Source organism: Telopea speciosissima, chromosome 1 (genome assembly GCF_018873765.1).
Source record: "Telopea speciosissima isolate NSW1024214 ecotype Mountain lineage chromosome 1, Tspe_v1, whole genome shotgun sequence".
In the NCBI taxonomy this organism is placed as follows: domain Eukaryota; kingdom Viridiplantae; phylum Streptophyta; class Magnoliopsida; order Proteales; family Proteaceae; genus Telopea; species Telopea speciosissima.
In genome coordinates this window covers 14,633,264-14,705,352 of record NC_057916.1, presented here as the reverse complement: position 1 = coordinate 14,705,352, position 72,089 = coordinate 14,633,264, and the positions used below count along the sequence as shown (strand labels likewise).

General features: G+C 37.4%; 3 protein-coding genes, 1 long non-coding RNA gene and 1 pseudogene across 6 annotated transcripts in view; 4 read left to right on the top strand and 1 right to left on the bottom strand.

Moving 5' to 3' along the window:
- Positions 1–5,810: 5,810 nt before the first annotated feature.
- LOC122670529 lies at positions 5,811–12,399 on the bottom strand. 2 transcript variants are annotated; one of them, XM_043867451.1, is made up of 5 exons: positions 12,296–12,399; positions 11,024–11,097; positions 10,837–10,940; positions 10,566–10,637; positions 5,813–6,280 (listed from the first exon to the last, which is right to left on the bottom strand). In XM_043867451.1, the coding sequence occupies exons 1-5, from the start codon at positions 12,361–12,363 to the stop codon at positions 6,035–6,037; spliced, it is 564 nt and encodes a 187-aa protein (XP_043723386.1). In that variant the 5' UTR covers positions 12,364–12,399; the 3' UTR covers positions 5,813–6,034. The 2 variants fall into 2 exon arrangements, with proteins under 2 accessions (XP_043723393.1, XP_043723386.1); XM_043867458.1 differs by lacking the exon at positions 11,024–11,097 and having other exon boundaries at positions 5,811–6,280.
- Positions 12,400–17,818: 5,419 nt separating this feature from the next.
- LOC122670542 lies at positions 17,819–41,223 on the top strand. Its single transcript, XR_006334225.1, has 4 exons — positions 17,819–17,878; positions 19,157–19,162; positions 23,590–23,593; positions 41,213–41,223. It is a non-coding gene; the product is annotated as an uncharacterized LOC122670542 (long non-coding RNA).
- Positions 24,184–27,912, top strand: LOC122670518 (vacuolar cation/proton exchanger 3). 2 transcript variants are annotated; one of them, XM_043867430.1, is made up of 11 exons: positions 24,187–24,499; positions 24,723–24,790; positions 24,891–24,919; positions 25,003–25,199; positions 25,302–25,538; positions 25,631–25,759; positions 26,681–26,797; positions 26,893–26,946; positions 27,052–27,168; positions 27,292–27,382; positions 27,581–27,912. In XM_043867430.1, the coding sequence occupies exons 1-11, from the start codon at positions 24,221–24,223 to the stop codon at positions 27,682–27,684; spliced, it is 1,422 nt and encodes a 473-aa protein (XP_043723365.1). In that variant the 5' UTR covers positions 24,187–24,220; the 3' UTR covers positions 27,685–27,912. The 2 variants fall into 2 exon arrangements, with proteins under 2 accessions (XP_043723373.1, XP_043723365.1); XM_043867438.1 differs by lacking the exon at positions 27,052–27,168 and having other exon boundaries at positions 24,184–24,499.
- Positions 41,224–43,312: 2,089 nt separating the features above from the next.
- On the top strand, positions 43,313–70,673 carry LOC122662624 (annotated as a pseudogene).
- A 1,339-nt stretch (positions 70,674–72,012) lies between these two features.
- LOC122662538 (aquaporin PIP2-4-like) overlaps positions 72,013–72,089 on the top strand; it is a 1,943-nt gene continuing 1,866 nt past the window's right edge. The window contains exon 1 of the mRNA XM_043858232.1: positions 72,013–72,089. This exon is cut by the window's right edge and continues 27 nt beyond it. Within this exon, the coding sequence (XP_043714167.1) occupies positions 72,013–72,089 (77 nt within the window).

Sequence of the window (72,089 nt, the reverse complement as noted above, 5' to 3'; positions counted from 1 at the left end):
AAACATATACATGAAACCCCTGTAATATAATTTTGTCACACAACAGCATATAGATCCAATTGTCTGTCCTACAGCAAGGCCAAATCAGATGGGAGTCAATGGAACTCCTATATTTTGGAGTAGCTTTCCTGAGTAATTAATCGAAAACATACTTTCTTCCCAAATTTTGAACTTCCCTCCTGTTCTCTATTACTGCTGTCATCTGTTCATTTCACATGATAATCTGGAGTTGCTTTTTTCCCATAAGACATTTAATTTTATTAGCAATTAGACCATAAGAACTGTCAACGAGGATATGGTCAACTCGGATCAGACATTACTGTAGAGATTTACAACAAATTAAATCACACATTATACATAGATTACATACATCTACATGACTGGTTGATCGGCAAGTACACCAAGAAAAATAAGAAAATAGAAATCTTAATTACACAATCTTATTCAACAATGTATGGTAACAATTAGATAATAAGAATTGTTTGCTGCAGCACATCAAGTTCATCACTCACAGCGGATCCCACCCATGAATGTCTGTGGGTCAGGGCAGTTTCCAGTAAACTGTGCCTTAGAAAGTCAAAACCTGGGTTCTGCAAGCAGATAATTTGGTTAACAGAAGAAGCATAAATATTCCAGAATTACAACGCACAAACACTTGAATAAAAAATTGACCCAAAAGAGGAAGGGGGAAAAAACCTTACGACTTCGCTGCCAGTAAAAGAAGTGAAGGGAAGGGAAATTGGATTAAAAAAGAAAAAGGAGCTTTTGTAATCAACATAATTGTGTAACTTACTTAAAATTCTTACCATATTTAGTAATAAGACTTTTCAGATGTAATCTTCGTTTACTTTTCAAATTGAAGGGAATTGATTGGAAAATAAAGTGAAATTTAATAACCAGGTTTAGAATGATTTGGTTTATCAAATAATGCCTTTTCACAGAAATAAGAATCATATACTCAATAACGAGACTTCTAAACATGCAAATATATTAAGAAAAAAATAATTACCCAAAGAATCAAATTTGTGACTTTAAATTAAAAGTTAAATTTTAAGTACCTGCAACATAAATAATAATGTTTTTTGCCTCTCTTTTTTCCTCCCTCCTTTCCTTTTAATAACAAGGGAGAGTGGCAGACCCCCAGTATAAAAACCGATCAACTAAACAGAATGGTCAACATAGTATATGTTATTAAACAGTGAACTCAACCATCCACTGTCAAGTTTTTAAGCAGCATAATGCACCACTAAAAAACAGTGGAAATGAGACCAGCTTATATCAGTGAAATGGCATGAAACATAAGATGACCCATTATCTAAGGGTTCAGCTTCACAAAAACAAAATACATTTGTCTGCGTAGATGCTGCCTTACTGTCAAATCATTGCCAAATTTTAACTTTGAAGTAGTCAACAAAAATAAGGAGAGTTTGGATGCATCATGGAGATCCATAGAAATAAGCAGGAAACAACATAAGCCCTGTGTTCCAACAAGGATTTTAAAGAAAAAAATCACTGCACACCATTTAACATCTTCTCCACACCCATCTGTTCCTTTTTTTATTTTTTGGTAGAACCTTTTGTTCCTTTCACTAGTATCCATTTTGGTGCAAGAGAGAATCATCAATAGATTGCCGGGACATTTCTCAAAATTTTTTTTTTTAAATGACTTCCCAACCATTCAGAACTTGGAATCCAAGCGAATCCAGAAAATCTCTCAATACTAAAACCCTTATCAGAGAACATTTTATATGGTGTGGCAAATCAATCATATCATGTCTAAGAGGACATTCTCCAAACTACTGATCACTAAGAAACTGAACTAACCACCTCTTCCATATTTACAGATATTAATTTGTCAAATACATGGGAAGCGATATCCTTGCCAAGGATCACTGCAAGCTCCCTAGGCCTTGCAGCTCTCACTACCCCCCATGGTTACATCTGCACTAGTATGCAATCACTTCACTTCCCACTGAAGAGCAGAAATCTTGCATAATAACACTTTATTAATCATGCTAATTGACCGGATGCTAAACCCCCCCCCCCCCCGCCCCCTTAGATTGTTGCCTTGCTAAGGCCCCTTTACTTTTTTCCAATACTAATTACTCCAGATGCCAGATAATGTTCCAGCACCAGTTTCAAATTTTAATTTTAGAATCCAAGGGCCAACAATAGCCCTTCGACGTTATCTTTCTGTAAGATCTCAGCAGCTGCAGAGTCAAGTTGCCACAGTATGTGAAACTAGTAAGCAGTTAAGCTTGATTTTCGTTTTTTTTTTTTTTCCACTTCAGAACTTCAGATTAAGCCTGGGAGAGATACCTAGATTGATTAGGAGGCTTATTTCCAAGTTGCTCACTATTGAACCACATTTCAACCTGCAATTTGTTGGTTGGTCCGAGGCTCAGGCACTTCCCAACTTACTGCTGCACCAAAACCAATTGGTAGCACTGAGGGTGCTAACTTATTGCCTTAAGTAGGTTGAGCGGCTAGACCCAACATCTCAAGGAGACGCTGCCCTTTTGGCCCAACACAATTTGGCTCCCCTATTTCAGGTGGGATTTTGGTTCAACTTCACTGTGCACACCCTACACCTACCAATCTGTTGAAGTATTAAAAAATCTCTGGCCAAATATTAAAGTCATCCACCATATTCTTTTCACTCCAAAATAATTTACCAAATCACTTATAAAAAACCCAGGGGGTGAAAGATCACCAGTCCCACTGCCATGTAGCTACCAAATAATTTAATCAAACAATGACCCTTTGGCATGCAAATTGATTATGTTTGAATAAGAACCATTATGAACAGAAAATAAGCATGGATATCAGTACCATACATGAAGTAGCCACTTTGCACCAATCAACTTTTCACTAAAAGAAAGTGGGACGTTTGTAACCTTTGCTATGAACAGCCCCAATTCTAACATTAAATGCATCATACTCCAATATAATGAACTCATTAAAAACAGGGCCGGATCCTAAAATAAAATGCCTAATCACTCCATTATAAGATTCCATCAAGATCAGCCAACCCTAGTAAGAATGCATCGAGGTATCAGTTGCCTAATGTGATTGAATGATTTATCTGCAATTTCGGTCTTCACAAAAGATACTCATTCGATGCATAGCTTAATTGAGTTCATAATAGGGCTGAAATTAAGAATCCAGGGCATATAAAGGAAGCTAAGCCTTGAAAACCATGACTAACTGCATCAACTGAGGATTCAATAATTGCCACTAATTTCTTTCCATCAGTCCTCAACCCCTCAGCTAAAAATATCACCCCAAAACACCGAACTGTCACAAAAAAGGGATCATTATTTCAATTCATAAATTAAAAAAAAAAAGATTTTCTGAGGGAAGAATCTCCCTGATTTTATGAAAACAAAATAAAAACTCAATTTTATCATATCCTATACCAGTATCTATACTGGAGAGTTTCAAGCGTATCATGTTGCATTCTAGTCAAATCTATTTTAAAAGAACCTTCAAGGTTTTGAGAGGAAAATTTTTGGAGAGAACCAGAATGCTTGCAATGAAGAGCACATTACGGACAGAAGTGTTATCATGCAGGCCCCTACTGCATGAAATAAATGGAAGATTACCTCAATGTTGTCCATGAAAAACGGAAAAACATAAATAAACAACTAATAAGGACAGGGTTTCGTTTGACCCCAACTTCTACGTGCTTGGACTGTATCTTACAGTAGAATAGTTTTGTAGGAACATTGGGCGGAAGAGTAATATACATGTTAACCTCCTAAAGTGTTTGATCCCATTCAAAGACCTTCTGACCAGAACTACATAAATAAAAACAATAAAATCTTCGAGAAACGAGTACCTAGAAATGAATCAAAGATAAAAATATAGAAATTGAGATACTCCATAAATATAATCTCAAGAGTAATGAATATATTGAAAATTGAAACCCTACAAGCAAATCCTATCCGATTGGTTCGGATAAGAAAAAGATATGATCTTTGATTAAATGAATTAACCAGATAAGCGTTTATACACAGGCGGAGAAAGAGAGGGAAAGAGAGAGAGAGAGAGTTGACCTCAATGGATGAAGCTGTTACGCTTCTCTGGTGCAAACTTCTCTGGCATTAAAATGGTTTCTCTTTCTCTCCCTTTCAACAGTTCCGCCGATTTTAGTCCTTTCTTAGTTCCAGAGTTCCAACTTCCAACTTCCAACTTCCTTGCGTCTGAACTTTTGAAGTGCGAATCGGATTGTAAAGTAAAGAGCTAACTAGTATAGTGTGGAAGGCCTTGCGACGCACGGGATACAGACACGAATTGAACTCGTCTCTAGGGAGACTAGCGCCCAGAGTGCTCCTACGGAGCTTCCAGCTATTGAGCTGTGTCGCACACATTTTGACGCATATCTAGAGATGTGTACGGTACAATCCAATGGCTGGCAGCACCTGGGCATTTCCTGTTCCCTATAGACGATCCTGATCCCCACCACCATTATCGACTGTTCTAATGATCAATTGTAGTTCCTTAGATAGGTATCTACACGAACGAACAGGTGAATTTACATGTGAGAGCTAATCATCTGTCCTATTTTTGCCATTTACAAGGGGAGAAGGGGTTTTTATGAAAACAAAATTAAAATGTGATTGACGTTCACACGCATGTTCACCTGTTGGTACGTGCTAAGAAACCGAACTCAGTATCTTTCACATCAGTATTTGAAAAGTTTAGAAAACAATGATAATTCTTAAGAATGGCATATTGGTAGTTTATTTTTAAATTATTAAAAATTTTCTTTTATCTCTACTTTAAAAAAAACTTTAAAAAACTAGAGACAATCAATTTCTATGTGGTAGATGAAGAGATCGGGAAGATTCTTCCATCTCGACTCTCGAAGGTAAAAAGTATGGGCAAATAGGTCTCCTTGTCTAAGCCCACGAGTGACCTCAAATCTATTAAAAACCAAACTATCGACTTTAATGAAAAAATAGATTGAAGATGGACAACTCTGAATGAGATCAAACCAAGTTTTAGTAAAATTGAGGACTTTTATAATGCATAGGTCAAGGGCTATCAAACCGAGTATATGATTTTGACTTATCTAATTTGAGGGTTATCCAATCTTCTTTTTTTTCCTTTAAAAAAAAGCCCTAATATTTCTTGAATTATTAGGGTATTATCATGAATTTGCTTGCCTTCTAGAACAGCTCATTGATTCTTGGATACACTGTTAGGTATGAGCAGTCTAAGACTGTTAGCCAGAATTTTAGAAGTAATTCTATACATCACTTTTTTTTTTTTTTAATGGAAAATTTTACAAGTGACATTGCACAACTTGGTGGGCCTAAAATCTATCAACTATAGTGCATCCTTTGCATTAGGGTAAGTGTAATATTGATGTGGTTAACATCTTCAAGCCTTTGCCCATCCTTAGAGAAATTTTGAACCTTAACTAAATAACAGTAATCATAGTAAAACCTACTGGGAAGCCATCAGATCCAAGAGCTTTATCATGACCCATTAGTTTTATGATCTAAAGAGCAGCTTAAGATCATTTTTACCTGATTGATGGTACCAAACATGTTCTTATTCCATTTCTGCAAGGCAGAGAGGCAAACAAATTCAAATTTGTCATTAAGCTTAAGATCATATTTATCTTAAACTAAAGAATTTTTTTTGTTAATGTTCGGATGAATTGCCTTTTTTATTTTGGTAAGAAGGGAGTTTACTGATGATAGGCATGAGTACAGCCAGAAACTTCAGATAAACAAACATCACAGCCACAAAATCACCAGCCATAACCTTTACATTTGAGAAGAGTTCTGAACAGTTTGCATTAACATACACTCGGTGTCCAACCTTTCCACTGTAAAATCCACTCGATCCAACCTTTCCATTGTCATCTCAATAATGATTATGCGATGACAGAACTGATACTCTTTTGCACTCAAAAGATCAAGCAGCCCGACCAGAACATCGTTGAAACCATGCTGCATTTCACATGAATGCAATGCCCCTCAGTTTGTGGGGTTAATATGTAGGAATGTCTACTGGGAAATCAAATCCAGATGCTAGCAAAAGCTTCCTCAATTGCCCTCTTCCTGCTCATTTCTGCACTCCATCCTCCTGCCCTTCCACCTCTCTCTGCTCGGAGCTTCATCATTTCTTTATCATCAGCTGCATAACCAACTGGGACAGGTTGTGGGGCCATGCCTGTTGGGCGTGGTTGTCCAATTGTGGCACCCGGAATAGCTGGAGCATATTGGCCCTGCCCACCACCTGCTTGAGAGTTCTGACTTGGAGCCTGTTCACCAAAGGTTCAAGGAAATACATTAAGCATTATTATGGCTGGAGATTCAGAAAGGGCACTTTAAAGGGGAAAGATGGCCCAGCTTCCAAGGTGAGGAAAGCTCTGCCGACAGACGACCACCCTGGTCTCAGGTATATGATACCTAATGTCCACATGTAAAATGATACACAGAAACAGATACACTATTAGACACACTAACATCAATAATACTAAACATCGCTCAAGTACTGTCCAGATGTTGTACGCGTAAGATACACTATTAGCCACCAATCCATTGCTCTATTTAATTCAACTCAGCCTTGTCCCAACCAAATAGGGTCGGCTACATGGATCTTTTTCTCCAATCAGCTCTATTCAAGGCCATATTTGTTACTAATCCTAAGCTGTGCATCTCTTTCCTCACCACTTTTCCCAGAGTCATTTTAGGCCTACCCCTCGCTCTGTTAACTCCTTCAATCTGAATCAAATCACCCCTCCATACTAGAACAATCAAAGGCCTCCATTGCACATGCCTATTGTAGTTTTTTTTTTTTTTTTACAAGCTATATCGTATAAGTACCCTGTAGTAAGTATGTGCTCCGAGGTGAGGATGCAGTGATGCACATAACATTTCAAGTGGTACAGATTTGCCTCACAAGCATACTTGCTACAATTTTTAACAATAAATAAAATGAAATAAAAACAACAAATAAAGATTCTAAAGATTTACCATATGATCTAAAAGGATCCAGGGAAACATAAACATGGAACTCTATATTTGTATTTTCTTTCTCCCATTGGCATCATTTGTATCAATAAAAATATTTTGCAGGAATTGTCTGTAAATCATGAGAAAGTTTTAGAGGTTTAAAATTTTCAGAAGTTATATGATGCAAGAAAATCACAGAAGTGGGCTTAATTATGTGGAAACAAGCCTTATATACGTGCTGAGCCTTTGGTCCAAGAGGGTTTCATTGTAATTGGCCACTTTTATGGCCTATAATATGGGTAGAATACAAGATTAGCCAAGTAGGATTAGTTTAGTCAAATTTGTGAGGTTATTTGAGTCCTTAAAGTTAGCTAAGTCAAGTCCTATAATCATTTGAATTATAGTCTAGGTCACATTCTAAGTCTATGTTTTGTTTTCAGAGTCCTAGTTTGAATAGGAGTGTGAAATACTAATCTGTTTCAACTTTTCCCAGTAGTTCCAAGTCATTATAGAAGTCTTAGAAAGTCAGTTTGACATCTATATATAGATGCAGTAGCTATGGCCTCACCCACGAATTAATGAAATAATAGTTCCCAATTTTTTCAATTGTGTCTGCTATGGATTCAGCGGTTTTCTGAATTGATTGTCAGAGTTATGCTTAGTGGATTCCAAGGGATTTTAGGTTGGATTTCTAGCCTGTTTATAACAAAGCCAGAAAAAATGCTAGGAGGACTGTACGGATGGCTAGGGCGAAGAAATTTGAGGATCTCTATATCAAACTAAACACAAAAGAAGGGGAAAAAACTATTTATAAGATAGCTAAGATGAGAGAAAGGAAAAGTAGAGATTTCGATCAAGTGAGGTGTATCAAGGGGGAAGATAGAAGAATATTGGCAAGGGATGAGGACATTGTGAAGATATGGGGTGAGTATATTTGTGACCTACTAAATGGAGATAGGTCGAGTGGAAATGACCCAAATGATTGCATTATCCAACAAGACACCGCACAGTTGCACACCATAGATATGTACGAAAGATTAGCCTGGCGAAAGTTAAACAAGCATCAAGAAAAATGAAAACATGCAAGACACCTGTCCCAGATGAAATTCCAATAGAAGTGTGGAAAGCACTAGGAAAGGTATAGGAATAGCAAAAAGGATCTCCATATGGTCTTTATTGACTTGGAAAAAGCCTATGACGGAGTCTCTAGAGATTTAATACGCCATGTTCTAGTGAAGAGAGGGGTGTTGAGTAAATATGTGGATGTAATTAAAGAAATGTATGAGGGCTTGGTGACTTGTGTGAGATATGTAGGAGGTCAGGCCAAGGAATTTCCAATTACATCAGGGATCAGCCTTAAGCCCTTACCTATTTGCGCTTATCATGGACGACCTAACCAAGTAGTCATACTATGATGGACACTGACATGGTATGCATTGGGGAAAGAGAGATACCACAAAGTGACCATTTTAGATATTTGGGTCAATCTTAAATAAAGAAGGTGACATAAAGGATGATGTTACACAGCGAATTAAAGTGAAATGGATGAAGTGGAGAGGTGTGTGAGTGTGTCCGAAGTATTGTGTGACCGACGTATAACTATAAAGCTTAAGGGAAAGTTCTATGGACTGTTGTTCGGCCGGCACTGATGTATGGGGCAGAATGTTGGGCTGTTGAGAAGTGTCATATTGAGAAGCTATGTGTAGCAAAGATGAGTATGTTAAGATGGATGTGCGGAAAAACTAGGAAGGATAAAGTAAGAAATAAGCGTATTAGAGCTGACTTGGGAGTTGCCCCGATCAATGACAAGCTCCGAGAGAGTCGTTTGAGGTGGCATGGTCATGTTCAACGGAGGCCTACGGATGCCCTAGTAAAGAGGAGTGATACGATCCCAATTGAAGTAGTTAAAAGAGCTAGGGGCAGGCCTAAGATGACCATAGGAGAAGTTGTGAGGAAGGGCATGCATAGTCTAGGACTTGCACCAAGTATGGCTTTGGATAGAGCCTATTGGAGGGCAAGGATCCATGTAGCAGATCCCATTTAGCTGAGATTCTCCTGACCTGCTGGGATGTACCTACTTCTTCTTACTTTTATCTTTCTTTCTTTTTTTCACTTTTCTTCTGTTTTCCATCTTTCATTTGTCATTTTTCAATTTTTTGGTCTCATCACACTTCCCATCCCTCTTTTACCCATCTCTTCATTCCCTTTCAGTGTTCCCTACTTTCTTTTAGTTGGATCCATGTAGCCGACCCCATTAAGTTAGGATAAGGCTGAGTTTGTTGTTGTTGTTGTTCTAGCCTGTTTATCCTATCTAGTCTTCTATCTTACTTATCTCTAAAACTACAAGTCAGTTTATCTACTTTTCTCACGCCTGCAGCATACATCCCTGTTTTCACCCGAAGTCCACCTTGTTTTCTACTTCCATAACTCACTGAATACTGATCAGAATTGGCTCAAATTTGAACATAAACTTCTAATTACCTGATCTCTGGATTTCTGATTTATTCTACTGAGTTTGATTTGCTGTTGCATTTTCCAAGTAGCTTTAGGACTTGTCTGCGCACAGCCCGTACTTGAACTATTTTTGCTAAAATTTTCTGCAGACATATTCTACTGTTAAGGAAGAAAACTCAACCATAAAAGTAGACAGGCTGACCTGATCTCTCTATTTGAAGTTATCAATTTTCACCCTAAGCTGCTCTATTTCTCTGTTTTGGTGTTCCTGGTTCTTCTATTCTGGAATTGTTATTGCACTATTATCTTACAGAAATGCAATACAAAAATTTGAAGAGCAGCCTTAAACCTATTTCTTTGAATGATGTTCTCTAATAAAAAGTTGTGGTATCATGGTCTAATGAGACAATTGTCACCCATGTAGAACCCCAACCCCACATATGGCTGGATTCATTTCTCACCTCAACTATACCCATTACCCAAATATGCTTCCTTGTAATGTAAAATCATGAAAAAGATAGATAACAAATAAATACTAGATAAATTTTAATTATAAAAAATTGTTTTTCAAGAAAATTTTCCCTGTTGACAACTGGAGCTGACGGTCGAAGAGTGTTCAGTAACTACTACAGATAAGGTATTAAGGATAAAATGGAATACAAAGGATCCATTCTAAGGCCATGTACTCATGAATGACGAGATTTGAATTTTTATAATTTTTTTATCGAATGCTAATATATGATATATCCCATTTTTTATTTACACATTTTATTATATTAAGGAAGGCATGTTTCTGCTCTCACTTCGCCATGACACTCTTGTGGACTCTCCTAGGAACAGGCACATTGCTGCTTTTTGGAGCCTTGATATTTCCTTTCAGTCTCCTAACCCACCCCCTCAGGGCTTGTAGGGCTGGAGTCTTTGTATAGCTCTCCCCTCCCCCATTTTTCCCCTGTTTATTCCCACCCCCCCACTTTTTCTTTCCCTTGTTTGGTTATTTATTTTTATTCACCGAAAAAAAAAGGAAGGCATGTTCCTGAGGCTTAAGACCTGGTATCAAAGTCTAGTCATATGACTCACATCATGCGCCTAAGCATTAATAACATTGGTGAGTACTATAATCATGAGATCTCTTACCCCATCAATTGTTGAATCAGCCTGAGCAGGTTGTCCCTTGCTTGCTGCAAGAGCTGCTGCAAGTTCTTCTGCCTGTACAAACATTACTACCTCATTACTATTACTATAAAGAATATGATAAATTGACTGAAGGTAACATACAGTTTGCTATGAGTAGACTAACAAGTTAATATTTAGGAAAATACCGATATAATGTGATGGTTAAATAAGAGAAATATGAAATTTGGCTCTTAAGCATATATATATAAGCTATAAATGCTTCTGAAAATACCTTACGAGCTCGAGCATTGATTATCTGCTCCGCATTTTCTTCCTGGTAGTTGGCAATTTTCGCTTCAAGAACAGGGACATCTATGCCTTCAATCAAGTTGAATGCTATAAAGCAAATGCAAATTTGTCAAAATGTCCTACCAAAGTTTGCTATATCATACAAGGGTTGAAAGGCAAAACAGACTTACTCATGTCCTCCACTTCTTCCAAGTAATCATTATATTCTTTCAACGATGGAAAATCATCTTCCCTCTTGTTAAATCTAAGAAATTTTAGTGAGAAGGTCATAGAATAACATATAATGAGCAAAAGGCAAGACTTAGACAAACTATAAAAAGAACAGAATAAAAAGGACAATCAAAATATTAACATATTTGAAGAGCAACAGTTTTACAATTACTGATCAACTGGTAGAATCCAATTGCTTAGTACTTTATTTCGAAGTTTCGAGTCACATAGACTAATTCGATCTAACTAAATTGTTTTTCCATATATAAGCCTAGAGAAATTAATAAAGGAAGGAATATTAAAAACAGGAAGAACCAGAAAAAAGAAAATAAAATCTTATCATTTGTAGAGTAAATCATGTTTCCAATTGGAAATCAAAAAATAGTATAAACAGGTCTCTTCTCATCCTTTTAGAATTGTTTTAATTTTTAACAGCTACTATACCATTTATTCAATGGATAATAGTATTAACTTATGTTCTGTATTGAGTACATAATTCTTACTTTTACGCAAAAATTAATTCTCCACCAGATCAAGGAGAGATACCTCAAGTGGGGGGGTGACATAATCCTTATGATGCAGCCACTAAGAATCACAACATGAATAAACCAAATGAGAACACTCCTAATTTCTTTTCCCAAAGTGCAATTGCACAAACTTAACCATTCCATTGAGCACCTCCTCAGAACAGTGTTAGTACCCAATGGGCACAGCTGCACAAGGATGAATTTGTTTCATCAAATAATGGGGCATATATCACTTTGAGCTAAGAACCTAATCTTACTTCCATCCAAAAATGGACAGGAGAGGAAACACAACCAGTTTTAGATGGACAACAAAACCAGTTGTGGTTTGAAATTTAAAATCCAAGCTGATTCTGAACTCAATCTGTTGAGCATCAATTTCCAAACACAATCCAAAAAAACATAAAAGGTGATGCAATGCCAACCAGAAGCAGGAAGAGGAATACCTAACCGTGGGCTTCCTAATTTCTCCCTGTTCTAGTCAATATCCACCGTTGTGGAGTGGGGAGAAAGGGTTTTGTTCTATTTTCGAGTCCTTAGAATTCCACCTTGAGCAGATCCTACCATTTGAGATCCTAATTAGGGATTTAAGGATACCAATTTGCATTAACAGATCAATTAAAATTAAAGAAAAAATGATAGCACCAGATGTTCTTTAATACCTTTATTTAGTGAACCAGTTTTCATGGAGAGACAGAGAGAGCTTACATGTTTGCCATCCTTTTTCGGATGGCCATCTCCTTGGCATAGGAGTTAATTCCAGAAGCAACCACCATTGTGTTCAAGTATCCACTACCTGCAGGGAACAAAAATTTACCCAGTGCACGAGACTCCCAGTGTTCAAGAATTTCCTTTTAATTTTGAGGAGGAGATGATCTATTTAGAAAACAAAACAAAAAATAATAAAAAAAAAAAGGTACCCCTGCGAGGCTCCCGCCACTGCAAGGTCTAGGGGATGATCTATTTTTTTGGTAAATTAGGGGATGATCTAAATTAGGGGATGATCTATTTAGAAAACCAAAAAAAAGGCGTATCAGTGGATAAGGCTCCCGCATTGGGCTCCTCTCCTTGTAGGGATTTTTTTCCGTCTAGTTCCCTGGCCGGCCCAGTTCAGTGCCTGTAATAAGGGGCACAATGATCACCCTACTCCTGCCCGAACACTCTACCCAGGTGGGTTCCATGCCCCCCTTATTACTGGCACTAGGGGAACTGGGCCGGGCAGGGAACTGGAGGTGATAATTTTCCTCCTTGGAGGGCATCGCTCAATGAGTGTGCAATGATGCATCCAACAGCTGTGCTATGCCACACACATCTCGATGGCTGATTGGACACACGCCGAGATGTGTGCGGCACAGACAGTCATTGGATGCCTCATTGGGCAATACCCTCCAAGGAGAGGAGTCGAATCCCCCTTTACTGCAGGATCTAAGGGATGATCTATTTAGAAAACCAAATGTATGTCAAACAAATAATGATGAATTAAATTGATAGACCCATATCCCAATTAAAATTTGAGGGTTCACCATGTCCTAAGCTACAATTCTGTGTCGACTCATGACACTTCTCAACATCCATAAATCATGGAGGATAATCATTGTGGTTCTAATTTACAAAAATAAATGTGATATTTAGAGCTGCAATAACTATAGAGACATAAAACTAATGAGTTGAACTAAGAAATTATGGGAGAGGGTTATTGAAACCCACCTGAGACAAGAAACTACTCTTGCACCAAATTGGTTTTATGCCAAGAAGATACAAGGCATAAGCTATTTACTTAGGAGACTTGTGGAAAGATTTAAAGATTGCAAGAAGGATCTCCATATGGTCTCGATTGTCTAAAGCGTATGACAGAATGCAAAGAGAGTCAATTTAGCAAGTACTAGAGAAGATAAATGTTTCAAGTAAATATGTGGACATAATTAACGATATGTATAATGGTGTGGTGACTAGTGTAAAAACTGTGGGGGGTCACAGTAGTGAATTCTCTTATTTGTTTGCGCTTATTATGGATGACTTAATTCAAGACATTCAAGATGATTGAGGTTCCTTGGTATACGTTTTTTGCTGATGATATTGTTTTGGTCAATGAGACAAAAGCAGGGATTAACGCCAAGTTGGAGTTATAGAGATCAACCTTAGAATCAAAAGGTTTTAAGATAACTAAAACGAAGACAGGGTATATGATGTGTAACTTCAATTACGCTAGAACAACTACTGATGTAGTGAAAATTGATGAGAGAGGGAGATTCCGTAAAATGATTATTTTAGGTATCTGGACTCAATCATAGATAAAGATGGTGTTATAGAAGAGGATGTTTCACAGAGAAATAATATAGAATGGATGAAGTGGATAGGTATGTTCAGAATGTTGTGTGATCAATGTATTCCTTTAAAACTTAAAGGAAATTTTTATAGGATAGTCATATGACTAGATTGGGCTATGATGTATGGTGTGGAATGTTGGCCAATTAAGAAGTGTCATGTAGATAAACTTGGCATGGTAGAGGTGAGGATTTTGAGATGGATGTGTAGCAAAACCAGAAAGGACAAAAGTAAGGAATGATCATATTAGAATTGATTTGGGAATAGCTCCGACACATGATAAGGTACAAGAAAGTCATTTGAGGTGACATGAGCATGTTCAATGGAGGCCTTTGGATACCCTAGTATGGTGATTTGATTCAGATTGAAAAAACTAAAAGAGCCAGGGACAGAGCTAAAATGACATTGGGAGAAGTGGTGAGCAAAGACATGCATAGTTTAGGCTTTGTATCAAGTATGACCAGTAATAAAACTGAGTTGTTGTACCCCCCATGAAAATAAATTGCTTAACATAGAAGTTTGATAGCTATTTATGTATAGACTTAGTGCAGAGCATCAAAACACTTGAGTTATTGAGGTCCCGTTTGGTAACACTTCCTTTCTGGGAGAATGTTCTTTGCACAGAAGTGCTCTTTTTCGATTCTGTGCTGTGAGAATAATCTCATGGAAGAGAAACAGTGTTTGGTAAAACTGTTACATTTCTGTTCCACGAATAGAAAAAGAACAGAAACAATGTTTGGCAGACATTTTACAAAATCACTTCTTTTATACAAAAAATTACATAAATGTCATTATGTTCATTATCCTTAAGAACTCATCTTGTTTTCTTTGAGACCATTTTGCTGTCTCATTCAGCAGGACTCTTGATGAAGATGTCATTTTGCTAACATTGAATAAAATATATTTAATTAGTTCCCTAATTGATTTACAAACAACAACCATCAATACAAATCCTATATTTCTAACATGCTATAAACTTCATCAATCATTGAGTTCTAGCCTTCAATTGAAATTGAACAACTTATAATTTTTCTCACGCATTAACATATAAATATCAATATTAGCTATCTCATGGGCAATCAAACAACTTAAATCTTTTATATAGTTCATGAAAACTTTTTAACATCTAAAAGGAGTAAATGGGGCAAAGGGCCACAACTGCATGATAAATTTTTCCTTGGTTAATTTGGATTGTAGCAATGACTGTCAATGAGCAATGCTAACGTGGCTTGTTTGTAAGCTTGGTTTGCTTGAGATGAGCCCAAGCCTTGGCATAAGCTCAATCAGCTAAAGAAGCCTGACCAAAGATGTAGTTTGTATGTTTGGCTGTATCCATTCTCTCTCTCTCTGTAGTCTCTATCCCACTTTTCCTTGGTCCTTGGTCTTCTCTCCCCCCCCCCCCCCCCCTATTGTGTCCACTTTCCTCTTATAAATGTTAATTATGCCTTCTTCGGTTCTAAATATCACTCTCGGATCATTTACAAGTATTCTAAAACACAATTGCTCCTTCCCACCCTTGGGTGATGGAGACTTGGGGAGTTAAATTGAAATCTGAAGAGGTGGAGGCGGTGGTGGAGGTTTGGTTGGCTACGGTCAATTCCTAGCGAAGCACCACAGATTTTAAATTATAAGATAATCAAGGATTAAGGGGAGCTCACTCCCAACGAGGTCAAACCCCCCAAATAATCCCAAACTCTATAACCCCACTGGCCGACAATTTGTTCCACCCTTCACATGCAAACAAAAACTGAAAATCCCCTTCTCTTTCCTCTGGATTTCCGCTCCATTTTCTTCTTTTTTTCCAAACATCTCTCTCTCTCTCTCTTCAACAATGATCAATTCAACGATGATCAATCAGACCCAGAAGATAAAGCTGAGCTGAGATGCAAAACCTTAACTCATCTTTCTTGGGGTTTTGGATTTTCCAGTTTCAAGATAGTTTTTGTTGGAAATTTCAGGTAGAGGTTTTCCGAGAGAAATAAAGAAATAACGAGGGGAAGGGCTGTTTCTTTTAGGGTATTCATTCTCGGGGTTTTTCTTTTCCATGGAAGAAACCCTAGTTTCTTCTTTTCCGATTGTAACTCCCTGAAATCTAAGGGTCTGTTCACACAGGGAATATCACCTCTTCTTTCGTTTAAGACCCCCTAACGGTAAGGCAATGGGTATGAAGCTCTTCTCTCGTTTAAGAACCCTAACGGCAAGGCAGAGAGTCACCTCCAGGGTTCAGAGGTTCTGATTGAGAGAGAGAGAGAGAGTCACCTTCGATTGCTGTCAAGTCCAGTTGCAGAAAGTCACCTTCGATTGTCGTCAAGTCCAGTTGCAGAAGGGGTCGTGCTAGGGAGAGTCACCTTCAGTGATCGTAAAGTCCAGTAACGGAGGATTGTGAGGAGCCCGTGGAAGAGAGAATGGCGTGAGAGGAGAGACACCCTTCTCACTCGAGTGTGACTTCTTTATCTTCATTTTTCTACCCTTTTGATCTTTAGTTGTGGCGAAGAATCGAAGAAGCTTCAATTTGGTGTTTCTCAAATTCCTGATCTTTTCATGTTTTTTGAACCGGTCCAGTCTTGGAGAACACAAGATTGGACCATGTGTGCCAAACACAATTCTATTCTATATGCACTCCCGTAAAGCAAAAGAACACTAGAAGCACTTTCCAGGAGTGACCTCATGACTCACTATTTGGGCAGGATATAATATAGTTAGGCCTGTAAACGGATCGGATTCAGTTCGGATACGGATCGGATGTAATCAGAGTCGGATATTTCTTGGTCAAATTCGGATACCTCTAAACGGATTCGGAGGGATTTGGACGCAGATCAAATTTGGATTTTCGACCATCCGTTTCCACCTCTGCCTTATGTAACCCAAACCTTCCTCCCCCTAGTGGATACAATTTACTTTCAATCCATAGTTTTAGATCATGATTCTCTTTTCCTCATATTCTAGAAGCTGTTGAATCTTCAAAAACCCTCAAGATCATTATTTACTTAATTTTTTATAATTAAGTATTTGGATTCGGATTTTTTTCCGGATATCTCTAAACGAATTCGGATGCTCCAAAACGGATACGGATGCGGATCGAATTCGAATTTTCGATTATCCATTTACAGCCCTAAATATAGTACAAGGTTTTGCGAGATTTTGGCAAAATCTCAGTAATTTTTTCGATTTCTTGTAGTACCAAAACAAAATCTTATTTAAAATATAAATCATAAAAGGTTTTGCAGAAATTTCATTAATATATTTCGTTTTACCGAAATATCAACCGAAACGATACAAACTCTGACCTATTTATACCAAGTTTCGAACGATCCTATTTCATATGGTTTGAACAGAAAACCCCCAAATCTCTCACATCATGCCTAGGGCAATCCCCTTGGGCATGCAGGTATTTCTCAACCCTAGCCCAGCCCATGGGCTGAAATCCTAGCTTGTGAAAAATTCGGCTGGGTCAAGAGTTTGGGCTAAGGTTTTTGGGCCAAAAGTTATAATTGATCAGCCACTACATCAGCTTGCCCTTATTTTTTTACACCCTAGCAGGTAAATTATATATATTACAAAAAGAAAGCAAGTAAATTATATAAAAATAGGGATTGAGTTTCTTATCCGGCTGCATAGTGTATGCTAACACCTCCATGTGTCTCTCTCTCCTCATACAATAAGATGCCAGATTTGTCAATTCATGAAAAAATTTTGCTGCTACGTCCATAGCAGGAATGTTCCTGCTACAAGGCTAGCAGCCAAGGAAATGGAATAATTCACTTCCCTTTTGGGTTCATAAATACCCTCCTAGGTTTTAGTATTTTATAAAATGCCCTTTAAGATCCCATTTCCTTGGCTACCGGCATTGTAGCAGGAACATTCCTGCTACTAGTGTAAGGAACCCAACAACCAAGCAGCTAGCTCAAGGAACCCAACAACCAAGCAACTATGAGCTAGCTGATCGTAGACCGCTCTCTCCCGGTGGTCGAGTTGCAGCAAAATTTCAGTCCGTCAATTCATAGGAGGGATGAGACCGATAGACATAAGGAGGCGCTAACTAGCATGGATTTAGATCCTCTACTACCAAGTTGCCCGGCAAGACCCTACTGCCAAGACACAACAAGGCGGTAAATGATCGCCTTACCCCCCCTTGGATAGGGGTAAAGCGGTCATTCCCCGCCTTACTTTGTCTTAGCAGTAGGGTTATGTCGGGCACCTCGACAGTAGAGTATCCAAATTGAACTACGCTACTTTATATATCTTTGGAGATTCCATTCATGATGTACAACAAACAAAACAATACATGCTTTTCAGTTTTCACACTCATGAACGTTAGTCAACCCTGTAAGCGTGCTGGCCATTTTTTTTTGGTAAAGAGTGTGGCCATTGCAACACTAATAATGGCCACACTAATGTCTACTAGTACATATAATTTTTTGGAATAACGTCAATCTATATCAATTATAACGTGGGTCTGTAGGAATTTTTCTCCTTTTAGGTTCTCTGTTCGGTCAGGTTTGTAGGTTCTTCTCATAGGGAGGATGAAAATAACGACCTCACCCTACTCGGGCAATGTGTTCAGGCAGGGGGGAAGTTATCATTTCCGGCCCCTATGAGAGGAACCTACGAACCTGACCGGATAGGAAGCCTGAGAGGAGTTAGCTTCGATTAGTAGAGCCATGCATGAAAGTTAGGGACCTCCATCGTTGGTGGATAGTAGAGTAAGATACGATTTAGACGTACGAAACTTCTTGGAAATTAATCCAAAAACCTACTTAGTAATATATAAATGAGTATGATAGCTTGATTATAAGATAAGTGATTAGAACGTACTTAATTAGTATCTAATTTGAGTTATATATGATTAAAAGCTTTCCGATTGTGGAACCAATTAAATCCTAACAGATCACTTCCGTATCTGTATTACTATTCTAAATGTGTGGATTATGTTGATCAGGATCAGAAAAGCTGATGGGGACAGAAGAGGTTTCTAAGAAATGGGAAAATTGGGTTTGGGTATACCCACCATGACACTCACACATGTACATTTATGTCTCTCTGGCAGATTAATAGCCGTTTGATGTTGATTGTACCATGTCTCGTACCTCTCTGTGTGTGTCTATGTTTAATTTGTAGCCAAACAATAGATAAGGACAAATTTCATTTATTTTCTGAAAAGTGAAGGAAGAAGTTTTTTGTTTTGAAAGTGGTGGAAACTTCTTGGTACCTTCTCAAAGAAACAGACCACAAGAGAAGAGAGAGCCAATTGTCCGAATGAGTGGTTAAAATTGGGGGAAAAGCGAGTGATGGTTTGGTTAATGTTGTCTTTTAAGTGAATGACTCAACTGTTGAAGGTTCCAGGAAGGTTCTTGTTTTATAAGTACGGTGGGACGTACGAACAGTTTGTTTCATTCATTTGAAATGATCTTTTTAAACCTTTAAAAAAGACACTTTAAGAGTATTAAGCTCTACGGTTAATTTTACTTTCCTCAAAAATTCCCTTTTGACTTACCAACTATTTCTTTACTTTGAAAATGATTTAATTATGAAGATTTCGAACCACACTTATTGAGTATTAAGCTCTATTACTTTCCTTAAAACTTCATCTATTTTTCTGTCTTTCTCTTCCATTATTATTTTTTATTTGTTTGTTTGTGTATGTGTGTGTGCGTGGGACTTGTCGACATCTGTGATGAATTTTTCCGTTAAGATCAAACCTTTTTGAAGTGGGGAGGCAGAAGTCTCGTGATTCTTCTCCTCTCCCCACCACGTGTCATTCTTGTCTTGCTATAGAATGCCCATAAGTAAAATATAATACGGAAATTCTCATATAAATATATAGTATGAAAACTTTTTTTTTTCACTTCTTTTATAGTCTTTGGGAATCAATAATTTTCTCATTTTAAAACTAGGGCCGAGTCGGGTTGGATTGGGTTTTTTGAAACTCTAATCTAATCCTGAATCCCCTTAGTCGGGCCAGGTCCGATCCGATTCGACTCTGACTTAGGGTCTAAAAATCCAACCTTGACCCGCCCTCAGGGTCAGGCTGAGCTGACCCTATTTGGCGTTGATCATAGGGAGGGGGAAGGGAGATGAATTTTACGTAAAATACTACTATATTACATATGAAGGTAATAAGTGATATAATACATTTTATTATAGTAGTATTTTACGTAAAATTGATCACTGGGCCGGGGAGAACATTATCAATTTTACATAAAATACTACTATAATAAAATGTATTATATCACTTATTACCTTCATATGTAATATATTGTATAACAAAATGGTATGTTATAGTATATCTTAAAATAGGGTCGGGCCAGGCCGGTTCGGGCTAGGCTTTGCCCGAGGCCTCAACCTTGACTCAGGGCTAGAAATTTCCAGCCCTGACCCGCCCTCAGGGCCAAGATATCTCAGCCAGACCCTCTTCAGGCTTAGGGCGGGTTCGGGTCGACAGGGCCAAACTTGCACCCCTATGTAAAACTCTATGACTCATCCTTTTGAACATGATAAATTTACTATAATTAAAAAGGGAAAAAGAACTTTGTTCGGGAGTGTGGTTTATGCCAGCACTTCCATGACTCTATCTTTCTCCTCCCTATGTGACAAGGCACCTCTGCCCCCTTGTTTTGAGGAGGAGAGAGATAGACACATCGGAGTGCTGGCGTAGACCACACTCCTGGGCAGAAAACTACCTCTCAATTAAAAATTGGGATAGGGTTTTCCAAATTGACAATTTGGAGAATGCACTAATCTTAGGGGACGGTAGTTCGGCAACAAGGGGGCAAGGGAGCATGGTTCATAATCTCGGATCGGATTAGTATCGGTCGAGGCCAATCCCGAGATTAGACCGATACAACAAGGTTGTGATGGATTGTTCCTTGGATCGGCTGATCCGATAATTAACTTTTTTGGGGGTTTTAAAGGATTATAATCCTCTCCAATTCCTAAAGTATGGCAATGCGGCAGTGCTAGGTGGAGATGTTGATACCTGACAGTTGCTGCATCGAACGGTCCGATCTCATTGATATAGACCGTTAGATGCAGCAGCTGCCAGGTGTCGACATCTCCACCTAACAATGTCGCATTGCCACACTTTAAGAAATTGGAGAGGATAATTTTCCGGTTTTAAAACCATATTTGAAGCTGTGATTCATAGGTTTGGGGTTTCAAATCAGCCAAAAAAAGAAAGGGGGAAATCTTACCGTTTTTTACCAGAATCGATTAAGGGAATTTTTCATTCCATTTAAAGATTGATCTTCTTAAGGTGGTTAGGGTGTTATCTAGAGATTTTGCTTCAAATCCGCGAGTGAAAAGGGGTGGTCTAATCGTTTTGTATTAGGAATCTACTATAAGAAGATTTCATTCCCTAAAAACATTGATTCAATCCCACAAAACTTGGAGTTTTTTAGATAATGGCAGTAGTGGGTGAAGTTGAGAAGGTGGAAAAGATAAGTTTAACTTAAAAAATAGGATTAGAAAATGATTACCGTTTATTAAACCTTCTTTTTAATTTTTTATTATTTTTATGACCGATACAACAACTGATCCAATAAAACCTGGATTTTAAACGTTTTTAGCCGATCTAAAGCGATTCTGACCAATCCGGATCGGTATCGATGCTGACCGATCCCGAGTTTAGGAAATTTTTCTACACAAGTCTTATTTGTTTCATTGTGAGAATTTTTCTGTAAAAAAGATTTTACATGAAACTTTTATTCTATATAAACCTGTTATCGTTTTCAATATCGTATATCAGACAAATATTATTTTGGGAAGTAGTTTGCATGGGAGTGTGGTCTACGCCAGCACTCCCATGTGTCTGTCTCTTTCCTCCTCAAAACAATGGGACAAAAGTGTCTTTTCAAATGGGGAGGAGAGAGAGACACTCATGAGAGTGCTGACATAGGCCACACTCCCGGACAAAGAACTTTCTCCCTATTATTTTATAGGAAGATTTTCCTTCTTTGGCTTTTTACATGGAAACAAAATAAGCTTACATGTAAAAATTTGTTGGGAAAAAGTTCTCTGTCGGGGAGTGTGGCCTATGCCAGCACTCCCATGAGTCTATCTCTCTCCTTCCCATGTGAAAAGACATCTTTGCCCCTTTATTTTGAGTAGGAGAGAGATAGACACATGGGAGTGCTGGTGTAGACCACACTCCTGGACAAAGAACTACTTCCCAAATTTCTTTTACTGGGCTAAAATTTTACAAGTAAATAATAAGATCGAGGAGGATTTTCCTATATACCAAATTTGAGTGCCAGGTCAACTGCCATATGTGCAATGAGTGGACCAGAGTGATACCACCACCCCTTCATTTAAGTTTTATGACCAATGTTTTGAGAGTTGAGACTGGGACTTGGATCCTGTCAATCCGGGCAGCGTGCAGCAGTGTGCAGCGCCTGGGATTGAATAGGCATTTTTACCGTCTTGCCCCTTGCCCAACGCCCTGCCCAAGCAGGGGTAAGGCGGTCAAAGCGCCTGCTCAATCCTAGGCACTGCACAAGTGCTGCACGCTGCCCGGATTGACAGGATCTTTTTCCCCAATGGATATCAATACATATTTACCTAGAATACATATACCCATCCATGTCTAGACTCTTACAGAATAATATGTTCAGAATTGATTTTTTGTTGTTTTACAACATCTTATATCTTTTTTTTCATAGTTTTCATTGGTGGTTTTCTATAGTGGTCCTTTTACCCTTTCATTTTTTTTCTTGTTCTTACTCTGTAGGTTAGGTTTTCAGTTAGGGGTATATTGGAAATTTTGTACATGCATAAAATTTCTAGGTTTTCTTTTTTTTTTTTTAAATTTAAAAATCTTATTTCAGCATATCAATAACCTTCTTTTATGTTGTTTGGGATTATAACAATGTTTAGATCCTACGGTTTTGCATGTTTTCTTTATTTTTATATACTAACATTGCAGCACATCTGAATAAAGGTGAGTTCTCTCTCTTTCTCTTTAAATTTTATCATTGTAATGAATATGGCTTAAAGTAGTTTAGCAAACCTATGATTGAAATCCAGTTTAAATAGTTTGAGGTGCCTAACATCTTCTTTGGTCCGTAACTTGACACAAACCTGACCTTTGGTTGGGTCAATTCGAAGTGGTTCCTAAACCCTAATCTGGAAGGCGACTCTTTGTCATTGAGACCTTAAATGTTTATCTATAACGGGTCTGAAACCTCTTATCCTCACAATTAATAGCTATAAAGCAAAAGTAACGCCCCTTCAAAACAGATGCAAGAGTTAAAGGTAACTCCCTCCCAACTATGCATGCCCATTAACGTAACTGATACTAATATTATTCGCTGACGAAAATGTATTAAACTCTCCAATAGTAAATTTCCAAGAAATTTCCTTTATTTTCTATTTATAGACTTATAGTTCAACAACTACTAAGTGACCAATTAGGGCTCTTTATAATTTTCATTTCAAATTTGGGAATTTCTTATGGCATCCTTAATTCTACATATGTACTCCATCTCTACACAAACCCACCGTCGTCTGATTAGGATCGAGTACTCGTGTTCTTAAATTTTATTGGTAAAAAATCAAATCTTCCGTATCGATCAACACTATCAAAATATTGCCAAGTCAAGGTGAAGCACGACACAACGAATGTTGACTAGCCCTACCACAATGCCAATCCTATTGTAAGATACATAGGTAGGATCTCATAGATTAGTCATACGTCAAATTTTAACGATGATGAATAAACTTTTACAAGTAATTAATAAGCGAAAAACTTACTTGTATACCAAATTTGAGTGCCAAGCAGACTGTCATGTCTTCAATGAGCAAAACATTGCGATACTATGTACATACCCCCTTCATTTAAGTTTGGACCGAGTTTTCCTCCACCCACAGTGAATGAGAGAAGGCAATAGAAGGCATCGAAAGGGTATTTTAGAAACATATTAAAATCCTATACGGGTTTGTGAACCCTAGGATGGTTATGGATGAAGGAAAACTTTTCTATTTTTTAAGTTTTATAATGAATGGATCTCCAAGTCTAGACAAATAAGAGAATAATTCAAATCATAATTGATTTTGGTGTTTGTGACCCAATACCCAATACATATATAAGCAAAAAAGAGAGTGTCATACGAGTGAAGAAGGTTCCGCGAAGCTGCCTGTAAGAGCTATCTCAGAATAACCCACAGTATTAATATGGCAACGATTAGCTCTATCTCTCACACAAGAAAGGAGAAGAGAGGGGTTGTCGTTACTGCAACAGAGGGATTTGCAGGTATTTGAGCAAAGTTAGCCTGGGTATTTGTGTATTAGTAGTAGAAACTACAAACTGCAGTAATGGCTTCGTCACAAGAGGCTTGGACCTTAGAGAACGGTGGTGGTGGCAATCTCAAGGGTTCCAGCAAGGAAATTCGCCACCACGGCCGAACTGCTCACAACATGTCTTCCTCGTCTCTGCGCAAGAAATCCGATATTTCGCTCGTTTCGAAGGTTCGATGCGGCCTTCTGAGGTTGCTCTTGAGCAATCTCCAAGAGGTCATCTTGGGTACTAAACTCTCTGTGCTTTTCCCTGCCGTTCCCCTCGCCATCATCGCTTCCATTTACAACTTTGGAACGGTGAGTGTTTTTATCATTATTTTCAGTCTAATGGGTTGACGAGATTCTTTGACTGCAAAAAGACCCATTTTTTGACTCTTGACTATCCTATCTCTGCCCTATTTTTTTAAATAATAATGATTTGAGGGATGTACACATTGTCTTGAATGCACTGTAAAGTATCAGAAAGATGAGGAATGTATATCATTTTTCTAATGATTTATGTTTTATTTAATTGTAACAGCCATGGGTTTTCGCGTTGAGCTTACTTGGGCTCACCCCACTTGCTGAAAGAGTGAGCTTTCTCACTGAGTAAGTAGTTCTCAATCATTTTTTACTTGAATCACTTGATTAAATCCATTGCGAAATGTTGATAATTTCATGTTTTATTTATAAAAAAAAAAATTTGCAGACAAATTGCATATTTTACCGGTCCAACAGGTAAACTCGCACTCTTTCTGTCTCTCTTTTTTGTATATATATATATACGATGGATGATCTGAAAATTGATGTGGGTTTTGCAGTGGGAGGGCTACTTAATGCAACATGTGGGAATGTGACAGAGCTGATAATAGCATTATTAGCTCTTAAGCAGAACAAGATAGCAGTGGTGAAGTGTTCCCTTTTGGGTTCTGTGCTTTCAAACCTTCTACTTGTCCTTGGAACTTCTCTCTTCTGTGGGGGCTTAGCCAATATCAAGAAGGAACAGAAATATGACAGAGTAAGAAGAGATTTAACATCAATAGTCCTAAAATCAAATATAAAAGATTAAAGAAAAAAGAAAAACCAATTTTGTGATATTGGGTTTATTTTTTTTAAACAGAAGCAAGCAGATGTGAACTCTCTTCTGCTGTTGCTGGGACTTCTATGCCACATGTTGCCTCTCATGTTCAAAATCAAATACAACGGTAACAACACAATCACTAATGGAACTACTGATCTGACTTCAGACTCAATTCTCCAGTTATCAAGAGTGAGCAGTATTATCATGCTTCTTGCATACTTTGCTTATCTCTTCTTCCAATTGAAGACTCATCGCCAGTTATTTGAAGCCCAACAGGTTCTTTTCAATTTTTACTTGTTTTATGATTTAATTTGAAGAATATGTGTTCAAATCTGATTAATAAGTGATTTCCTGTGGAACTGGATCAGGATGAAGATGGTGATGAAGTGGGTTCAGAAGAAGAGGCTGTGATCAGTTTCTGGAGTGCATTTGCTTGGCTGGTGGGAATGACTGTCGTCATAGCCCTTCTCTCAGAATATGTTGTGGGCACTATAGAGGTAAAAAAAATATAAAAAAAACACAGGAGGATTGGTGTCAAACTGGTAAATGAACAAGTGTTTGGGACTTGGGTAGAACTCATCATGGTTCGTTTTAAATATCAGTCAGGACCGATATCGATTCGGATCGGTCAAAATCGGTCTGTATCTGTAAAAGATGACCAAAAATCAGATTTTTTTGGATCGGTATCGGCCCTGATTTTTCGATTAACTTTTAAACTCATCATGGTTCGTACTATTGGGATCGGTCAAAATTTGTCTGTATCGGTAAAAAATGAACGAAAACGGATTTTGCTAGATCGGTTCCTGTATCAATCAGAAAATATTAAAAAAGTATAAAAAGTAAAAGTAAATCAGAAAATCACGGCTGATACTGACATGATCCGGACAAATTGACGGATCCGAACCTGAGATTACGAACCATTTTAGAATCGTAATGACCAATACCGACCAATCTAGGGAACGACCCACTAATACCGGACAGGATCAGTCATTATTTGGGACACAACAATCCAAAGATACCACTTGGTAGGACTTGGGTAGAACTCATTCGATGTGGGCGATTTTGACAGATCTGATCCAAGATTTCGAACCATGCAACTCATTCTTAAAAGCTAGATGGGACCCAACAATCTGAGGGTAACATTTGGTGGGACTTGGTTAGAACTTATTCTTCAAACTACCTCTTAAGAAGAAGGGTGTCCGAGGCCATACAATTTTTCACATCGGTCTACTCACATCTGATGTAGAATAATTGTTTTCGCATAGAACCCAACACCAAGATTCATGTAGAATTGGTCCCTTGGTGGTTCACTTTGGGATCCATGAACCTAATGATATGTTTCTCCTGGCTTTTTTCTCTTCAAAAAGTAATTAAATTACTAAGATTTGTGAATAATGTGGCTTGTTTATATTAATCAGGATGCATCAGAGTCATGGGGTATTTCAGTGAGCTTCATCAGCATAATCTTATTACCAATTGTTGGAAATGCAGCAGAACATGCAGGAGCAATCATATTTGCTTTCAAGAACAAGTTGGTATGTGATTTGACTACAAATTTCTTAAAAATTATCATTTTGAGATCAAATTTTGGCAACTTTGATGGAAGTTACTTGGTTTGGATATGATGCAGGACATATCTTTGGGAGTTGCTCTGGGGTCTGCAACACAAATTTCTGTCTTTGTGGTAAGATTAATAATCTCTAAATATTAATTATTAATCTCTTTCAAACTCACTAAAAAAGTTGAAAGCCATTCTAATAAATCAACTTTACATACATATATGGTTCAGATTCCCTTGAGTGTGCTGGTTGCATGGATCATGGGTATTGACATGGACCTTGACTTCAACATCCTTGAGACTGGTTGTCTTGCCTTAGCAATCATTGTCACAGCCTTCACTTTACAGGTATATAGCAATCTAATATTAAATATGCCAAACAAAATAGACAATTAAGCAACATTAATCCAAATATTTGATCATTGATGATGAAATTAGCAAATCATATAAACATTAATTCTTCACTTGCAGGATGGAACTTCACATTACATGAAAGGATTTGTTCTCTTGCTTTGCTACATTGTTATCGGCGCGTGTTTTTTCGTTCTCAGAACTCCACTTCGTAAGTACCCACATCATCCTAGGGTTCACAAACCCTTATAAGGTTTTAGTATGTTCCTCAAAAATACCCTCCGGCCCGCACGTAATTGAAGTCCTGCGATGAATGGATTTCAATTCATCATGGCTTAAGGAAAACTCAATCTTTTTTTTTTAAAATTAATTAAAGTTTATTCATTAGGTTTTTTTTTCTTGATGCCAGACAAAGTAAATGCTCTTAACCTTGGAGCTGAATCATCAACTGGAGGAGGTTTGGCTGGTCAATTGGTGAGCAATCAAGTCCTTACATTGTTTGAATTCATTTAAATTGTTAAAAAGTTAAAATAAAAATGCATCTATAATTTTACTAATATGGTAAAAAAATAATGTTAATGCAGGAGGCTAAGATCATTGGGGTTAATCCCCAATGAAGAACTGCAGCTAGAGTTAAAAACTATGGTGGACTAGTTCCTCTTGATCAGTCTCAAAGCATTCTCCATTATTAATTACTGTTCATTTTAATTAAATTGGTTTTGCCAGTTCAAAACAACTTCAGAAATTACATTAATTCTGTATATCAATTGAGGATTTCAGCTGTGAATCAAAAGCTTGAGTGACTCCCATTGAGATGAATACAGTACCAAATGAAAGAGGAGACCTTGAAGTTTTAGAGGAGCAGAAAACCTCAAAAGAGATTGTAATGGTGAACAATAAATGAAGTTGTTTTGTTTTTTCTTTATTAAATGGTGATGGAAAAAGAATGTTTGGATGATAGTTAATTAATAAAGAGAGTGAAAGGTAACCATCAGTGTCTGTTCAATTTTTTTGGAGCTAAGCCAAGTCCCATATTTTTAATAATAATAATAAAGAAAAAGGTTGGGCACGCTACGAGGGTGCTGACATTAATCATCCTCTTTCCTTCCCCTTTGGATAAGACTTCTCTGTCATCATGTGTTCAACTCTATAATTGTTGAATGTATGCTATTAGTCTACTGAAAATTGACGGGATGTCTAACTCTCACCCTAATAATAATAAGGGAAACAACGATGTCTGGTCGCATTCTCCTGGGCCCACAAACAAGGGGGGGAAATGACCGCTGCATCCTTCATATTGGATGTCCCTATGCTCCACCCCCCCATTGGCCCTGCGTTGGTGTAGTGGCCACATGACTGGATTGCATTCTTGCTAATAATTATAATTATTACTATTATTATAAGGGAGAGGGTTCTCTAAAAGACAACGTGGTCTCTATGTCGTCATTGGAGCCAATGGGAGTGTGCAACGACATCAATAGGTCGGTCATTACCGGCCCTCATGGGGAGTCATTTTGCCCTCCTTTGTGTCTGGGTGCAACGACCACACTGCCTTCGGGGTTCTTTTTTCCCAATAATGATAATAATAATAATCCATTTTTAAACACCCACCAATCAAATAGTGAACTGTTTAAAAAAGGACTGGCATTTAGGATTATCAAGGGTGGAGATTCAAATTGAGCCTTAGAGGGGAGAAAGATGACGGCTGGCGTAGAATCCACCACATAATATAGAGGAAAAGTTTTTGTTGACAATGTGAGTTCAACATTAATCCAATGATGCTTTTCGGTTGGTACTACTTGGGGGCTCCATGCAAACCCTACAGAAGTAGACAACTTAAAACGTATATAAATGAATCTTGTGGAAGCAAGTGGGTCACTTAAAAAAAAAATAAAAAAATTGGGAGATTTAGGTCAATTATAAACATTTGTTGTCTTTTGGGTTATGAATTATTGCCTTTTTTTTGTTTTGTTTTTAGTGAATGGGTTTCAATTATTGCTAAATCCATTCTTTGTGACATCAAGAAGATCCTTTTTTTGTGGTCGAATACATCAAGAAGATCCTTAGTTTCTTCAGATTTTTACAAGTGGGGTGGGGGGAAAGTATCTTCAAAGTATCTTTGGAAGTACACCCATATTCAAAGGAGAATGTTTTATTGAGAAATACAATTACAATAGTTAGATTTCTTTGGGATTCAGAATAGGGATGGCAACGACAAGGCCATACAACATTGAGCAGGGCCAGGGGAACGCAGGGGTAGAATGGGACGAGATCAAACCCAATACATTTTATGTATTCCATATTATGATACATTTTTATAAGACAACCAAGATAAGACCTATAAGTTGAACTGTTGGAGTGAAGCAGGACTGACTCCTTTTATGTTTTTTAATACCTAAGCTGTCCCAAACCGAAATTGGGGTCCATAGGGGTAGGGTGGAATAGGACCAGTTGATGGGATTGGATGCCCAAGGGGAACCACCCTTAGGGGATAAGGGTGGTGCAAGTCATGCATCAGGTGCACTTTATGAGGATTTGATCCACTGATCAAACTTAGGGCATGCTCTTAAGTGAGCAATGCCAAACCGCTAGGGCAACTCATCCATTACATAGTAGGATCATTGATTAGTTAAAAAGGTCGTACTTCTCCCCCTCACCAACCCTCAACTCCCCAAATTTTAGCTAAAAGAGTTTCAAGGATATTTTAATAAAGAAGAGGCCCCATGATGCCAATGTGGGGGAGAGGGAATCTCCCACACCACACACTAGTGGTGGGGAGGACGAGTATTATCCATATGAGACTCACATGATCAGGATTAGTGACAGAAAACAATAAAAACAATCTCATGCGAGAAGACAAGAATAAATTGACGTCATGAGAACTTTTTTCCTTTTAATAAATATGATAAATGTTATCTAATCAGTCCATAGGAGAAGTTTATTTGGTTGGCCCAAATATCTGCCATGAAGGATGTTAAATAGAGCTCAAATTTTATAAATATAGGCACCCAAGATCCTCATATATCAACTTTCACACAATTAGAAATGACCAAATGAAAAAATAAAGGTGTGAATGGCTGAATGTTAATATGAGATGTATATGATTCATTTTGGGCTAGTTCTGAAATTTTACATGTGGCTAATCAACTATAATTACCATTTTGTCACATCGCACAGTTTGGTGGATTTTTTCTAATAATTAAATTATCCAATTTAATGTATTTAAAACATAACTTTGGATATTTTTTTAGGCCATTTGATTTGATTGCATGACCACACCCATGGGTAATGTTAATGTAATCGACATCCAATCTTCCGTGAACAAATCACTACCTACCCAATCCATTGTCACTATTTGGCAGCTGGGACCGGTATTACAAGCTGGTGGATGGTCCCACAGTGCTTGCCTACCTAAGGGTATCAATTTAGTATCGAAACCGTTTATTGAATTGGTATCGTATCAAATTACTCGTATCATATCGTATCGAATTATGATATGAGAAAATGGTACCGTATATGTGTCATCTTCTTTCTTTTCCTCTTTAAAAAAAAAACTCTCTTGTCCTCCCGTGTCCAACCCTGTGATTAGTGCATGCCGCTGACTCCAAAAAGTTAGCAACATGCCCCATCTTCTTCCTCTTCTTCCTTTTTATTGGTGAAATGTCTGAGTGAACCGGAATAAAGATCTGAATGTGAAAACCAAAAGCCAAAACCAAACCAATCGATTCGTTTCGGTTTTGAAATGTGTTCTTATTCTCGATTCAGTTTGGTTTTGGTTTCTACGTTTTGTATCTTGATCCGAACCAAATAATAAATACCGGGGTTTCAAAATGCAAAATCGATTATCAAATCGGTCAGTGCCGATTCTTGATAGAGAGGTAAATGGATCGAATTCGATTGGATAGTGGCATTATCATATTCGTATCCCTTTATATTCAGAATCTGCTGGAAACCGTAGAAATTAATGGTAATTAAATCGGCTGGATCAGTGAGCAATGATTCCGATATGAATTAGCCGATTCAATCCCAATTCCAATTTTTGAAACCCTAACGGAAACCAAACGGTCGACACCTTTTTTGCACGTGTTCTTGAATCATACTGGCTTTTATGGGTCGTAATTTTTGAATTCGGTGACTGGTTGAGGTATATCTCAGTTTCTTTCCTTTTGAATCAATGTTATTTTTGGTAAGAGACTCATGGGTTGGTGAGCTATGTTTCTAAATGTACATTGACACGAAGGCACGCATGTCTCTCCTCTCTACAGCTGGCGCGTATCTTTGAATATCTCCTTTCGACCGTTATTTCGTTCTTCACTTCCAAATCAAATCCAAGTACTTTCCATTTTCCCTCCCTTACTCGCAGGTAAGCCCTTCGTGCCTATAAATTCTGAACTGCTGGAAAAAAATGGAGTCATGAGACAAACTCTGTTAAGAATCGCTTCCCTCTATACTCTCCGCAACCTGCTCTCCCCTCCGAATTGCAGAAGACTAAACCCTTTTTTCTGCTTTCATCGTCAACGTCACTTCAACTCCTTCTTCGAAGCTGAGGAGGTGGTTCTTCTCATCCACCAACGAAGGCCCTGCTCCTGTTTCCGAGACCAGGTTAATCCAACCCCAGAAGAAGAAAGAAGTTCCGTTCAATTTCGAAAACATCAGAACCGAAGGTAGAAGTGTCCTGGGCATCTTCTTCTACCCCCAATCCCTCCCTTACTATAGCAGCCATCACAGTGGTTTCTTCTATGTTTAATTGCTTGCAATTTAATAATCTCTGTTATTTCCTATGGTTCAGAGTGCAAAGTTCTTGTTTCAGTCCGAGGGAAATTACTCGTTTAGGAATGAAATGCCTTTCTACTCTAGATACACTTGGGCCCATGTTCCATTCAAGATTTTATCTACTAATAGTATATTAGCATTTAAGCTTCAACTTCTCACTTAAACATGGGGTAACAACTGAACAAATTGAAGAGATGGAAGAGAAAAAGTTGCATTAAGAATCTGGTTTTTCTGCAAGAGAACATCATCTAGAGTATTTTCTCTTTGAAAGCATTTTACTGATGTTAGTTAGCCTGTTACTTCAATAAACATTATTTATAGTTTCTATTTCTTTGATATAATTGCATGGACATGGGAAGGTATTGGCTTATTGAGTTCCGTTTTTGATACTTATATCTTTGCCAATCCTAGTTACATTCTGCTCATCCTATCTAATCCAGCTTCATATTAACAATATCACACAGATTTTGAATTGGGCCATGGTGTTGATTGGAAAGGAGGAGGGAATCAAAGAGTACTGTAAAGGGAACCTTCCCTCAGGCATTCTGCATCCTCCACTTCCCAAAAAGCAAGAATAAGAATTTGTTTTGATTTCAGCATTTTCTTTGTTCAATTATTCCAGGTGACACACATCATATCTTACAGCGCAATACAGCTCTTTGCCTATGAAACTTAAAAGGTAATAGTCTGAACCATCCACATTATAAAACTTAATCTGGCATGCTATGGATTCTGAATGAATACTGTTAGACATTGATCTATCTCCCACAGTTGAATTATATAAACTTTTTAGAGGAGAGAACCGGGAGCTCTCTATTATTGGTAGACTTGCAGGTGGGGCATGTGCTGGGATGACTTCCACTCTTTTAAGTACTTCCTCTAGTAGTTTGTTGTTCCTCCAACTTGCTGTCTCGCATCAATATATTTGTATCTTCAGGGTATAGGTATCTTAACTGAAACGGTTGTTGAGTGTCAGGGAAATGTGATACTTGTGGTGGGTAGTCTTTTGACAGGTTTCTATATGGAAGATCTGGTAATTCTAGTTCAAAAAGTATTTACCTAACCTGATTTAGGAACAATCCAATCTGCTGCACTGTTTTAGACAGTCAAATTTATCTACAGTATGGCTTGACAAGGAGTCCGGTAGTCCACTCTTAGATGGTTGCAGTCATTGTTTAATAGATTGCTTTCCCTTGCTTTACTCTTTCCATTTGTCCTGCTTCTCCACTTAAATTGTTAAATGTTTGTTTCCTCTATATTGTTTGAAGCTTTGTGTGAATTTGTTGCTTCTCTCTCTTCTGCTTCTGCACATGTAGATCCACAGCCACCCATAGGCACATGGATGTTTTTGTGCGCATTGATGCATTTTTGTGAACATTAGCTTAGTTTTCAAAGTTTTGAACCCATTCTTTTGTAGATGACTCCTTAGGATGTTCTAAGAGCAGTTGAACCTGGGTACAGAACAATGTCTGAAGTAAGTTTCATTGAAATTATGCATGGCATAAGAAGAAAGTTGTATTGTAGTCGGTCGAGGGAAGCTACTGCTTCTACACAGCTCCGCTTCCTTGTCTTGCTTCTGGCAAAGCTTCTACTTTGCTTGCTTTCATGTGGGAATAATGGATTTTAGTGTATGTTCTCAGGTTGCATTAAACATGTTAAGAGATGAAGGGATTGCCTCCTTTTAGAATGGTCTTGGACCTTCTTTTCTTGGAATTGCACCTTATGTTGCTGTGAACTTTTTGCGTTTTTGACTTGTGAGCTTACTCTTTTGGTGTACCTGTGTCTGTGTGTTGGGGGGGGGGGGGGGTTGTGTGGTTTGGTTCATGGGCAGTATGATGAAAATTTAAAAAAAAAATAATCTGGAACTTGATCGTGCAATTTTTTGGTGTTTGCCAGGGTTAGAAAAATCATTGCCAGAGAAGTTTCAGAATAGGACAGAATCATCTCTCGCAACAGCTTTGGTGTCTTCAACTCTTGCCACACTTACGTGCTACCCTCTGGACACAGAAGACAAATGCAAATATGAAGGGAACAACATATTCAGGTAAAAGCATGGTTCGCGTGGTTCTAGTTACTATCGATAAACATACCAGGAGTACGTAGCATCTGTCGAACTATCAACCATCTACTTAGTAGCGTAGCTAGAGAGACCCTTGTACATCGCAGATACACTGCAGCCTTATCACATTATCGTAGGAGAAACATTGATTCTTGGTCTGCGATTGAAGTATCATCTATATAATGCATACTGTGTAGCTGGACATTTTGATGATGATCATGTGATTTTGACCCACAATCCACCATTCACACCTGGATGTGCTGCTTGATCCAAACCAACCTGGTCGGATGATTTCATTAATATGGTATAAAATGTTCACTTGCTTGTTTTGATCCGAGTAATTGTGGATATGACATCTTTGAGTGTGGGAGGTTACTGAATAAGGGTTTTCCATCTTTCTTTCTATATGCAAATAGTTTCAAACTTGCTCCTGTTAAACATTTATTTTGTTTTAAGCTATCTGTTGACCAGAGAAAAAAAATAAAACAGAATAAACTTATGATTTTAAAGTCCTATTCCTTTATTATTGTTATCTCTGTGTTTTTAATGCCTAAAACTCTCCATTTTAACATATCAACCCCCACTCCCTCTCCCCCCCCAAAAAAAATAAAATAAAAATTATCGGTCCATTTCTTAAAAACTGTTATTTAGGTTACGTGGCTCTTCTGCTCTTTGAGAATTTTCCATCTACTAGGAGAATTTCCATTACTTTTTTACCTGTTTTATGATCTAAAAGTCCTGCTCTAGGTGTTGTCATGAATACTGCCATGTAATGGGGTATGTAATAACCCAAAGATAGAATAAATAACCAACAAGATTCAAAACAGCAGGTCAGTCAATAACCTTCAAATGAAGCAGTATCAACAACCTGGTCAAGGGGTTTCGAAACTGGTTCCAAGGTCTAGTTGATTGGCTTAAGAGCTGAAAGTTGGATGTTAATTCAATGGGCAGATCTTGAGTTATCAATGAGTTACATAATTAGTAAGTTACCAAAATCAGATTCTGCGCCCGACAGAAAATAGTAACAGGGAATCAAAATAGCAAGTGAAAGTAAGTAGAAACAATGTTTTGAAATTTAAAACTAAGAGAGATGGAAAATATCAAGTGCAATTGGAACTAGAAGTCCGCAGGAAGTTAGAAACTCAGGTAGGTATATTGCTGTAACAGAGTTCAGATTAGGCAGTGATCTCAACTTGAGATTGATGGAGGAATAGATAACATGATCGGCTTTAAACCAGATTTGTCAACTGAGGAGAAGACTAAGACTGGTTATTTAACAGCAAAGCAAATCAAGAGTTAAACAGAAAACAGGAGATTCTGCATGCGCAAAAAGGATGAAAACAGAAAACTGACCTTGAGAGAAGAAGAGAAGGTACAAAGAAGAATAAGGAAGAAGATATGTTAGGCTTCTCAACCAATTGCAGAGAAGGATTCCCACCAAGGTTTTTGTACTGCATCCCACAGAACTCACAAGCTCAAGGCTAAATTGTTTTTCAAATCGTTGGGTTAGTGTGATACTGTTATCCCTTACTTTTTATTTATAACCTCAATGAAATACAACCTAAGTTTTCCACAAAATAGAAACTCTTTTAGAGCTTAACGAAATAGAAACTAACACTAATCTCTAATCCCGTATAGGACTCAAATCCTTTATGTTTGGGCTTATAGAATCGGTCTGTTGCAATAGTAAACCCAAAAACTAAGCCTATGGCACATATAACCCATTGAACACTCAAAGTTAAACACATTGATCCATTCTTGGTCCAGTCCAATGGCTTGGTTTGCTGCTGGCCTTCTTGTTCTTCTAAACTGCATCAACTCTCGCATCTTGGGAAAAAAAAAAAAACTTGTCCACGAGTTTTGTAGTGATGCCGAATCAAATCCACATGATCATCCTTCAATCGGAGGTAGAATTCAACAATCCTCAATATCATCCCATCCTGCTGTCCCTCTGTAGCTCTAATACCAAATAATGTAGCATTTAATCACCCAAAGGCTGAGATTAAATAACCAACCAGATCTAGAACAGCATGTTAGTCAATAACTCTCAAAAGAAGCTATATCAGCAACCTGGTCAAGGGGTTTCAGAACTGGTTCCAAGGTCTGGTTGATTGGCTTAAGAGATGTGAGGGATGTTCAAATAAAGTTGAATGTTAATCCAATGGTCAGATCTTCAGTTGTCAAAGGATTACAAAATTAGTAAGTTGCCAAAATAGTAATCGGATTCTGCTCCCAACAGAAAATAGTAACAGGGAATCAAAATAGCAAGTGAAAGTAAGTAGAAACAATGCTATAAAGTTAGAAATTAAGGGAGATGGAAAATAGCTAGTGCAATTGGAACTAGAAGTCTGCAGGAAATTAGAAGTAGGTATTTCTGTAACAGAGGGTTTGGACTAGGCAGTGAACTCCACTTAAGATCGATTGAGGAATAGATAACATGATCAGCACTAAACCGGATCTGTAAACTGAAGAGAATATTATGACTAGTTAGTTAACAGAAAAGCAACTCAAGAGTTAAAGTATGTGCAGAAAGGGTGAAAACAGAAAACTGGCCTTGAGAGAACAAGAAGAGAAGATGCAAATAAGAATAAGGAAGAAGATATGTTAGGCTTCTTGCCTAACTGTGGAGAAGGAATCCCACCAACTTCAGACTTGGAATCCCACTAAGGTTTCCCTACTGAATCCCACAGAACCAGGTTCTATTCCTCACAGAACTCACAAGCTCAAGGCTAAACTGTTTCTCAAATCGTTGGGGTCATAGTTGTCAAGGTGTCGCCTAAGTGCCGTCTAGGCGTCTGGGTGGGTTTCGAAGGGCTGGGCAGTCACCCACCTTATTCTAACTTAACAAGGTGTTGCGTAGAGTGCCTAGGTCCCTGTCGGTTTTCCCCCCCTCTAAATAATGGTGTTTCTAACACATTTTTTTTGGCTTGTGTACAATTTTGTGTATAGGTGAGAAGAGTGGGATCATTTAGTACCAAAGGCAAATAAATAAATCGAATTTCACTAGGTCACTTTTCTTGTTTTCCTCTTGTTTGCTTAAAGATTATTTTTTCCCTCTTAATAATGTTGTTTCTAACATACTGTTGCTGCTGTAATGCTGTAATAACATTGCTAGATAAAATGGCAAATTCATGTATAGATTCAATCTGTATTATTGTTGTCGTAATGCTATACTCATAATTATATATTGCTATACTAGATATAATGGATACATAAAAACAAATACTAGCCCGCCTAGGCGGATGCTTTGTCGTCTTAGCGCTTAGGTGGCCTTCCAACGCCTTGGTCTCCTAGGTGCCTTGACAACTATGGTTGGGGTAATGTGATCCCCTACTCTTTATTTATAACTTCAATGAAATAAGCAAAATAGGATACACAAAAAAGAAAAAAAATACTAGGGCGCGTAGGCAGATGCTGTCGCTTTAGCACTTAGGCAGCCCTCCAACGCCTTGGGTCTCCTAGGCGCCTTGACAACTATGGTTGGGGTTGTGTGATCCCCTGCTCTTTACTTATAAACTTCAATGAAATAAGAAAAATAGGAAACCCCCCCATTGTGCAAGGAATAACCTTTACAACCTACGTTTTCCATAAAATAGAAACTCCTCTAGAACTTAACAACATAGAAACTAACACTAATCCCGCATAGGACTCAAATCTCTCACGTTTTTCATAAAATAGAAACTCTTCCAGAACTTAACAACATAGAAATTAACACTAATCCCGCTAGGACTCAAATCTCTCATATATTTTGCTTATAGAATTTGTCCATTACAATAGTAAACCCAAAAATACTAAGCCTTTGGCCTTACCCATTGGTCACTTAAGTAAAACATTGGTCCATTCTTGGTCTAGTCTAATGACCGGGTTTGCTGCTGGCCTTCTTGTTCTTCTGAACTGCATCACCATTTCTCTTATTAGTCCCCCTCTACTGACATTATTTTTGTAGTGATGCTGTTGTTGCTGCTGCTCTATTGCCCGATTACTTAATACACCAACCTTTTCAAGCAATTACTTGACAGCCCCTGAAACCTGACGGTGTTAGTTTTCTGTTAGTGGTTGAATGGAAAAGTCAATTTATTTTTAGCTCTCTAATCATTGGGCATTTCTCTGTCTTTATCTCTCTGTGATTGCCTAAGAGGATCGACACAGTGTTTTTGGCGTGGATGAAATGCGAAGAAGATGATGTTTGGTCTGAAGACCTTCCTACATGGCGGTTCTTTCAGTGGGATGGGTTCTGTTTCTATTGTAAGACAACTCGCCGCCAAAGGTGTTTACATCTCTTGTAATCATTCTTAATGATGGGCTTTGAGAAGATTTATCACATTTATCCCCCCTGGAAATTTTTTTTTGAAGTTTGAAAACAGTGTGCTGCAACCTTTTGCAGGCTTTAGTGCATTAGAAAATTCACACCAATGCTAGTTACTAAATTAAACTCAATAAGGTTGTGAAAAGTGTTCCTATGGCTTTTGGAAAAGATAGACTCGACAGAATCTTTTCCTTTCAGATAGCTTCCATCTTACATTGGATTTCATCTTTCCAATATTTAGTGGATACTTGGATATTGCATTTTTTTTGTGTCTACATTTTTTTCATTCATTCAAATCACTTGGGTCCTGGAGTCTAATTCTATTTTTCATTCAGGGTTTCATCCAGAGCTATGACGCAATCAATCAGAGCTTTAGATGCTTAGAAGGCAACTAAAGAAGGTACCCTGGTTTGTTTATTAGGCAGCTTATTGTGAAACCCTTGAAACTACTTTGCATGCTCTTTAACTATAAAATTGGGCTCCTGAACTGTCTTCAGACTTGGAGGAATTAATCAGAAGAATTTTACAACCTGAAGTTGAATGGTCCATTTCTTCCTTGCCTATCAGAGCTCTTATGCCTGTTTGCATGTACATGTTCCTGCATTGTGTGCATGCGTGTATGTGTAGAAATAGAGGTTCAATTTCTGTAATATGGAATATTTTGATTTTTATTGGTACTCCCTCCAACAAGTAACAAAAAGAAAAAGAAAAAAATAGATTCTTAAGGTGAATAATCATAGTTTATATTCTGGTAGTGGCTAAATTATGATTAGAAACCTTTGTTCTGTTTGCCCTCATTATTTTTTGTGAAACTGCATTACATCTAATCTATGGTTTGGTGGTTCTGGAGGAGCACTGGCGATGAGAGGTTGCAGTGTTGCAGTTAATGTTCGAATTGGTTAGTAGTTGCATTCGATTTTAATTTTCTTTTCTTTAACATGATCCATGAGTTTTAACTTTTTCATGTTTTTCCTAATAGGGAACATAGGTTTAGTGTTGTCTCTTCATTCTGTGGTGTATAACAATGCTTTTTGGTTTTTCTAGGACATAGGTGCTAAGTTCATGAAATTTCAGTAAGTTCTTCATCTCTAATCCTATTACTCCATTTTGTCATGGTTCTGATTGTTTCAGGTGTTTCGTTTCATGCATATTTATAAGAAGATCATGTAAATGGTGTTACTTGTATGGTTGATCACACTCAGGAAACCTTGGAGATTTGCACATTTAGTTGGATGCATTCCTCATCTTGCCTCTAGCCTGCATTGCTCTTTTCAATGACAGCCTAGAGTGGTCAATGAGATGGCTGATGAGTTGAACAAGCAAGGCATTTTACTTTTGAGATTCTGTTATGGGAATACCATTCCATTATGAGGCGTGGACTTTTATAGGGGGCAGGGGTGCAGTTCTTTGTTGTTGTATATTATCTGTGTAGTATGGTGGTGGGGTGAACGAGATCACCGATGGCTACAGAAAAGGTGTGGGTTTGGCGGCAGAATTTATTGATACTTTCATCCTTGTCTACACTGTTTTCTCTGCTACTGATCCCAAAAGAAGTGCCAGAGACTCCCATGTCCCTGTAAGTTCACCTTGGTGGGTGGGACAACCAGGTTTTTTTATCATCACCACAATTGAATTCCTTCTTCCTCTTTTCTTTTCTTGATTTTTTAGTCATTCCCTCGCAGTGCACATTCTAATATGCGCTATTTTGAAGTGAAGCTTGTAATCTTATCTTTATGCATTTCTTTTTATGTGTGAAACTTGATAGGGTTTTAAGAACCGATTTGAGTTTAAAATCCTTAGTTGGCCTGGCAAGATGTATGTAAAATTGCATGTGGTGATTATTCCGCTTACGCACATGAGTCGTACGAAACTACAGCTGGCACGTATCTTTGATGCCACCTCCTCTATATAAATATTTTCCATTGACCCTTTTTGGTTTGCACATGTGACCAATATAAGGCTGAAGCTGTGTCCGTATAACAATGATTAATATCTATTTAGCTAATATAATGAAGAAGCTTAATTCTATTCATGTGGTAATCTAGGTTGATTCTAACAATGTTTTAGGCTGGAGGTCATGGGTAAGAGATTCCTTAACAATATTTGACATTTTAGAAAAACCAGGGGGGTAGACAGCTGCATCAACTGCATCATTCTTGGGTTTCCAACTTCCACTAATGATTCGGTGGACTCCCGAGGCAAGGATGGGTTTTTTTATTATTATTATTTTGGTTATGATCCGAGTTTTCATCGTTATTCCTATCAGAAAAATTGTTGTAATCAACCTGTTTCTCTTCTTTAATGAACTCACTAGTACTTTAAAGCAACAACTGATCACTGGTTTACTCAGTATTCTTTTTATTATTAAAAGAATTGTATGCCATATGTTTGCCTTCTACTAGGTCTCAATAGCATCTCTATGGGAAATGTTATTTTCCAATGCTCTCTATAAGCTTTGAAGCATGATGTAACTGTTCAATTCTTTCTTTCAGATATTAATTCTTTGTTATAGTTCTCTTTATGTATTTCTCATTTGATGGCAAGTTAAGTGTAAATTGTTCTATATTTTCTCAATTGACAGGTCGAAACAGCTGCGTCTGAAAGGGAGCAGTTATTGCTTGTGAAAATCTCCGAGCTTGAAGCCAGGTAGATCATATTATGAATCAACTAACTGGGTTGAATCTTCATGTGCACATTATCTCTTTCTGTTGGACTTTGTGTTTGCTTGGCCAAATGGAACAAGAATTTGAATTACAAACAAGACATAAAAGTGATTCTGACATCCTTTCACAAAAGAAAAAGGAATCTCTCTTTCCTCTTATATATTTACTTTCCTTTTCCTTTGATGTAGGATGATTAATCTAACTGATGAGGTAGCTGAGGCAAGGTTGAAACAATTGCAGGTAAGTGGCTGAGGAAGGTTCCTTCTGGGCTCTTTTGAATTGAAAGGTACCGCATGATTTTGTGATAGAAACACTGACTTTCCCAGATAAAGTGTATTTTAAGTTGAAATAATTTGATTGAATACCCATTTTGCTATATTGATTCAGTCATAAATAAATAACGTGAGAAGGAGGGAGGGAGAAACACTGACTTCCCCAGATAAAGTGTATTGCTGGACTTAATACCCATTTTTCTGTAATGGTTCATCAGTCATAAACAACATGAGTTAGAGAGGGAGAGAGAGAGATGGGTGATGGTGTTTTCAATTGGAATTTGAACTGGGCAGGAGCATAGGAGGAACTTTGGGAGGATAATTTGATGGCTGTATTCCGTTCAAGTTGAAGGTGAACTTTTATGGATTTAAGACCAGCACTGCTTTTCCAGCACTGCTTTTCGGATCTCAATGTTAGGAGATGAAAAGAAAAACACAAGGAAGGTAGGACAAGGAAGAAGAAGATGCCGTTGAGGATGAGGAGGAAGAAGCCTCGTCTTCAAATTCTGAACTGCTAAAACCTTGACCGGAAAAAATCCTTAGAGTCATGAGACAAAATCTGTCAAGATTCGCTCCCCTTTATACTCGCCGCAACCTGCTCTCCCCTCTGAATTGCAGAAGACTAAGCCCTTTTTCTGCTTCCATCATCAATGTCACTTCACCTCCTTCTTCGTAGCTGAGGAGGTGGTTCTTCTTATCCACCAACGACAGCCCTCCTCCTATTTTGGAGACCAGGTTAACCCAACCACATAAGAAGAGAGAATTTCCGCTCAATTTCGAAAACATCAGAACCGAAGGTAGAAGAAATTGATTCAGGAAAACAGGCCTGTCCTGCGCATCTTCTTCTACCCCCAATCCCTCCCTTACTATAGCAGCCATCACAGTGGTTTCTGACTTTCTTCTATGTTTAAATGCTTGCAATTTAATAATCTCTGTTCTTTCCTATGGCGCAGAGTTCAAAGTTCTTGTTTCAGTCCCGAGGAAATTACTTCGTCACTACTTCTTGGGACAACTGGGTTTTCTGATCGTCGCCTCAATTGAATTTCTTCCTTATTCCTCTTTTCTCTTCTTTGCTTACTCATTTAGGTTGTTTTCTGATGGTTTTTTGGTTGAATTTTTAACAGGCCCAAGCCCAACCTAATGGTCCGGCTCCACCTGGTGCACTTCACCTTATTCAACTAATCAAAGCACAAACCTGCAGCCCTGCACTGCAAAAAAAATTTGAGACGGAGAACCCATCATCGTCCACGACAAAACGCTGAGGTTATCTGGTTGAGGTTCTCTACTTCACTCGGACCTGCATCACTTGCCACCGCCATTTTCATTTCATTCAAGACTGTTTCACTGTAACTCGAATTCTTCACTATTTTCTTATTTATTTTTAATTTTTTGGTATTCTTTTTATTTCCTTCTTGATGCTTGGCACCTCATGACCGCTGCTCAAATTTTCTCTTATCATCTAGGACATAACTATGATATCTGGTTTTATTTCATGATCCTCATCCTCGTTTACTGCACCGACATCTCTGATGAATAATCCATTTTTTTTTGCTTCTTTCTCTGTTTTCTGTTGTTTACAATTTGATTATAAATAGTTATGTATGTGTTTTTACAGGAGGTCATATTAACCCAGCAGTGACGTTTGGGCTTTTCTTAGCCCGTAAAGTGTCACTAATCTGTGTTGTTTCCTCTTATATTTTTACTTTCCTTTTCCTTTAATGTAGGATGATTAATACAACTGATGTGGTAGCTGAGGGGTATAAATATCTGCAGGTAAGTGGCTGAGGAAGGTTCCTTTTGAGCTCTTCTGAATTGAAAGGTACCACATGATTTTGTGATAGAAACACTGACTTTCCCAGATAAGAGAGAGAGAGATGTGTTTTCCTATCTAGTTGTTGGATGTCTTGTACCCTTGTTTGAGATAGATGCATCTATCTTCTTGTTACATGGTGTTATAAAAACAGAGTAGTCCTACTTATCTTTTTAACATCTAGGATAATGATGTCTTGCTGTGTAATTTTGTAGAAGGGTGCTTCAAATGAATGGAAAATTGTTAAATTGTGTAAATATGCCTGCCATGAACCCCCTCCGAATTCCAAAGTTACTCGCTTCTTTCAACATAATTTAACCTTCTTTTGTTATTTGTGTATCAATGGCTTCTACTTGGAGGTTATTTTGTTCTCCTTTTTTTTGATGTAGATTGCCAAGTATCTTGAACAAAGGTGCTCAAAAGAATTGAGGTCTGAGCATATCAAATATATCAGTATTATCACAGAGGCATACCATAAACTGCTTTGCATATGCAAGGAGCAGATGTAAGTGTAATGGTTTCTTTTCCTCTCTTATCTTTCTTGATTTTTTTATTTTAATTTTAGTTGTGGAATACAGCTTTTTTTAATTAAAAAAAGAAAAATAAAGTAAGTTTATTTAGGACTTAATGTTCTTATGAAACTAGTCTCATTTTCTATTTTCTTAGAACTTCCAACAACTGTTAGTTCCGTTTCTGGCTCAAGGCAACTCAAGTAGTGAATTCAGTCTCATTTGCTTGACCTGGATTTGGTGTCATTTAAATATTCCCCTCATTTGGAATTATGGAGTAGTTTTGAAGATTTTTTTTCTTTCCTTTTTGTTCTTACTAATTTATTTAGGGAATTTTGTCCATAAATTCTTGATACTGTATCTATTTTAGTAGCTGGAAGGTGGGTCTGTTTGCATTCTTTTGCTGCTAGGCCATAGGTGGTAGTTCTTTGGCATTATCTCAAATATATTTCTCATGTATGCATTTTGTTCTCTATGGCATACTTCGCTCTCAGTCTACTGATTGTTGTAATTGAACTCTTGGACTTTGGGACCCACAAAGCAAGACAGTGTTCGTATTCTAGGATGCAAAACCTTGACCAGATTCATTCATAGTCAGGTGATTTTGGGATGTAATTGGCATCGTTTTCTAATAAGTTACTTATATATCTTGCTACTTTTTCTTTGCATTATACAAACTGGTTAATCCCTTCAAGACTTCAATGTAAGTGTTGTGTTTGCTCTTAACAATCCATTGTTGAGCAATCAGGAGATTTTTCTGCTTAGTGAAACATCCATTCAGTGGAGAAACTGATCTTAAATTACATTTTCCCCCATTGTTGGTAGACTGTGTTGACTTTTTTCTTGTTCTTATTGGTTGTGGGGGAAAACATAGAGTTTCCTCGTATTGAAGGGAAGTGCAAAGATCAAGCAATTGGAAGAAAAAGATATAAACTTTGAACATTTAACAGCTTGATAGGCATTCTGCACTTATAGATGCACATATTTATTTTTTTCTTCCATTCTTTGAATTTTTGTAACTGGAAACTTAATCAGAAGTTTAAGGCAAAAGTGTAAAAGTTGAAAGGTTATTCAGCTTATCCTCCAAAATATTGGAACTAGTGATAGGTTTTTCCTTGTCATGGACAACGTAACCTGAATGGAAAAGGAGGCTCTTGATCCCTATATATGTATATTTTTTTTTTGGGGGGGGGGGGTTTGGATTGGTTTACAATTGTTATAAAGGGATTCTCTTCAATCACTTGATCTGAAAGTGGAGCATTCATTTGAGCATCTGATTAGATTTGGGATGATGCTTGGATTGTGGATTTGTGCCAACAGTTTGTGTAGTGCTTGCTAACTTGGACCATATGCCATCAAGTTATGGATTTGGTTTTTGTCCTTAACAAAGTTTCTGAATTTTGTTTTTCATCTCTCATTTGATGTGTATTTGGCATTGCTTTCCTCTTTTTTCCCCAACAATGAACTTTATTTTAGTATTTTATGTCTCATTTTTTGAGTGTTGATTCCACCTTTCATGCTTACTTTTTTCTAATAAATGAACAATGATTGGCTTCTTTGATGATTTTACTCTCATCTTTACTTTTATGGTTACTTCTCGATATGTTTTATGCTGGTTCTGTTCTTACCTTTGTGCATGAACAGGTAGATGGAAGTTATGCTCACAATATTAAGAAATTGGTTCCTAGAGTATGCATGCGTGCACGTGAGCATGGGGAGGAATATAGCAAGTGCTGTTTGAGGGCATCAAGTTTGCAATGCCTTTCAGCCATGGTAGTTGGTGGATTTTTTTTTTTGGGTTGTAATGTTTTTTTGTTAGCGCAACATGAGCACAATCATTTTTGAAATTTACCTCCATCTAATTCCTCATTGAGTCAAATTGATTTTTCACAATTCAGGTGTGGTTTATGGCAGATTTTTCACATGTTCTTGATGGTTTTGATGAGGTGAGTGGTTTTCTAATGCTTTAGTATGCGTTGGCAATTGGACCCAGTGTTTTATGACTTGTTTCCTGGCACAATATGAAGAAATTGAGCTTTGGAGCAAGTAGCTGCACAAGGAAAACAGGTTAAAGTTAGAAGCAACAATGTGGAAATGTTCTAATAGAGGAATGACTAGGGGCTGTGGTAGGTACTTTCTACAACGAGAGTAGTTTCTTCTGAAATAACTTAAGGTGTAGCTCATATCTTGTGTCTAGGGCTGGCATTCCAATACTTCATACTCTTGTTAGATTTTGACATGTTTACTCATATTGATGCACGTTTGACATAGTATGGGTGTGTCTGCAGACTGCATTTAGTTCTAGGAGATCATTGAGTTTGATATGTATCCATCTACCATTATTTGCGTCTGACGCTAACACATGTAATGGTAGTTTCATAGGATCAACAGTTTGTAAACCCGTAGCAAGTTATGATTAAAGCATGCGCATTCATGTATATAGGTGAGTCTGATAATCAAGTCTCTCTACTTGTGAATATACTTCCAATTAAAGCTTCTGTTTGTACATCTCAAAATCTTGGCTATATTAAATTTAATTGGGTTCCTTAATCATGAATTTCTTTTGATTTAAGGATTTATAATTTGCGCAGATTGTGCATGCCACACTGGACAGCTACGAACCAGATATAAATCTTGTAGATGATGGTGAAAGGGGGGAGCCAGATCACAATTGGGTTGATGAAGTAGTTAGATGTGAAGCAAAAGGTGGTGTGGGTGTTGGTAGTGATCTCAGCCTGAGCTACCTTATATGCCAAGACGAGGAAAAAAAGATTGCACTCTATTGACTCGGTAATAATGAGTAACCCCACATGTTTAACTCCAAAAATGAGGTCCTTCAGTATCATATTCTTGATTCATTATGCATTTTTCTGATGGAACTTTTTTCTTTCCATTCCTCCAAAGATAAAAAAAATAATGTAGTGGACTGGTTAATACATTGGTTTACTTGTACACTAGAGAAGAGATTGAAAATCCAAAAATATGGGCTCAAATTTGTGTCCAGAAAATAGTAGAATTGGCCAAGGAGAGTACTACAATGCACCAGGTTTTAGATCCAATGTTTCGCTTACTTTGATAATGGGAAGCACTGGGTTCCTCGGTAGGGGTTCGCTATGGTTGTTCTGTCTGGTATGTGCTACTTTGTGGACGCTGCAGGTATTTTGGTGCCTTTTCTGTTCTGTCTCTCTCGCTAAAACTTCTTTTTCCTTATATTTGATGTGTGATATTGATGTTTTTTTGCCAGTTGGATGTTGTAGGAGTTTTACAGATATTTGTAATTAGGCTTTTGATATGAAACTCTCCACGATTTGCAGGAAGCTGCTTATTGACAATTTTAATCTTCAATTTCATGTTTTATTTCTCTCACGCATTCCTTTTTTTTTTTTTTATAAATAAAAAATTTTTATTAGAAGAGAGACAAGCTATGCAAACAAAGTAACTTGAATCTTCTATTTAATTGGTATTGAAAATTTTTCTTTAAGTCATTAACCACTATGTAGATATTTTTTGGACCTCATCACTGCCACAACTTTTTCTTTTGGCCACACTGAGGCATTTCATTTATTTGAGTTACCGTTTCAGAAGCTCATATGAAACAGTTTTAACAATCCTATCCAAACTTCTGTACCAGCTCTTTTATTTATTAGTTATAATTACTCTTTTTTTTTTTTTTTTAGCATTGGGCTTCCTGGTTCTATTTGGTCCGGTTCCTTATGAGTCTTATATTCTAATTTCTAAGCATTGATTTTTAGGTTTAACCACATCTTTATTCTCATTTGAAATTCTCATATTTCATGTTTATACATCTCTGTACCCGACTTATTATTCCCCCTCCAAATATTTCTTCCTTCTCTGTTTTCTATTGTTTACAATTTGATTTTAAACAGTTGTGTGTGTTTGTGTTTACAAGAGGGATTATTAACCCAGCAATGACGTTTGGGCTTTTCTTAGCCCGTAAAGTGTCACTAATCCATGCTGTAATGTACATCATGGCAGAATGCTTGGGTGCAATGTGTGGTGTAGGGCTAGTAAAGGCCTTCCAAAAGTCTTACTATGTGCAGTATGGTGGTGGGGTGAATGAGACCACCGATGGCTGCAGAAAAGGTGTGGGTTTTGCAGCTCAAATTATTGGCACCTTCATCCTTGTCTACACTGTTTTCTCTGCTACTGATCCCAAGAGAAGTGCCAGAGACTCCCATGTCCCTGTAAGTTCACCTGTTTTACTTGGAAAACAAAGTATTATTTGAAGCGATATAGAAATCATTCTCAATTCTCTTGTTAACCCACATGGAAAACGTTCTAATTGATAACTTTTGCTTTGGATTTACAGGTATTGGCACCACTTCCAATTGGGTTTGCTGTTTTGTTCCCCCCCTTTGGTGGGTGGTACAAGCAGGTTTTTTAATCGCCTCCACAATTGAATTTCTTCCTTCTTCCTCTTTTCTCTTCTTTATTTTTTAATCATTCCCTTGCAGTGCACATTCTAATTTGCGCTATTTTGAAGTAAAGATCACAATCTAATCTTTTTGCATTTCGTTATATATGTGAAACTTGATAGGGTTTTTAGAGACTATTTGAGATTAAAATCCTTAATAGGCCTGGCAAGATGTATGTAAAATTGTGCGTGGTGATTATGCAGCTTACGTACACGAGTCGTACCAAACTACAATTGGCATGTATCTCTGATGTCACCTCCTCTATATAAATGTTTTCCGTTGACCCTTTTTGGTTTGCTCCGTTTCAAATCAACTCTATTTTATCTTCTCCCTCTCTTTCTTTGTTCATCAGAGGCAATATAGGAAGGATCAGATTTTTTAAATATCATTTTTGAAGATGTAGAAAGGATTGAAAAAAGATTGAGAGTTATTTATAGCCATTACTCTTTTCCAAGGTAAATGTGACCAAAATAAGGCTGGAGCTGTGTCCGTGTAACAATGATTAACATCTATTTAGCTAGAATAATGAAGAAGCTTAATTCTATTAATGCGGTAAGCTAGGGTGCTTCTAACAATGTTTTAGGCTGGAGGTCATGGGTAAGAGGTTCCTCGACAATATGTGACATTTTAGAGAAACCAGGGGGGTAGACGGCTGCATCAAGTGCATCATTCTTGGGTTTCCCAACTTCCACTAATGATTCGGTGGACAACCTAGGCAAGGATGGATTTTATTATTATTATTATTATTATGATCCGAGTTTTCATCGTTATTCCTATCAGAAAAACTGCTGTTATCAGTCTGTTTCCTTTTCTTTAATAAGCTCACTAGTACTTTAAAGCAACATATCACGGTTTACTCAGATTCTTTTTCTTATTAAAAGAATTATATGCCATATGTTTGCCTATTATATTAGGTCTCAATAGCAGCTTTATGTGAAATTTTATTTTCCAATGCTCTCTATAAGCTCTGAAGCATGATGGAACTGTTCAATTCTTTCTTTCTAATATTAATTATGTGTTATAGTTCTCTTTATGTATGTCTCATTTGAGGGCAAGTTAAGTGCAAATTGTTCTATATTTTCTCAATTGACAGGTTGAAACAGCTGCGTCTGAAAGGGAGCAGTTATTGGTTGTGAAAATTTCGGAGCTTGAAGCCAGGTAGATCATATTGTGAATCAAGTAACTGGGTTGAACCTTCTATAGGACTTTGTGTTTGCTTGGCCAAATGGACCAAGAGTCTGAATTAATACAAGACATAAAAGTGATTCTGATGTCCTTTTGCAAAAGAAAAAGGAATCTCTGTTTCCTCTTATATTTTTACTTTCCTTTTCCTTTGAATCCAACTGATGAGGTAGCTGAGGCAAGGTTGAAATATCTGTAGGTAAGTGGCTGAGGAAGGTTCCTTCTAAGCTCTTCTGAATTGAAAGGTACCACATGATTTTGTGATAGAAACACTGACTTTACCAGATAATAGAGAGAGAGAAAGTACATATACACATGTGTTTTCCTATCTAGTTTGTAGGGTTGTCATGTTGGATGTCTTGTATCCTTGTTAGAGATAGACGCATCTATCTTCTTGTTACATGATTTTATAAAATCAGAGTAGTCCTACTTATCTTTTTAACATCCAGGATAATGATGTCTTGCAGTGTAATTTTGTAGAAGGGTGCTCCAAATGAACTGAAAATTGTTAAATTGTGTGAATATGCTGCCAAGAACCCCCTCCGAATTCCATAGGTACTCCCTTCTTTCAACATAATTTAACCTTCTTTCATTATTTGCGTATCAATGGCTTCTACTTGGAGGTTATTTTGGTTTCCTTTTCTTTACTGTAGATTGCCAAGTATCTTGAACAAAGGTGCTCAAAAGAGTTGGCTTCTTCTAAATTGGTGATGCTCGACCACTGTTTGATTTAATGGCAATGACACTAGAGATGCGTCCATCTATGGGTTCTGTTGGGAAGGCCACTGTCGGGTCATTGTTGATTCTGGCTCATGTAATTTCTTTAGCATCTGTGACCTTGCATTCACAACAGGTATGAATTTGATCACCTTTTTGATTTTCATCTTAATTTGGCGTGCTTCATTTCTGCTGGCTCAAAATAAATTTCTCTTTGAGAACAATATTTTTTTAAACTGAACTGGGTGCTGGACCATTTTGTTCTTGTAGTGTGCAGTCCTGGTCAATTAAGAAGGGATAGAATTTTGCTACATACAAGAATCCTTATGAACAATATTTTATAAGCAGATTATCTCTTAGATCTAATGATATTTTGAGGAACCAAGTTGGTTGCATCTTTTGCAACCAATAAATTATTACATTCTATAACTCATCAAATTTTGGGGATTTTCTTCTGAAATATATGCTATAAGAGAGAAATTCTGCGTGTGTTGAGGGGAGGGGCATGGTTGCTCATATCTTGTGTCTAGGGCGGGCATTCCAAGACTTCACACTCTTGTTAGATTTTTGACATGTTTACTCATATTGATGCACGTTTGACGTAGTGTGGGTGTGTCTGCAGACTGCATTTAGTTCTAGGAGGTCATTGAGTTTGATATATATCCATCTAACATTATCTGCGTCTAGTGCTAACACATGTAATGGTGGTTACATAGGATCAACAGTTTGTAAACCCATAGCAAGTTATGATTAAACCATGCACATTCATTTATATATGCGAGTCTGATAATCAAGTCTCTCTACTGGTGAATATACTTCCAATTTAAGCTTCTGTTGGTACATGTCAAAATTTTGGCTATATTAAATTTAATTGGGTTCCTCAATCATGAATTTCTTTTGATTGAAGGATTTATACTTTGCGCAGATTGTGCATGCCACGCTGGATAACTGCGATCCAGATATAAATCTTGTAGATGATGGTGACAGGGGGGTGCCAGATCACAATTGGGTTGATGAAGTAGTTAGATGTGAAGCAAGGGGTGGTGTTGGTGTTGGCAGTGATTTCAGCCTGAGCTACCTTAGGCCAAGACGAGAAAAAAAAGATTGCACTCTATTGACTCGGTATTAATGAGCAACCATACATGTTTAACTCCAAAAATGAGGTCCTTCAGTATCATATTCTTGATTCATTATGCATTTTTCTGATGGAACTTTTTCTTTTGATTCCTCCAAAGATAAAAAAAAATTAATATAGTGGACTGTGGTTAATACATTGGTTTACTTGTACAACAAAGAAGAGATTGAAAATCCAAAAATATGGGCTCAAATTTGTGTCCAAAAAATAGTAGAATTGGCCAAGGAGGGTACGACAATGCACCAGGTTTGAGATCCAATGTTCGCTTACTTTGATAATGGGAAGCACTGGGTTCCTCAGCAGGGGTTAGCTATGGTTGTTCTGTCTGATATGTGCTACTTTATGGATACTACAGGTATTTTGGTGCCTTTTCTATTCTCTCTCTCGCTTAAACTTCTTTTTCATTATACTTGATGTGAGATATTGATTTTTTTTGTCAGTTGGATGATGTAGGAATTATACAGATTTGTAATTAGGCTTCTGATATGAAACTCTTCACTATCTGCAGGAAGCTGCTTATTGACAATATTAACCTTCAATTTCATGTTTTATTTCTCTCTTTCTCTCCCATGCATTCCCTTTTTTTTTTTATATAAAAAATTTTTTTATTAGAAGAGAGACAAGCTATGCAGACATAAAGTAACTTTGAATCTTCTCTTTAATTTCTATGGAAAATTTTTCTTTAAGTCATTAACCACTATATAAATATTTTTTGGACCTCATCACTGCCACAACTTTTTCTTTTGGCCACACAGAGGCATTCCATTTATTTGAGTTACTGTTTCAGAAGCTCACGTGAGACAGTTTTAACAATCCTATCCAAACTTCTGTACCATCTCTTTTATTCATTAGTTATAATTACGTATAAATAATGTGACCCAAATATATAATTATCTACCTACTGTTCATTTCTTATGTATTTTTTACCTCATTTATTTATTTATTTTAATCTTTATTGTTGCCCGGTGATCATACAGTAGGGTTGAGCATTAGGCTTCCTGGTTCTATATGGTCTGGTTCCTTGTGAGTCTTATATTTTAATTTCTAAGCATTGATTTTTAGGTTTAACCACATCTTTATTCTCATTTGAAATTCTCACATTTCATGTTTATACATCTCTGTATCTGACTTATTCCCCCTCCAAATATTTCTTTCTTATCTGAATCTTATAATATTTGTTTATTTTTAGTCCAAATAATTTTTGTTGTCTCTTTATTGCTTACATACAGGAAATGAACAGTTGATTCTAGCTGCTGTCATTTGACATCTGGATCATAAAAATGTTACACTTGATCCGTAAATTAAATCTGATATTGTTCAGATTGCTAATGCTTTGGCTCGACAACTCAGAACACGAGTCGTAGTCTCTGAAATTGGGATTATCAGTGGTCTATGTAGGCATTTGAGGAAGTCTCTTCAGGCAACTGTTGAATTGGTAGGACAGCAAGAGTCAAACTTGAACATTTCAGTCCCGACCTTCACTGAAGACTGCTTATTGGAAATTGCTAAAGCAGCAAGTACTATGCATATTCATTGCATGCTGTTTTTGTGGGTACTCCTAATTGTTTTCTCTGGGGTTTTTGTTGTGCCAAATAATCTATTTTTGAGTTAGCTTCTTCTAGATTGGTGATGCTTGACCACTGTTTGATTTGATGGCAACGACACCGGAGAAGCTTCCATATATGGGTTCTGTTGCGAAGGCAACTGTTGGGTCATTATTGATTCCTGCTGATGTAATTTCTTTAGCATCTGTCACGTTGCATTCACAGCAGGTATGAGTTTGATCACCTTTTTTATTTTCATCTTAATTTGGTGAGCTTCATTTCTACTGATTCAAAATGAATTTCTCTTTGATAACAATATTTTTTTAAACTGAACTGGGTGCTGGACCATTTTGTTCTGGTAGTTTGCAGTCCTGGTCATTTAAGAAGAGATAGAATTTTACTACGTACAAGAGTCCTTATGAACAATATTTTATAAGCGAATTATCTCTTAGATCTAATGATATTTTGAGGAACCAAGTTGGTTGCATCTTTTGCAACCAATAAATTATTATATTCTATAACTCATCAAATTTTGGGGATTTTCTTCTGAAATATATGCTATAAGAAAGAATTTCTGCGAGTGTTTTGGGGGGGGGGGGGGCATGCTTGCATCATCCCTTATCCCTTTCTCGATTGTCTTGTATTGGTTAGAAAGGCATAGCAAGTATCTTTTTTAGCATGTTAATTTGGCATGCTTTTGTTCATTGCAATGGCCTAACCTTCTTTTTCTTGAATGGGTGACACAAAATAGCGGAGAAAATGGATATTCCAAGGAAGAAATTTATGGGAGATATTTATTATTAAATAGAGAAGGTGTGGCACCAAAGATACGCACTAGTCTCTACTGTTATTTCGTTTCCTCTCTTTCAAATCAATTCTAAATGCTTTCTATTTTCCCTCTCTCACTCGCAGGTAAGCACTCCACGCCTGTACAAATTCTGAACTGCTAAAACCTTGCCCGGAAAAAATCCTAGAGTCATGAGACAAACTCTATTAAGATTCGCTTCCCTCTATACTCGCCGCAACCTGCTCTCCCCTCCGAATTGCAGAAGACCAATTGAATTTCTTCCTTCTTCCTCTTTTCTCTTCGTTGCTTACTTGTTTAGGTTGTTTTCTGATATTTTTTTTGGTGAATTTTTAACAGGCCCAAGCCCAACCCTAAAGGTCCGGCTGCAGCTGGTGCACTTCACCTTATTCAACCAATCGAAGCTCAAACCTGCAGCCCTGCACTTCCAAAAAATTTTGAGACAAGAAGCCATCATCGTCGTCGTTGAAACGCTGAAGTTTTCTCGTTGGGGTTCTCTACTTCACTCGGACCTGCATCACTAGCCACCGCCATTTTCATTTCATTCAAGGCTGCATCACTGTAACTCGAATTCATCACTATTTTCTTATTTGTTTTTAATGTTTTGGTATTCTTTTTATTTCCTTCTCGACGCTTGGCACCTCATGATTGCTGCTCAAATTTTCTCTTATCGTACATGACATAACTATGATATCTGGTTTTGTATCATGAATTCATGATCTTCATCCTCATTTATTGCACCGCCATCTTTGGTGGGTAATCCATTTTTTTGGCATCTTTCTCTGTTTTCTGTTGTTTTCAATTTGATTATAAACAGTTGTGTGTGTTTGTGTTTACAGGAGGGCATATTAACCTAGCAGTGACGTTTGGACTTTTCTTAGCCCGTACAGTGTCATTAATCCGTGCCGTGATGTACATTGTGGCAGAATGCTTGGGTGCAATGTGTGGTGTAGGACTAGTAAAGGCCTTCCAAAAGTTTTACCATGTGCAGTATGGTGGTGGGGCGAACGAGATCGCTCATGGCTACAGAAAAGGTGTGGGTTTTGCAGCTCAAATTATTGGCACCTTCATCCTTGTCTATACTGTTTTCTCTGCTACTGAACCCAAGAGAAGTGCCAGAGACTCCCATGTCCCTGTAAGTTCATTTGTTTGACTTGGAAAACAGAGTATTATTAGAAGCGATATAGAAATCATTCTAAATTCTCTTGTTAACCCACATGGAAAACGTTCTAATTCAGAACTTTTGCTTTGGATTTACAGGTATTGGCACCACTTCAACTGGGTTTGCAGTTTTGTTCCCTTAGTTGGCCTGGCAAGATGTATGTAAAATTGTGCGTGGTGATTATGCAGCTTACGTACACGAGTCGTACCAAACTACAATTGGCACGTATCTCTGATGTCACCTCCTCTATATAAATGTTTTCCGTTGACCCTTTTTGGTTTGCTCCGTTTCAAATCAACTCTATTTTATCTTCTCCCTCTCTTTCTTTGTTCATCAGAGGCAATATAGGAAGGATCAGATTTTTTAAATATCATTTTTGAAGATGTAGAAAGGATTGAAAAAAGATTGAGAGTTATTTATAGCCATTACTCTTTTCCAAGGTAAATGTGACCAAAATAAGGCTGGAGCTGTGTCTGTATAACAATGATTAACATCTATTTAGCTAGAATAATGAAGAAGCTTAATTCTATTAATGCGGTAAGCTAGGGTGCTTCTAACAATGTTTTAGGCTGGAGGTCATGGGTAAGAGATTCCTCGACAATATGTGACATTTTAGAGAAACCAGGGGGGTAGACGGCTGCATCAAGTGCATCATTCTTGGGTTTCCCAACTTCCACTAATGATTCGGTGGACAACCTAGGCAAGGATGGATTTTATTATTATTATTTTTATTATGATCCGAGTTTTCATCGTTATTCCTATCAGAAAAACTGCTGTTATCAGTCTGTTTCCTCTTCTTTAATAAACTCACTAGTACTTTAAAGCTCAGTATTCTTTTTCTTATTAAAAAAATTATATGCCATATGTTTGCCCATTATATTAGGTCTCCATAGCAGCTTTATGTGAAATTTAATTTTCCAATGCTCTCTATAAGCTCTGAAGCATGATGGAACTGTTCAATTCTTTCTTTCTAATATTAATTCTTTGTTATAGTTCTCTTTAGTATGTCCCATTTGAGGGCAAGTTAAGTGCAAATTGTTCTATAGTTTCTCAATTGACAGGTTGAAACAGCTGCGTCTGAAAGGGAGCAGTTATTGCTTGTGAAAATTTCGGAGCTTAAAGCCAGGTAGATCATTTTATGAATCAAGTAATTGGGTTGAACCTTCTGTAGGACTTCGTGTTTGCTTGGCCAAATGGACCAAGAATCTGAATTAATACAAGACATAAAAGTGATTCTGACATCCTTTTACAAAACAAAAAGGAATCTCTGTTTCCTCTTATATTTTTACTTTCCTTTTCCTTTGATGTAGGATGATTAATCCAACTGATGAGGTAGCTGAGGCAAGGTTGAAATATTGGCAAGTAAGTGGCTGAGGAAGGTTCCTTCTGAGCTCTTCTGAATTGAAAGGTACCACATGATTTTGTGATAGAAACACTGACTTTACCAGCTAATAGAGAAAGAGAGAGAGAGAGAGTACATATACAGATGTGTTTTCCTATCTAGTTTGTAGGGTTGTCATGTTGGATGCCCTGTATCCTTGTTTGAGATAGACGCATTTATCTTCTTGTTACACGATCTTATAAAATCAGCGTAGTCCTGCTTATCTTTTTAACATCCAGGATAATGATGTCTAGCTGTGTACATTTGTAGAAGGGTGCTCCAAATGAACAGAAAATTGTTAAATTGTGTGAATATGCTGCCAAGAACCCCCTCCAAATTCCGAAGGTACTCCCTTCTTTCGTTATTTACGTATCAAAGGCTTCTACTTGGAGGTTATTTTGGTTTCCTTTTCTTTACCTGTAGATTGCCAAGTATCTTGAACAAAGGTGCTCAAAAGAATTGGCTTCTTCTAAATTGGTGATGCTTGACCACTGTTTGATTTGATGGCAATGACACTGGAGAAACTTCCATCTAGGGGTTCTGTTGCGAAGGTAACTGTTGGGTTATTGTTGATTCTGGATCATGTAATTTCTTTAGCATCTGTGACCATGCATTCACAACAGGCATGATTTTGATCACCTTTTTTATTTTCATCTTAATTTGGTGTGCTTCATTTCTACTGACTCAAAAATGAATTTCTCTTTGATAACAATATTTTTTTTAAACTGAACTGGGTACTGGACCATTTTGTTCTGGTAGTTTGCAGTCCTGGTCAATTAAGAAGGGATAGAATTTTGCTACATACAAGAGTCCTTATGAACAATATTTAATAAGCAAATTATCTCTTAGATCTAATGATATTTTGAGGAACCAAGTTGGTTGCTTCTTTTGCAACCAAATAAATTATTATATTCTATAACTCATTAAATTTTGGGGATTTTCTTCTGAAATATATGCTATAAGAGAGAATTTTTGCGTGTGTTGAGGGGAGGCATGGTTGCTCATATCTTGTGTCTAGGGCTGGCATTCCAAGACTTCACACTCTTGTTAGATTTTTGACATCTTTAATCATATTGATGCACGTTTGACGTAGTGTGGGTGTGTCTGCAGATTGCATTTAGTTCTAGGAGATCATTGAGTTTGATATGTATCCATCTAACATTATCTGCGTCTAACGCTTTCACATGTAATGGTAGTTACATAGGATCAACAGTTTGTAAACCCTTAGCAAGTTATGATTAAAGCATGCGCAGTCATTTATATATGCGAGTCTGATAATCAAGTCTCTCTACTTGTGAATATACTTCCAATTTAAGCTTCTGTTTGTACATGTCAAAATTTTGGCTATATTAAATTTAATTGGGTTCCTAAATCATGAATTTCTTTTGACTAATGGATTTATACTTTGCACAGATTGTGCATGCCACACTGGATAACTGCGAACCAGATATAAATCTTGAAGATGATGGTGAAAGGGGGGAGGCAGTTCACAATTGGGTTGATGAAGTAGTTACTAGTTAGATGTGAGGCAAGGGGTGGTGTGGGTGTTGGCAGTGATCTCAGCCTGAGCTACCTTAGGCCAAGACAAGAAAAAAAAGATTGCACTTTATTGACTCGGTAATAATGAGCAACCATACATGTTTAACTCCAAAAATGAGGTCCTTCAGTATCATATTCTTGATTCGTTATGCATTTTTCTGATGGATCTTTTTTCCTTCCATTCCTTCAAAGATAAAAAAAAATAATGTAGTGGACTGTGGTTAATACATTGGTTTACTTGCACAACAGAGAAGAGATTGAAAATCCAAAAATATGGGCTCAAATTTTTGTCCAGAAAATAGTAGAAATCGCCAAGGATAGTATGACAATGCACCAGGTTTGAGATCCAATGTTCGCTTACTTTGATAATGGGAAGTACTGGGTTCCTCGGCAGGGGTTAGCTATGGTTGTTCTGTCTGATATTTGCTACTTTGTGGACACTGCAGGTATTTTGGTGCCTTTTCTATTCTCTCTCTCGCTAAAACTTCTTTTTCATTATACTTGATGTGAGATATTGATGTTTTTTTGCCAGTAGGATGATGTAGGAATTATGCAGATTTGTAATTAGGCTTCTGATATGAAACTCTTCACGATTTGCAGGAAGCTGCTAATTGACAATATTAACCTTCAATTTGATGTTTTATTTCTCTCTTTCTCTCCCATGCGTTCCCTTTTTTTTTATAAATAAAAAAAAATTTATTTGAAGAGAGACGAGCTATGTAGACATAAAGTAACTTTGAATCTTCTCTTTAATTGCTATGGAAAATTTTTCTTTAAGTCATTAACCACTATATAAATATTTTTTGGACCTCATCACTGCCACAACTTTTTCTTTTGGCCACACAGAGGCATTCCATTTATTTGAGTTACTGTTTTGAAAGCTCCTGTGAGACAGTTTTAACAATCCTATCCACACTTCTATACCATCTCTTTTATTCATTAGTTATAATTACTTACAAATAATGTGGCCCAAATATATAATTATCTACCCATTGTTCATTTCTTATGTATTTTTTACCTCATTTATTTATTTATTTTTATCTTTATTGTTGCCCGGTGATCATACAGTAGGGTTGCATTAGGCTTCCTGGTTCTATTTGGCTTGGTTCCTTGTGAGTCTTATATTATAATTTCTAAGCATTGATTTTTAGGTTTAACCACATCTTTATTCTCATTTGAAATTCTCACATTTCATGTTTATACATCTTTTTATCCGACTTATTCCCCCTCCAAATATTTCTTTCTTATCTGAATCTTAAAATATTTGTTTATTTTTACTCCAAACAGATTTGGTTGTCTCTCCATTGCTTACATACAGGAAATGAACAGTTGATTCTCGCTGCTGTCATTCGACATCTGGATCACAAAAATGTTAGACATGATCCGCAAATTAAATCTGATATTGTTCAGATTGCTAACGCTTTGGCTCGACAACTCAGAACACGAGTCGTAGTCTCTGAAATTGGGATTATCAGTGGTCTATGCAGGCATTTGAGGAAGGCTCTTCAGGCAACTGTTGAATTGGTAGGACAGCAAGAGTCAAACTTGAACATTTCAGTCCCGACCTTCATTGAAGACTGCTTATTGGAAATTGCTAAAGGAGTAAGTGCTATGCATATTCCTTGCATGTTGTTTTTGTGGGTACTCCTAATTTTTCTCTCTGGGGTTTTTGTTGTGCCAAATAATCTATTTCTGAGTTGGCTTCTTCTAGATTGGTGATGCTCGACCACTGTTTGATTTGATGGCAATGACACTGGAGAAGCTTCCATCTATGGGTTCTGTTGCGAAGGCAACTGTTGGGTCATTGTTGATTCCTTCTCATGTAATTTTTTTAGCATCTGTCACCTTGCATTCACAGCAGGTATGAATTTGACCACCTTTTTTATTTTCATCTTAATTTGGTGAGCTTCATTTCTGCTGATTCAAAATGAATTTCTCTTTGATAACAATATTTTTTTAAACTGAACTAGATGCTGAACCATTTTGTTCTGGTAGTTTGCAGTCCTGGTCATTTAAGAAGGGATAGAATTTTGCTACATACAAGAGTCCTTATGAATAATATTTTATAAGCAAATTATCTCTTAGATCTAATGATATTTTGAGGAACCAAGTTGGTTGCATCTTTTGCAACCAATAAATTATTATATTTTATAACTCATCAAATTTTGGGGATTGTCTTTTGAAATATATGCTATAAGATAGAATTTCTGCGTGTGTTGGCGGGGGGGCATGCTTGCATCATCCTTCTCGATTGTCTTGTACTGGTTAGAAGAGCATAGCAAGTATCTTTTTTAGTATGTTAATTTGGATGCTTTTGTTCAATGCATCGGCCTAACCTTCTTTTTCTTGAATGGGTGACACAAAATAGTGGAGAAAATGGATATTACAAGGTAGAAATTTATGGGAGATATTTATTATTAAATAGAGAAGGTGTGGCACCAAAGATACGCACCAGTCTCTACTGTTATTTTATTCCCTCTCTTTCAAATCAATTCTAAATGCTTTCTATTTTCTCTCCCACTCGCAGATAAGCACTCCGCGCCTGTACAAATTCTGAACTGCTAAAACCTTGACCGGAAAAAACCTTAGAGTCGTGAGACAAACTCTGTTAAGATTGGCTTCCCTCTATACTCGCCGCAACCTGCTCTCCCCTGCGAAGTGCAAAACACTAAACCCTTTTTCTGCTTCCATTATCATTGTCACTTCAACTCCTTCTTCGAAGCTCAGGAGGTGGTTCTTCTTATCCACCAACGAAAGCCCTCCTCCTGTTTCTGAGACCAGGTTAACCCAACCTCGGAAGAAGAAAGAAGTTCCGCTCGATTTCGAAAACATCAGAACCGAAGGTAGAAGAAATTGATTCAAGAAAACAGGCCTGTCCTGTGCATCTTCTTCTACCCCCATTCCCTCCCTTACCATAGCAGCCATCACAGTGGTTTCTTCTATGTTTAACTGCTTGCAATTTAATAACCTTTGTTCTGTCCTATGGCGCAGAATTCAAAGCTCTTGTTTCAGTCCCGAGGGAAATTACTTCGGCGCGACTTCTTGGGACAACCGGGTTTTTTGATCACCGCCTCAATTGAATTTCTTCGTTCTTCCTCTTTTTCTCTTCGTTGCTTACTCGTTTAGGTTATTTTCTGATGTTTTTTTTTTTGTTGAATTTTTAACAGACCCAAGCCCAACCCTAAAGGTCTGGCTCCTTCTGGTGCACTTCATCTTATTCAACCAATCGAAGCTCAAACCTGCAGCCCTGCACTTCCAAAAAATTTTGAGACGGAGAAGTCATCATCGTCGTCGTCAAAACACTGAGGTTTTCTCTTTGAGGTTCTCTACTTCACTTGGACATGCATCACTAGCCTCCGCCATTTTCATTTCATTCAAGACTGATCCACTGTAACTCAAACTCAGCACTATTTTCTTATTTGTTTTTTATTTTTTGGTATTCTTTTTATTTCCTTCTCGACGCTTGGCGCCTCATGACCGCTGCTCAAATTTTCTCTTATCATACAGGACATAACTATGATATTTGGTTTTGTTTCATGATGATCTTCATCCTCATTTACTGCACCACCATCTATGGTGGGTACTCCATTTTTTTGCTTCTTTCTCTGTTTTCTGTTGTTTACCATTTGATTATAAACAATTGTGTGTGTTTGTGTTTATAGGAGGGCATATTAACCCAGCAGTGACGTTTGGGCTTTTCTTAGCCCGTAAAGTGTCACTAATCCGTGCTATGATGTACATCGTGGCAGAATGCTTTGGTGCAATGTATGGTGTAGGGCTAGTAAAGGCCTTCCAAAAGTGTTACTATGTTCTCTTCTTTATTTTTGAATCATTCCCTCGCAGTGCACATTCTAATTTGCGCTATTTTGAAGTGAAGATCGTATTCTAATCTTTATGCATTTCGTTATATATGTGAAACTTGATAGGGTTGTTAGAACCAATTTGAGATTAAAATCCTTAGTTGGCGTGGCAAGATGTATGTAAAATGTGCGTGGTGATTATGCAGCTTATGTACACGAGTCGTACGTAACTACAGTTGGCATGTATCTCTGATGTCACCTCCTCTAATGTTTTCCATTGACCCTTTTTGGTTTGCTCCATTTCTAATCAACTCTATTTTATCTTCTCCCTCTCTTTCTTTGTTCATCAGAAGCAATATAGGAAGGATCAGATTTTTTAAATATCATTTTTGAAGATGTAGAAAGGGCTGAAAAAGATTGAGAGTTCTTTATAGCCATTACTCTTTTTCAAGGCAAATGTGACCAAAATAAGGTTGGAGCTGTGTCCATATAACAATGATTAACATCTATTTAGCTAGAATAATGAAGAAGCTTAATTCTATTAATGTGGTAAGCTAGGGTGCTTCTAACAATGTTTTAGGCTGGAGGTCATGGGTAAGAGATTCCTTGACAACATGTGACATTTTTGAGAAACCAAGGGGGATAAACGGCTGCATCAAGTGCATCATTCTTGGGTTTCCCAACTTCCACTACTGATTTGGTGGACAACCTAGGCAAGAATGGATTTATTATTATTATTATTATTATGATCCGAGTTTTCATCGTAATTCCTATCAGAAAAATTGCTGTTATCAGTCTGTTTCCTCTTCTTTAATAAACTCACTAGTACTTTAAAGCAACAGACGATCACTGGTTTACTCAGTATTCTTTTTCTTATTAAAATAATTATATGCCATATGTTTGCCTATTATATTAGGTCTCAATAGCAGCTTTATGTGAAATTTTATTTTCCAATGCTCTTTATAAGCTCTGAAGCATGATGGAACTATTCAATTCTTTCTTTCTAATATCAATTCTGTGTTATAGTTCTTTTTATGTATGTCTCATTTGCGGGCAAGTTAAGTTCAAATTGTTCTATATTTTCTCAATTGACAGGTTGAAATAGCTGTGTCTCAAAGGGAGCAGTTATTGCTGGTGAAAATTTCAACGCTTGAAGCCAAGTAGATCATATTATATTGTGAATCAAGTAACTGGGTTGAACCTTGTATAGGACTTCGTGTTTGCTTGGCCAAGTGTACCAAGAATCTGAATTTATACAAGACATAAGGTGATTCTGACGTCCTTTTACAAAAGAAAAAGGAATCTTAGTTTCCTCTTATATTTTACTTTCCTTTTCCTTTGACGTAGGATGATTAATCCAACTGCTGAGGTAGGTGAGGCAATGTAGAAATAACGGTAGGTAATTCACTAAGGAAGTTTCGTTCTGAGCTCTTCTGAATTGAAAGGTACCACATGATTTGTGATAGAAACACTGACTTTACCAGCTAATAGAGAGAGAGAGAGTACATATACAGATGTGTTTTCCTATCTAGTTTGTAGGGTTGTCATGTTGGATGTTTTGTATCCTTGTTTGAGAAAGACGCATCTATCTTCTTGTTACAGGATCCTATAAAGTCAGAGTAGTCCTACTTATCTTTTTAACATCCTGGATAATGAATGTCTTGCTGTGTAATTTTGTAGAAGGGTGCTCCAAATGAACAGAAAATATTTAAATTGTGTGAATATACTGCCAAGAACCCCCTCCGAATTCTGCAGGTACTCCCTTCTTTCAACATAATTTAACCTTCTTTCGTTATTTGCGTATCAATGGCTTCTACTTGGAGGTTATTTTGGTTTCCTTTTCTTTGTTGTAGATTGCCAAGTATCTTGAACAAAGGTGCTCAAAAGAGTTGGCTCCTTTCCTTCTAAATTGGTGATGCTCGACCACTGTTTGATTTGATGGCAATGACACTGGAGAAGCTTCCATCTATGGGTTCCTGTTGCAAAGGCAACTGTTGGGTCATTGTTGATTATGGCTCATGTAATTTCTTTAGCATCTGTGACCTTGCATTCACAACAGGTAAGAATTTGATCACCTTTTTGATTTTCATCTTTATTTGGTGTGCTTCATTTCTGCTGACTCAAAATGAATCTCTCTTTGATAACAATATTTTTTTAAACTGGACTGGGTGCTGAACCATTTTGTTCTAGTAGTGTGCAGTCCTGGTCAATTAAGAAGGGATAGAATTTTGGTACATACAAGAGTCCTAGTGAACAATATTTTATAAGCAAATTATCTCTTAGATCTAATGATATTTTGAGGAACCAAGTTGGTTGCATCTTTTGCAACCAATAAATTATTATATTCTAAAACTCATCAAATTTTGGGGATTTTCTTCTGAAATATATGCTATAAGAGAGAATTTCTGCGTGTGTTGAGGGGGGGCATGGTTGCTCATATCTTGTGTCTAGGGCTGGCATTCCAAGACTTCACACTCTTGTTAGATTTTTGACATGTTTACTCATATCGATGCATGTTTGACATAGTGTGGGTGTGTCTGCAGACTGCATTTAGTTCTAGGAGATCATTGAGTTTGATATGTATCCATCTAACATTATCTGCGTCTAATGCTAACACATGTAATGGTAGTTACATAGGCTTGACAGTTTGTAAACCCTTAGCAAGTTATGATTAAAGCATGCACATTCATTTATATATGCCAGTCTGATAATCCAGTCTCTCTACTTGTGAATATACTTTCAATTTAAGCTCCTGTTTGTACATGTCAAAATTTTGGCTATATTAAATTTAATTGGGTTCCTCAATCATGAATTTCTTTTGATTGAAGGATTTATACTTTGCACAGATTGTGCATGCCACACTGGATAACTACGAACCAAATATAAGTCTTGTAGATGATGGTGAAAGTGGGGAGCCAGATCACAATTGGGTTGATGAAGTAGTTAGATGTGAGGCAAGGGGTGGTGCGGGTGTTGGCAGTGATCTCAGCCTGAGCTACCTTAGGCCAAGACGAGAAAAAAAAGATTGCACTCTATTGACTCGGTAATAATGAGGAACCATACATGTTTAACTCCAAAAATGAGGTCCTTCAGTATCATATTCTTGATTCATTATGCAATTTTCTGATGGAACTTTTTTCTTTCCATTCCTCCAAAGATAAAAAAAATAGGAAAAATTACATTATTACCCCCTGAGGTTTGTATTAATTACAGAGTGATCCGCTGTGTTTTTTAAATTATACAGACGCACCCTCTAAGTGGATGGTGTTAAATAATACAATGTAAAATGTCAACTTTGCCCTCTTCTAAGATCATTAACCAAAAACAATTTAAAGGACAAAAATACCCCTTAACAATTAACAAAATGCCGGGTTGAGTCCCGTCTTCTTCAATCAACCAAAGCAAAGGGCTTTGACCATTGCTACCATGGTTGCACCTCATATTTCCAACTCTCAGCCCATGAACACCATCGGATGCCATAAAATCGACTACCTAATTCATAACCACAAAAACCCTAGAAATTTTGTTAAATAAAGTATAATACCTTTTTGCCCACGATTTCAACTTCCCTGAAATCCTGAAAAAACAGAGACGACCTTCGCTGGAGATCATCTGGGGTGTTCTCGAATTCTGAACGAAAGAGTGCCGCAATTGAATCAATCACAATCAACTTCACAGGTAATTTTGAAGATGGGTCTGTGATCCGAGCATCAATTCTGTCTAATAGAAGAAGTAATTCTTCAGCAGATTGGATGGCACGAACAAAGATGAAATCACAAGGATCTTGAGGGGGGAAGAGGTAGGGTTGAAATCACAATGCAGGTTCGGACCCAAAGGGTTACTTTTAAGGATTTTGATTTATCCAGAGAAGAGAGAGTAATTAGGCTAACAAAAAAAAAAAACAAAAACCTTGAACTTTACATTGTTGTCTTCGTTCCCATAAGAGATAAGACAATAGTAATCCAAACCCAACAGCTGTTCTCGACTACTAAAGTGTCCATCTGTTACAGATCCCCCAACTCCTCAAATCTAAACAGTCAACACTACCAAAGCCTGAAACTCCATTAAGGCCACAGTGTAGCAATTAGCCACCGACACCACACTTACGGACTGTTAAAGCCATTAAATTATTTCCTAATCCCTTTGTGTCTGCAAATATCTTAAGAGCATTCCTGAGTTCGGTGATAGAGTTGCAGGGGATGCCACAGAGGGGACACAGTCGATGATTGAACATCCGGTGGTCAATTTCTAGGAGAGAAGGTGGAAGGGGTTTTCTGGTTTCATCAGAAGCAGTTATTGGGAGAGAGAGAGGGTTTTGGACCCATAGTGGGAACTGGAAAGCAGTGAATCTTTGGATTTGTTAAAATCACCGTACTAGTTTGTAGAGGAGGAACAACAGCAGCTCAACTGAGGATGAGGATTTGCAGCAATGCCAAAGGAACTGTTGTCCACCATAGTCGGCGGCACCATTAAGCACAGTATAAGGAACAGATGGGGAAATAGGGTTTCATAGAAGAAGAGACGGGGAGATAGAGTTTTAGGGTTTTGCAGTAGAGGAGATTGGAAGATGGGGAGATGGGTTTAGGTCGGGACCGCTTGTTCTATTTTCGGGCGCCATTAGAGTTGCAGAGAGCTCTCAAGAGAGGGAATGTGAAGAACAGTGAATTTGGAAAGAGGTGTGAAGTTAGGGATGCCCTATGGGTAAAATGGTAAACTCACACCCCATTAGGGGTATATTAGTCATTTGAAGGCAAACTTTACCAACATTGTAACACCTAACTAACGGAAAGGGGTTGACTGTAACAACTAACCTAAACTTAGGGGGTGTGACTGTATAATTTAGAAATACATGGAGTTGTTCTGTATTTAGTACAAACCTCACGGGGTGGCAGTGTAATTTTCCCAAAAAATAGTGGACTGTGGTTATTACATTGGTTTACTTGCACAACAGAGAAGAGATTGAAAATCCAAAAATTTGGGCTCAAATTTGTGTCCAGAAAATAGTAGAATTGGCCAAGGAGAGTACGACAATGCACCAAGTTTTAGATCTAATGTTTCGCTTACTTTGATAATGGGATGCATTGGGTTCCTCGGCAGGGGTTAACTATGGTATTTCTTCTGTCTGATATGTGCTACTTTATGGACACTGCAGGTATTTTCGTGCCTTTTCTATTCTCTCTCTCTCTCGCTAAAATTTCTTTTTCCTTATACTTGATGTGTGATATTGATGTTTTTTTGCCAGTTGGATGATGTAAGAGTTTTACAGATGATTTGTAATTAGGCTTCTGATATGGAACTCTTCACGATTTGCAGGAAGCTGCTTATTGACAATATCAACCTTCAATTTCATGTTTTATTTCTCTCCCATGCATTCCTTTTTTTTTTTTATAAATAAAAATTTTTATTAGAAGAGAGACAAGCTATGCAGACATAAAGTAACTTTGAATCTTCCCTTTAATTGCTATGGAAATTTTTTCTTTCAAGTCATTAACCACTATGTAGATATTTTTTGGACCTCATCACTGCCACAACGTTTTCTTTTGGCCACACCGAGGCATTCCATTTATTTGAGTTACCGTTTCAGAAGCTCATGTGAGACAGTTTTAACAATCCTATCCAAACTTCTGTACCATCTCTTTTATTCATTAGTTATAATTACTTACAAATAATGTGGCCCAAATATATAATTATCTACCTACTGTTCATTTCTTATGTATTTTTTACCTCATTTATTTATTTATTTTTATCTTTATTGTTGCCCGGTGATCATACAATAGGGTGGAGCATTGGGCTTCCTGGTTTTATTTGGTCTGGTTCCTTGTGAGTCTTATATTCTAATTTCTAAGCATTGATTTTTAAGTTTAGCCATATCTTTATTCTCATTTGAAATTCTCACATTTCATGTTTATACATCTCTGTACCCAACTTATTCCCCCTACAAATATTTCTTCCTTATCTAAATCTTATAATATCTGTTTGTTTTTACTCCAATTTTGGTTGATTCTAGCTGCTGTCATTCGACATCTGTATCACAAAAATGTTGCACATGATCTCCAAATTAAATTTGATGTTGTTCAGATTGCTAACGCTTTGGCTCAACAACTTAGAACACGAGCCGTAGTCTCTGAAGTTGGGATTATCAATGATCTATGCAGCCATTGGAGGAAGTCTCTTCAGGCAACAGTTGAATTGGTTGGACAGCAAGAGTCAAACTTGAGCATTTCATTCCAGACCTTCATTGAAGACTGCTTATTGGAAATTGCTAAAGGAGTAAGTGCTATGCATATTCATTGCATGATGTTGTTTTTGGGAATACTCCTAATTTTTCTCTCTGGGGTTTTTGTTGTGCCTAATAATCTACTTTTTAGTAGACATCTTCTAGATTGGTGATGCTCGACCATTGTTTGATTTGATGGCAATGACACTAGAGAAGCTTCCATCCATGGGTTCTGTTGCGAAGGTAACTGTAGGGTCATTGTTGATTTTGGCTCATGTAATTTTTTTAGCATCTGTGACTTTGCATTCACAGCAGGTATTAATTCGATCACCTTTTTTATTTTTATCTTAATTTGGTGTGCTCCATTTCTGCTGACTCAAAATGAATTTCTCTTTGATACCAATATCTTGTTAAACTGAACTGGGGGCTGGACCATTTTGTTCTGGTAGTTTGCAGTCCTGGTCAATTAAGAAGGGATAGAATTTTGCTACATACTAGAGTCCTTATGAATAATATTTTATAAGCAAATTACCTCTTAGATCTAATGATATTTTGGGGAACCAAGTTGGTTGCATCTTTTCAACCAATAAATTATTATATTCTATAACTCATCAAATTTTGGGGATTTTCTTCTGAAATATATGCTATAAAGAGAATTTTTGGGTGTGTTGGGGGGGGGGGGGGGCTTGCTTGCATCATCCCTTATCCCTTTCTCGATTGTCTTGTATTGTTGAGAAGGGCTTAGCAAGTATCTTTTTTAGTATGTTAATGTGGCATGCTTTTGTTCATTGCATCGGCCTAACCTTCTTTTTCTTGAAGGAATTTATGGTATGAAGTATTTTGTAGCCATTACTTATAAAAAATACTCCATTATTGATTTTCTTTCCACCATGATTATTAGTTATAACATATAAGGAGGTCCTATAATGGAGGGTTCTATCAAAACTGCAGCAGCATTTGACATGGTAATTTTGATGCTGGCTTGCGAACTGCGGGGTTCTCTGTCAAGGTTTTCCTTTAGCCACTATAATAAATAACTTAATGGGCATGATTATGACAGTAAAAGTCTCAAGACTGGTCCTAACAGTTTGCGTGATCTGATCATTTGGGCTTGATAATCAGTTGAGTAGTCAAACTGTTTTTCAAGTACTGTTTCCCTTGGACTAGTACAGACCTGTCTTGGTTTGGCATCAGCAGTCCAGCCCCGTAGTCTGTGAAAACATTGTATGGTTCAGTAAATTAATATTGAGGTTACTGTAGTTATCTACTCTCCCTATGTTTTCTTTTTGTTTCTATAGATCTTCCCAGAACTACTTTTCCTCATACTTTTGAAAACAATGATGCATCCAGATGTTGAAGCTCGTGTCTAACAATCCCCGACATGACTTAGCATCTTCACGATCTGGGAGTCTGTATGAACCAAGGAACTTGAAGTCCAAAACTGCATCGGCGTTTGCCTCCACTGCCACTCTATTTGAAAAGCTTCGCATGGAGAAGGGCAATGCAATAGTAGAAAAGCATGGGAATAATACTGAAGATGATTCTAAGGATAGAGAATCTGGTGACGAGAAACACGGCTGGACCTGCAAAAACTCACCTAACTTTTACAAAATAAGTTGTTCTATAATTGACAGGACACTGGACCAGCTTGCTTAACAGGAGGCAGTAAGTGCTGGAATTCATGCATTTTCTAATTATAATTTCAAGGAGTGCATAGTGATAAGTGGGATGTATCGCACTTGTTTTCTTGCATATCAAATAATAACCGTTTATCTCTTTCCACTTTTCTAATATGCAGGAGCCAAAAATTACTAAACTAAGTGAGGACCAAACATCCCAGTTGCTTTGTGCTTTATGGATACAAGCCAATATTCGTGATAACTTGCCTTCAAATTTTTACTTTATAGCTCATTCTTTCAGCTTAACTCTTATTGCTTCACGCTTTAAGGTGAGAGCTCACTAGAATGTAGAAGTGCGACATGTGTGCTGAAATCTATCTTTAAGTATTTAACAAGATTGATTCATTTTTTCAGTACTCATTACTGTAATGAAACCATTGCATTGCATTCTAATGTTTTCTAAGTATCTACAACTGAGCACTTTCCTCTGTAACAGGTTTTCTTCCTTAAACTTGTGATGTTGCAGAACACCCATCAAAACATTGTTGGACTCTTTTAGCTTCCAGTTTCTCTCAGAAATATATCTCTAGATCGTTTTAATGGTATTGTAATTGCAACATCCGTAAAACACGAAAGAATGACCTCTTGAACTTGCAAGAGTTGGATTTACATGTTCTTTGACTTCTTTCTATGGTCTAATTGACAGGAATGTTGCTGCCTTCATGCCAGAGGTCATTTTTTGTGTTAGCAACGGCAATATTGATGTTTGCAGCAAAGATGTATAATGTTCTGGATCCTAATGATTTGCTTATGTTTGTGGTTTCTAATCATGTAAGTTTTCTTGTCCTGGTTGGCTTTACTATAAATATAAGTTAACAGGGAGCATGATGTAACACGTTCTTTATACACCTAAAGTAAAATTTTCTCATTGGGAATAAAAGGATTTTATTAATTGAAGCCAAAAAAGTACTAGTATAGCAAACTGTAAAAGATGTGTCGGGGGGGGGGGCATGTTGGCCACAGTAAAACCATGCAATTATACCCACTAAATCAAGGGGTGAGGACCACTATACAGGGCTGTCTATGGATAACTTTGTTTGGCTAAATCATCCACATGAGATTTTGACTAGGCGTCAGACTTCCTTAAAGATGTTCCATGAGACAATTATTGAACAGTTTATGAATAAACAATCTTAGATTTGTTGGAAATCTGAATTATATTGAAGGAGTTATGTTCCGGTCAAACCTTATTCTATACAGTGTCCAAGAACAATATGCACTATCAAACTTGGGTCAAAACCAAAAGTATTATGTTGAGTGTTTTCTATGTGAGACTAACGCATGGATTAGGTTCAAAATGTAAAAAATAGGCAGCACAAGGGCAAAAAAAAAACTTTTGGGCCTCGAAACCAAGGTTCGAGTTAGCTTGGAGAAAGTACCAGGTTTCGACCAAGATATGGTTGAAACCAGTGTCGGCACGGAATTCTCAATCCTTGGTTCTGTCCCCAATCTGCCAGCTTGATTGTTTTTATAATTGTTTTGATGATAGGAAGTTGATAAAAAGACTAGATAACATAAGAGGAGAAGAGAAAAGATAAGGATTTACTATAAAAAAAAAAAAAAAGAAAAGATAAGGGGAAGAGTAGCAGAAGCATGGTGCCAAATATTATTATGAATAACAGACCATCACGCTAAAAAAAAATGCCAAGTAAATTGTATGCGATTACAGCTGGCGCCACCTCCTCTATGTAATAAATAATTACTTTGGGGGGTAAAGTTAAAATCCGCGTGGTGGTTAGTAGCATACTATGAACCGCCTTACTGCTTACCCTAATTGACACGAAAGCACGCATGTCTCGAGGGGAGATATTTATTATTAAATAGAGAAGGTGTGGCATCAGAGATGCGCCAGTCTCTACCGTTATTCCATTCCCTCTCTTTCAAATCAACTGTAAATACTTTCTATTTTCCCTCTCTCACGCAGGTAAGCACTCTGTGCCTGTACAAATTCTGAACTGCTAAAACCCTGACCGGAAAAAATCCTAGAGTCATGAGACAAAACTCTGTTAAGATTAGCTTCCCTCTATACTCATCGGAACCGACTCTCCCCTCCGAATTGCGGAAGACCAAACCATATTCTGCTTCCATCATCAATATCACTCCATTAAGATTAGCTTCCCTCTATACTCATCCACTGACGAAAGCCCTCCTGTTTCTGAGACCAGGTTAACCAAACCACAGAAGACGAAAGAAGTTCCGCTAAATTTAAAAAACATCAGAACCGAGGGTAGAAGAAATTGATTCAGGAAAGCAGGCCTGTCCTGCGCATCTTCTTCTACCCCCAATCCCTCCCTTACTATAGCAGCCATCACAGTGGTTTCTTCTTTGTTTAATTGCTTGCAATTTAGTAATCTCTCTTCTTTCCTATGGTTCAGAGTTGAAAGTTCTTGTTTCAGTCCTGAGGGAATTTACTTCGTCGCTACTTCTTTGGACAACCGGGTTTTTTGATCGCCGCCACCATTGAATTTCTTCCTTTTTCCTCTTTTCTCTTCATTGCTTACTCGTTTAGGTTGTTTTCTGGTGATTTTTTTGGTTGAATTTTTAACAGGCCCTAGCCCAATCCTAAAGGGCCGGCTCCACCTGGTGCCCTTCACCTTATTAACTAATCAAAGCCCAAACCTGCAGCTCTGCAACGTAAAAAAATTTTCAGACGGAGAAGCCATCATCGTCGAGGTCGAAACGCTGAGGTTTTCTTGTTGAGGTTCTCAACTTTACTCGGGCTTGCATCTCTAGCCACTGCCATTTCGTTTCATTCAAGACTGCTTCACTATAACTCGAACTCATCACTATTTTCTTATTTGTTTTTAATTTTTTGGTATTCTTTTTATTTCCTTCTCAACGCTTGGCACCTCATGACCGCTGCACAAATTTTCTCTTATCATCTAGGACATAACTATGATATCTGGTTTTGTTTCATGATCTTCATCCT

Bases quoted from the DNA above. Each gene is read 5' to 3' on its own strand.
- LOC122670529 (XM_043867451.1), bottom strand. From the start codon at position 12,363: ATGGTGGTTGCTTCTGGAATTAACTCCTATGCCAAGGAGATGGCCATC. The intron at 10,638-10,836 runs GTATTTTCAGAA...ATGTTTGTACAG, and splicing joins TCAATGCTCGAGCTCGTAAG to GCAGAAGAACTTGCAGCAGC. The intron at 6,281-10,565 runs GTAAGAGATCTC...TTTGGTGAACAG, and splicing joins CTGATTCAACAATTGATGGG to GCTCCAAGTCAGAACTCTCA.
- LOC122670518 (XM_043867430.1), top strand. From the start codon at position 24,221: ATGGCTTCGTCACAAGAGGCTTGGACCTTAGAGAACGGTGGTGGTGGC. The intron at 24,500-24,722 runs GTGAGTGTTTTT...TAATTGTAACAG, and splicing joins CCATTTACAACTTTGGAACG to CCATGGGTTTTCGCGTTGAG. The intron at 24,920-25,002 runs GTAAACTCGCAC...TGGGTTTTGCAG, and splicing joins ATATTTTACCGGTCCAACAG to TGGGAGGGCTACTTAATGCA.